This window comes from Haliotis rubra, unplaced genomic scaffold (assembly GCF_003918875.1).
Source record: "Haliotis rubra isolate DU_JTF1 unplaced genomic scaffold, ASM391887v1 Scf9, whole genome shotgun sequence".
Taxonomy (NCBI): Eukaryota; Metazoa; Mollusca; class Gastropoda; order Lepetellida; family Haliotidae; genus Haliotis; species Haliotis rubra.
Genome location: NW_025767634.1, coordinates 2,666,522 through 2,738,610, shown reverse-complemented (window position 1 = coordinate 2,738,610; position 72,089 = coordinate 2,666,522). Strand labels below are relative to the sequence as shown.

The 72,089-nt window shown below is 37.5% G+C and overlaps 1 long non-coding RNA gene across 2 annotated transcripts; it reads left to right on the top strand.

Moving 5' to 3' along the window:
• Window positions 1-35,442: 35,442 nt before the first annotated feature.
• On the top strand, window positions 35,443-66,323 carry LOC124263839. 2 transcript variants are annotated; one of them, XR_006894968.1, is made up of 5 exons: window positions 35,443-35,575; window positions 36,661-36,689; window positions 38,800-38,812; window positions 62,608-62,642; window positions 64,653-66,323. It is a non-coding gene; the product is annotated as an uncharacterized LOC124263839 (long non-coding RNA). The 2 variants fall into 2 exon arrangements; XR_006894969.1 differs by lacking the exon at window positions 38,800-38,812.
• Window positions 66,324-72,089: the final 5,766 nt, after the last annotated feature.

The following is a 72,089-nucleotide window of genomic DNA, read 5'->3' as shown; positions in this document are numbered from 1 at the left end:
AACATATCGTTCGCCCGCCCGCCCGCACGCACGCCCGCACGCACACGCACACACAACAACAAACCAGCAAGACACACCCACACAACCAAAGAAATACCCCCCTACACACAAACACACACACACACACACACACACACACACACACACACACACACACACACACTATACACATAGACACATTTACATATGCACATACATATACACACATACACATATACGCATACACACATGCACATACACACACACGCGCATGCACACAAGAAGGGAGTGTTTTAAAGGGATCAGTTTTAAAGGCAGACATATGCCAATCAATCTCTTCGATAGCTGACATTATTCAATTGATATGTTAATTGATCTTTCTTCTCTATGGATTCTGGGTTTGTATACGTTTGAATATGCTTGTCGTTTGAGGCGTCTTAGTGGATCGAGTGGACAGGTTCGGGGACTGTCGGGCTGTGGGCATATAGCGTTGCTGATGTTATCAATCACAGGTTTGTTTGACCCAGAACTGATTATTTACAAAAGAACGTAAATATTGCTGGAGTGTGGCGTTTCTAATCTGTAAAGAAAGTATTGTTACGCTGTCTTCGCAGTAGTTTGCGTAAAATTGTGTCTCTTGCCTACAATTCTCGATCTCAATTGCAACACATATTAAAAAGCGCGTCATGCTTTATATACAAATCGTAATATATACGAACCTAAAAACTAAGTGAACAAAATATTCAAACATAGCCCTGGAGAAATAGTTATAAGATGATGAGTTTTTGCAATATGTACTTTTTTGCTCAGCACTTTTTCAAAGATTACCAATTCATCATTTTTTTATAGATCGACTTTTTCATACACCAACAGAATATAAAAGCTAACTGCCTTCACAAATGTGAAGAAATTGTATACCTACTGCACATCTAAGTGCATGTGTAAAAACATTTCACTTGACACAATATCACTAAGTCGAATACGAAGTTATATTTTACATGAAAGTGCTATATGTATCTTCAGGGGATGAAGAAGAAAAACAGGAAATTCATAATGAAATTATGATAATTTGCAAGGAAGGAAACAATTTGAAAAGAAATTTCCGCCATTTTTTCTTTCCTTTTGGGTAAATGTACGCAGAGAAATGAAGAAAATTTTCAAGCAAGGACACTTTGATAATAATTTGCTAGCGGTATATCACACTAATAGAATAGAACACTGCCTGACAGAGGCATGGCTAGTCTACCCTTCGAAGATGGCAAAGTAATTACGCATGATCCTGTGGATTATAAAGATTCTATTATAATAAATAAACGTTTGGCTGTCGGGATCATAATGAGTCAGGTAATCCTACCCGTCATTAACACTGGAATCCACCACTCTGCCTTGCGGGGCCTTTTGTTCGCTAAAACCAAGGGTTCAAAAACTTGCCTTTTCGAAGAAAGAATGGCAAAAAGGGGTGATAGGTTTGGAGTGGTTATGACAGATAATTTTGGCAAAAATCGATGAATATTAATTTCCCGAATGACTAGGCTAACATGTTTTCCGCTATATTCCACACACGATTTTAACGACAGGGATTATGGGATTATTTTCCATTAGTAGAGAAATATTGACACATATGCAGAAATTTCACGCGCGAACATCGGAATAACATTATTAGTTTGGAATTTTCTTATAAGTGAATTAATATGAAATCGGATTCCACAGTTTCCGTTCATTTTCTCCATGCATCGCATTTCATGCTGTTTATTTCATGTCCTGTTTGGAATGGAATTTGCAATCATAATTGGAATGGTTGTGAAGCATTTTTTCAAAATAGTTTGTACAAAGATGGTGGCATCATCGGCATTTCAATATCATTCTATGCACAATTTATCAGACGCTATCGAAATGTGTTATATAAGGTGGAGGATTAATCAAGCAATTTTGAAATATATGTACGAAATATACTTATAAATGCTAACTATACTTCAAATAAAAGAAATAAGAATGTAGTTTCATATTTCACAATGAGTTCCAGGCTGACATTAGCAATGTCCCAGAAACATTGAGGTAACGGTTCGCAGCATTGATGAAACGATACCCTTTATTAATGTAGATATGTGTCCTCATTAATGCATGTTTAGCATGTATATTGTTACTTTCCGTGTGACATTACTGCAGATAAGTTTTGAATGTTGTAATTCATTTGTGTAACTCGAAGCATTCCCTTTTGAAAAGGTCTTCTTCGCGAAGATCCGGATTAAAAATAGTCTTCAGTAACCCATGCTTGTCAAAGGAGGCGTCTAACGGGTGTTGGGCTCACTGCATGTCATTGTATTGTGACGTCGTAGGCTGATGCTCAAAATATCGATGACAAGGAATGGAGTATAACAAAGTAACTAACAGTCACTACCAGATCTACAAAATACCAATGCATATGGAACGTAACATGTGTACTGAGCTTGCATCTTTTGGCAGAAAACTTTGCGCTCTCTTTGACATCATCCATGTGGGTAAAGGAATCCAGGGATAGCTGAACGTATTTTCTCTGATATAAAATTATAATTTGTAAGGTTGAATTCAGTATCAGCGAACTTGATCACTGCGTACATAACAATGATCAATGCATACATAATTATGTCGTTTTCTCAAAGGCTGATACCACGAGTGATTGTATTCTGAAAGAAAAAAAGGAAAAATATTTTATTTTAAAATATATCTGTGATCTAACTGTGAAACTAAACATATTCCTACCACTGATGCTTGTCTCAGGCAATCAGAATTTCTGATATGGCGGAGGTAATATTGGTATAAAGTCCCATAGCATCATAACACAGTATTATAACTAATCTTAATTATACGTATAATTATACTCTCATCGTCATATCGTAGCTTGTTTGTTGTGTAACGCCATATCCGACATATTTCATACACATACCGGTGGTTGATGTCATGAGCACCTTCTGGAACGTCACCACACTCTACTTCTGGAACATGGCCCAGCGTAGCGGTTTCTTAAGAAAAAGAAGGCTGTAGTTTGGATCACATTTCAATGGATCCTTCAACACAACCACATGATATCATCATATCAAAACAATTGCAATGACACGCAGTGTTTTGTTAATCGTCGTGTATATTTCTTATATCGTCGTTTATTTCTTATATCTACGATATTAACAACATCCCAGAGGATGTTAAAGATATTTACCGTTCTTGAAATGACCACACCCTGAATACAATTCAGTACGTGTCAAGACCATTTATGAACAGTGGAGTTACGTTTGGTATATATAATCCGATCGTTCGCCCAGCTGCATCAATGAGAAACAACTCAATACCCCTATAAAATGTAACGCCGTCCGTTTTACGACATCATTGATCTGTTATTGTTTTTCAAATCTAAAATTGTGGCGAACGATGTTTGAGGTAGATATAGAGCGTCGGTGCGAAAGAATACCCAGTTAGTATCAACCACTCCTCGTCCTTGATTTTTACTTTTCGATTTGTCACATGGCTGTCTGATACAATACAATACCACACCGTTGAACGTTAAAACGTTAGTGATATAATACTTTTATATAATTATCCAAGTAAGTGGATAGTTAATTTAAGAAGAATAAGGACGCTCAGTATCTATGCTGAGCTATAATATAGCATCAGATTCATTCCAAGACTAAAGAAACTATAGGTGGAATATGCATCCAAAGACTAAAGAAACTGCTGGTAGAACATCCATCCAAAGACTAAAAAAGCTATATGAGATATATTCATATATTCATCCCAAGGCAGAAGAAGCTATAGGTAGAATATCCATCCCATGGCTAAGGATACGACAGGTGGAATATCCATCGAAAAACTACAGAAACTAGTTTCCTTTCAAAAACTAAAGAAGGTGGAATATGCATCCAAAGACTAAAGAGGCTACAGGTGGAATATGCACGATAGAGTCACTTCAGGCGTTGTGGTTGAAACGTTGACACGCGGGTTTGCAAACATTAAACTAAGGCGAATGTCGATATGCGGTGTGCTGGTGTTTTCTCAACACTGTCACTAATTGGCGGTAACTCGTCAGAATTCAACTTTCACAAATTCAATGTGTTGTTTCCTTCAAACATAAATCCTTCCTTTTAATGCGACCTTTAGAAACATGGAACTGATCATGTGATGGCTTTGAAAGGGAGTTAGTTTATATCATATGAATGTGTACATCCGAAGTATGTAAAAGGTTATACAAAGGGTTGATGTTCAGTATGTAATGAGCGAGTGAGTGAGTTTAGTTTTACGCAACTTTTAGCAATATTCCAGCAATATCACATTTTGGGACACCAAGAATGGGCTTCACACATTGTACCCATGTGTGGAAACGAACCCGGGTCTTCATCGTGACGAACGAACGCTTTAACCACTAGGCTACGCCACCGCCACCAGTATGTAATGGTATCGCTAGTATGGGGGTCATCCAAAAATCTAATCAAACATCAGAAACACGGTGTGATAAAAATATTAATGTTAGCCTTTTGGTACATATCCCTTTATTTTCATTAGCCTTGAGATGAATGTCACAGCTGTATTTTCTTTCTACAACATTGGGGTGACTTGGCCCCACCACTTTATGTTCAATCACACAAAAGTAGCTGTCAATGTAGTTCTCCAATGTTTACTTGTACATCCGCGTTTATTGGCTTGGAATTAACAAAGCAAATATTAAGCCTATGTTCACGGGTTGCCTGTGTAAAGAGATGTTACATACATAGCAAAAAGATGTTCATTGCTTTTGTATAAATTTCTAGAAAACACTTTGCCCACAAGAGTTCTCTTCTCTTTAGTTTTCTCACTCTCACAGAGAGGTGGTGACAAACTCAGCAAGATCGATAACTCGTGACGGTTCAGTCAGTGGAAGGTATTTCACAGAATAGGTATGGGTTACTTCCCTTAGTCAATAAATGCGCTCTTCTTTAGCAATCACACTGAGTTGCCAACAGAGCCGACAATGCATTCTGGAGGGGCGTAAACTCCGCACCACTCCGTGAAGTGAACAAATAGACCATACTGTACCTGCTCAGTTCTGAAGAAGTACAGTATTGACAGTCTGCAGAATGATTATATATGCGACCAAACCTTCACCATAAATATAAAACATCTTTGCAAAACAAAGACCATCGGTTTGTGGACGTCAAATGTGTAAAAACGATATTCACTTTCAGCTGAGAATGAAAGTTATTTGTTCTAAAAATATTGACAGATCAATGCCCCTAATGTATAAACATCATTCGAATTTGTTGGTTTGATGGTTCCCTTTTCTTTTAGGAATTTTAAGTACTATAAAGCTGGTCGAATATGGTTATTACTATTAATTTCTATACCATTCCGCTCATATATACTTCAGTCAAGATACTCTGACAATTGAATGTTCATTCTTGCTCTGTGGCATCTCATTACTCTGATCTCCAGTCTCCTCCTCAGTCACAATCTGAAGCAAGAGAAAATATATACTTAAAATATCAATAATAAATATTCTTCACATTGGTGGCTAACTTGAACCCTAAGATACTTTAAAGAAAGGTTGATTTTTTATACTCCTTTCGACCCCATCGAAAGTTTTAAGTCTAAATAAAAACGCTGCTAGAAAGAATTTACAGCTCATGTTTCTTGTAAGTTCGAAAGAATGTTTCTGAATAAAACCATGTTAGATCAAATTTCCCCTGACGATAGTTTCTAATTATTTAGTTTTTCACCCTAAAATTTGTCTTTGATGAGATGTGGTTCCCGAGACATCATTTTGTTGTTTAGACGCCTGTGACGACGCTTCCATCCCTACCTTGCTGGCAGAAAATAAATGCCTTAACTATATGTTTTACTGGTTGTATAGGCGAAGCGTATAGTATTTCATGACTATTGTTCCTCTTGATAGTATCACGAAGAAAAGGAGGGGGCGGTCACATCAAAAGACGTTGTTGTTATGGTAATTTGTGTGGCCACATGATAGAGACATTTATTTTCCTAGCTTGCCAATGTTCATTTTAATGTCACCTCAAAAAACTCGTTTGATTGATGGTCCACACAAGTTCCTCTGCTCTTTCTTCTTCTGCCGGAGACTGATGAATATCTTGTCCTGTGATTTAAGGATAGGTCTTCAAATAATGTGTATTTAATGTATACTTTATGCACAGGCAAGGTTTGTCTGTATTTCACTGGACGTTGTGGCAAATCTCGTCATAATCCGTTCTACCTGTACAAACTTGGATTGGAATGGTTAATTCCTTCTTTACGGACGTGGTGGATGTTTCGGACTGTTCTTAGGATGTGTTTGTAAGATTGGTTCTGTTTCATTTTGTGAAGATTTGTTTCATTTTCGATATAAAAGTGTCAAAGATAATCAATGCCCATTATGTATGTGTCAACACCATCAACATTCTTGGAGCCATCTTTGTACTGTGCTTTGATTTGAAGATTGGTATATAATCAGTAATTAACCATTAAGATATCAATATGTTATGAAAAGTATTGAAAAACGTGATCATTGCATGTGTTATTGTTTTATTATTTACTTGTTCATGTCTTACTTTACCGACGCACTATTACTTTTGTATAAATGTTCCATTTGTTGTACATCATCGTTTGTTGTTGCAAAACTCCAGAACATCTTGTTGCTTGTAATTGTTTACTTTTACATTTTATGTATCCACTTGCAAAAAGAATATTTTACAACTGTGTTTCATTTGTATTGTACTTGATTGCTTTGTAAATATAACCAAATTGTAAGTAATGTATTACCTTCATTGATTATAGTTGAATTTAATTTGTGTTTATACATATGATGTAGTTCGCTTTATATACAAACACATTATATATAAACAATACATACATAATTGTTATACCACGTTTATTTTCCATTTATATTAGAACTATGAATTATGGCACCGATTGGCACGACACAATTGCAGAGAAGTACACCACTGTATTTATAGTGGAAGTGTTTTGAGAATATCCAAAATGAACTATTCGTTTTATACACATCGAATTTGATGCAGTTTGGTGTGATTAAAAACATTAAATAGCCATATGAATATATATTCTTGTGTGACTTTGCTTATTATGTGGTCAGTTAGTAAAGGTATAGAAATGGCCACATCATTATACATAATAAAAAGGAAAACAGAATAATAATTTTATGATACGAGATGCCGTATGTGTTTATAATTCGTGACTGGTTGTGCTCGTGAAATTCCTAATCCCATTTGCATAACACTCATAATATTCGTTCCGTTTCAATTTTGAAGCGCACATTCGAAGTCAAAACATGTGCCTATGTAAACTTAAAAAAACAGATTTGCTTTACCTTCTTGATCATCTTTGTGCAATTGTATTGAAAATGGGGATGATCTAGTACGAGTAAGTTGTATTAATAAGTCCGTCTGTCAGTTTTTAAAATTATATTTACAACTATACACAGAAAATATAATATATCATGTTGTCTCATTTTCTATCTACCAATATAAATTATGTTTAAACAAAATAATATCTCATGATATAGACGGACGTATCGTTTCAAGGAAGCGTGGTATGTATTTTGTGTGCTTTATAGCAAACTACAGTTAAGCAACATATTAGTAAAAGGAAAAGATACCAACCAATAAAGATCACAGAAATATATATCTTTAATCTGAAGATATGTCAAAGCATTCTCAAGCGAATTAATATTGATTAGCAATGTTCAGAAATTATTTTCCCATTTCCTCATATTTAGTTGTGTATTTACATACAGGGAAAAATAGATAAGCTGAACAAAATGAAAATTGCAAACCCTCTGTTTGCAATAACAGTTTAATATTACATGAAAGGACATTTTAATACATACGAGTTTCAGATTATCCTCATAACTATCAGTCATTGCTGGTTATATTAACGGATTTTATGGGGGTTTGAGGTCTGACCCGTGCACGATGATCAAGTCCTGAATCATGATTGAAATTTATTGCTCTCATGAATAACGTTATTTGATGGAAAGCGTATTAGACAGAGTGGAGGCTTTGCTCCAGGCTTCGGTCTTTCTGAATTGTTTCCACCAAACACAAGTTGTCTGACAGCTCCTTTCCTCTGCCAGTAATACTTCCTTTCCAAAACAAACTCAACTCTTTCAACACTAACATATTTCCAAAATATATGTTCCAAGAATTCACTATTTTCCCAAATAAACAGTTGCATGAACACTCTCGTATTTCTAAACCAAAAACAGCACCTGCACATATTCTCAGTAAAAAACATGAATTCTATCGTTCACGAAAAAATGAATTTCTTGACTATTTCTGGTCTGTAACTTCTTTCAATAGTGCATGGGTAGGAGAAAAACATTACAGAACATCTAGCTCTGAACAAGTTCGGGTTTTGAATATTGTGTACCTTGCCAAAAGCAATGTCGAAAATGACCCCAGACATTTTATTTATTACAAACACATAAGTTTATATATATTCTGGTAATAATACATTTAGTTTGTTTTGTAACCAGTAATAAAATAGAAAACTTTCTTAAACAGAAATGTGTATTTGTGACGTTAGCGACATTGTTTAAATATCGAGTCATGAAGTTTCGTAATGTTTCATATGCTTAAACCCTTACTGTTTATAGCTTAATGCCAGATAATGTCAGTATATTATAAGTGTTGGTGTTAAACAGTTGTGCCATGTTCAAAACCATGGTCTGTATAGAGATGTATTGGCATGTGACGCTTCATTGTCGTATTTGTTTCTATGTCGAAAGCCTTATGTAGTAAGGGCGTGCAAACTCACTTGCAGAGCTCTGCTCAACTGGATGTGTTGGTTCCACAAGCGTTTTCTTTTGCCTTACACCTATCTTTTTTTCAGAGTACATTCCTGGTCCTTTTTGCGATAGAAGACTGATCAACACAGGGTAAAATAAAAATTTCAGAGACCTAGGTCATCAAACTAAAACTATTTACCCCAGAATATAAAATGATCATTAAGGTTCTCGTCTTCAGGTGTCATTGTTGAAAACATATTCCAACACAAAATAACGGAAAAAAGTCAGGGGTACAGTTGCTCTTTAATTGCAGCGTTTGGATGCTTCGAGGGAGCAATTGCTTCAAACCAAGCATTTTCAAAGCCACATCTAAACAGAGATGGGCAATTTAGCTAAGAGTCCCTAATCACTTAGATTTGTCTATGAGCCTAGAATATCATATTGGATGGGTATATCTTTGGATACGGCATGTAATACCTCGATTGTGTTACAATCACGGCTCGCAGCGGAATGAATCTATCTCTAACAGCCCTCCAACGCCAGCGGGTGGAAAGAAACAAGCTAAGAAAATCCTCCGGTAATCTTCATTGCTCCCCTTTCTTTGACAAATTGAATCTCTGCGTAGAAGACGCTAATTTCTTGCTGATAATCGGGAAGGATTATCTGCCCGTGAAGAAACACTTGTACCTCGTCCATTAGCCCTAGTAGCGTCCATCTTCACCATAGAAACATCCCCATGTGTGGAACACCTTTCCACTGTAATGTCGACCCATGGACTTAACGATGGGAGCCATGCACCAAATACTACCGTCGCTAAACTTATTCGGCAATTCTTCAAACCCAGCTTGTTTGATCAGAGGATCTCGCCTATTTAGCTTTTTCATTAGTGTTTGTTTTAGTATGATAAATTTCCTCTCGGAGGTAGGATAGTGACCACTAGGGTCAGAGGGTTGAAGGAAGGGGAAACAGCGTTACCCCTTTGCCCCAACACGCGTTATAAAGCACGGCGATATAGTTGATAGTGGGAATATACCCACAATAGTTCTTTACCCAGCTGACATTTATCATAATCTAATTGACACTGGGATCCACTTTGAAGTCATTTACCGTAGAATACCAAGGCTATACCGCTGGACAGAAATACACGGCTTTTAATCTTTTCTAACGTGAATTTCAATGGTCGACAAATCTCGATGTCAACCCCTTGCACACAATAAACCATGGTGGAGACGCTTCAGAAAGTGGAAGAAAAGGACGAGGATTTGGCGTCTATTGAGGCAAGAGGGGTATACAACTTGTCTACTGCAGATTTCCATATACCATTGGAAGGTGTCGAGAAGTAGAAATGCACACTGTTATAGAATAACCTTGTGGCAGACCTATTGTGACACTGGTACAACAGCTCTTTATATGTCTTTACGATATGTCGCCAATGAACTTCCATACACTCGCAAAGCCTAGCACTAGTGCGTTAAAACTACCATGACGGTTAATACGGGCGTAGGTAATTCAAGTCTTTTCAATGAGAGATTGAAATAGGCGGGACACATAAACGATTTGGATTATCTCCAGTATTTGCCTAAGCTGTTTATGAAGATTTGTGTAAATAAAGAGTCAAAGTTAAGTCAAAGCGTGACATTCCTCGACATAGGATTATGGTATCAACACTTTATAACGGAGTTTCACAAAATGAAACAATCTATGATATAACATGATATACCTGGGCACTTTTGTCACCAATAGTATGTAAACATTTAGATACATGCCAGTTGTTTTTAGCAAAAGAAATATATTTGTAAACGAACGTTAAAATTGACTAAATACAACTTTAAATATATGAAGAGCGGTGAATAATATCAAGCAAAAAGTACTTCAAATGCTGGATCCAATCAATGGTTTCCATGGCAGTCTCTTGGCTCATGCATGACTACTCATGCTTCGATACCGTGAAAAATAATGGATTTCAGTTCTGGATCAACAGTATAATTTGCATACACAGTAAAAGAAGGCGTTCCCCATAAACATTTGTCACCACATACTGTCACCAGGTCTTATTATAAGTCAATAACTATTGACTGTTGTCGATGTCAGTTGTGTACAGCAGTATCGGGAATAGCCGAGCTTTATTTATGTATAGAATAAAACACATTCCAATCTTCCTTTCGAATAAAGATATTCATGTGCGGGAAGCCTTCGACCTCAAAATGGCCTTAAATGAATATAAAGGATACAGCAAATGTACTGTCGAGGGTATTTTCTTAATATGTCAAATCGTAACATGATTTGTAATCTATTTGAGTCGACGCGGAATTAATGTGACGCGCATGTGTTATGACAGTTTGGATTAAAGCCCTTCTACTGAATGATGAGACACGACTGATGCTACACGGGTTCACGGATACACCGTGGGCAGTTCAGTTGCTTCAGTGAAAAAATCCTAAAAGAAAATGGCGGTAACGGTCATGGACATTTAGACGGTTGATGGCTCTCAAATAGCGGGACAGGTCGCCCCCAACTCATTCTGAAACGTGAAGGAGTTTCTTTCACAATCTTCTTTGTAAGGCTGGGATATGTTATTAAACTGAAATCAAAAAGAAATAGAGTCCTTCTTTGTAAGCATCTATTTATGGATAGGCTGAACAGATAATGGGTTTTTGTGCATCGTGGCTGAGAAGAATGTTTGGTATTTATATGGATTAACCACACTGATCCTAAGAACAGGATTGGGGGGAAGAAGTGTCTAGATAGAGGTGCTCCTGCCTTTGTACCTCCTCTGTACTGCCCATTATGGTGCCATTATGAATGAATTAAAGTATGAAACGTACGGATTTTCCATAATCATAGACTTTCTTGTAAAGCGATGATACTTCAACTGTTAGATTGATAGGTAAACGAGGATGATAACTAAGCACTTGAGTAGGATGTCATCGTAACCAGTAACTGTTTCAGGTTTCAGCACCCGGAGGATGAGGTAAATTGCTCAATATAGCTTCATCATCATGAGCTCTGTCGCGAAGGAAAGAAGAAGCTGGTGACATCACTAATGTACATTTTGATGACAAAGCATTTTTGTTTCATTTCAATTGCCATGTGATGACGAAGTGGAAAATTCGAATACTATTATTGCTTATTCATCACAATTAAAACCATTTGAAGGTAAAATCTTCAGAATCGTCGTGGCCTTGTGTTGTGTTTGTCTTACTAATCCAAACATATTTTGTCACCATGATATCGTTGGAATATGATTGACTGCGGCGTTTAACAACGTCCTCTCACTAATCAGTATCACTTACATTCAAACCTCGTCATTCCACGAAGCAGCAGTTGCTCAAGCAATGTCTTAATTAATGGCGTCTTTGCCTGCAGACAAACGTTGCATTAGTTTATTGCATGCTCACGATGGCCATTCCATAAATATCCCAAACATGACCTTGTTATTCAACATTTATTACTTTTACCAATACACACGAACACACGCATGCAAACACTCACGCACGCACGCACGCAGACACCGTACATATATTTCTTAACCTATCGTTTCTAAATGTACTCTTTGAAGATAGAAGGCTTTTACTAAACATTTTGGGATATACAAATACAGAGTTACAAGAAATGACACAAATATTATACTGTTTTCACACTGATTTATCAATATGACATTTCGTTCTATTATTACAACTATTACTCATGGCACTCTGAATCTAGGCCAGTATGTGAATATGTTTTTTTCAGGATTATTTCTGTATTTAAAGAGAGAAAACATATTATTTTCGTGCGCGAAAATCGTTCAATTACGGAAATGGTTTCGATAAGCGTTGAAGTTATACAGGATTCCTGGTAGGCCGTAAAACCTGATAGATTCTCTCGCGCGTAATATAGAATAAATTCACACTTATATAGCACATTAAGTGCCTAGATTTCAGTTTATCATTTAGGTCGATTTTTACATAGAGCATTAAATGTCATTAAAACGGAAAATGTAAAAGCGAAATGTTTAGCGTCACCAGGATTCGCCACTGTCCATTTCCCTCATGTCGTTTTATGTCCACTTATACTAAGCGTTAACCTGAGGGGCTCTTTCATCCAACCTCGACTGTTTCTTGCTCCTTCCCAACCTGCGTGGCGTCTCGGATCACTGAACATCGCCCCTTTGAAAACCGACTCTACAACAACGTATTCCGTAAACGGCAAGCTGATCCAGGTTTTTTGTTAACCTGGATTAGTTCTTGCTGAGTGGTGAAGCCACGGCTATCGAGGCGGATCAGTTTCGTTCCGCATCATCACTTCCGAGTCCAGTTTTAATAACGAGCACCACAGTGGTGCATCCCGGGTTTGTTTTCCAGTCTCAGTTTTCGTAAACCCTAACCAGCAGGGGTCAAATTAAGCTACACTACCTCTTCGTATGCCTTTTCATATTCCGTATAATTTTGCTTTATGACCAAAATGTCCTCGTTCATCATTGTAATTGATTGTCTCACGGTGGAGAAATATTTATTTGAGAACCACCCAAGAAACAAATACCCTCCGTTTAGAGCTCAACGTCATTACCAACAAGATATACCCCTTGCTTATCCTTCTAACACCATGGGATTCTACGAAAAGAAATCCTATTGTCACCTTCATGAATATCATATCCCGTTCGAGGTTCAGGGCCAAACGTTATAACAATAAGAAGAAGTGTCAAACAAGCTTACCGTTGATTCCTTCTCAACTAATTATATACTACATTAACCTGTTACATACTTACATTGTGAATGTGCAAGGGATACTACAGGGGTCATTACTACTTATTAGTTACAAATTGAAGATGTCAAGATATGAAGTGTTTGATTGAGAGACCAGGGTGTCGACCTGATGATTCAACTTCAGCCTTATCATGGCCTATTACATGAGAGATTAGGTCGGGGCACAGCTGGTTGTGTTGGGCTGTCTAGGGGTCGAATCCACTTCATTATAATAGTAAATGACATGTATATGTCAAGTCCCCAGGCTAATGGGCGAAAATTAAATCATTAAAAAAAGCTTAAACCTTTTAAGCAACCTTACCCCTAGCCTTACAGACAGTAATATCAGACAGATTTAGCAACTATGGAAAACGGTACGCATTACCTTGACTGTACTCAGTGACTTGTTTTGCGTCGTAGTAATTCTGGTTTATCTAACGTTGCGTATAATTTGAACATGAGCATAATAGGTTTTTATTGAAGTCGGGTATGTTTTCAATATTACGAGATATGTGTTTCATAGAAAATGCATAATGAATGAACCTTATCTTTCTTCAATGCCGGATTACACCTGAAATTGTATTCGTGTTGTGATAATGACTCATACAGAGTGTATTAAAGGAGAATACATCAATCCGCGTCAGTGACGACTGGGAACATTTCTATATTCAAATACTGACATCAGAAACTATTTTTGAATTAAAAAGATTTTGCTTGATGATAATGATGGTATTCATAACCATAAGGAATATCATCAGAGATTATACAGTAAAATTCTGAATACATAAGTAATAACAACTGGGACAACAGGCTACCTTGTGAAACCCTGTGCTCAAGTCCATGTATATTTTGTGTTTTTTGTGTTGTGCTTTCTACTGTAGCTACCAACATATAATTTATAATGCGAAATGTACCCTGCAATTCTGACTTCTAAATATAGAGATTATTTTCATTACATCCTATTCTATGTTTCTATAAAGTTACTTTTGAAATATGTGACTCGTTGCTCCCGTTGTTTCATACTAATTTCAAATTCCCTTATGAACCAAATATACAGAATGCATATTTTCAAATGGAAAACTGGAACATGACATCAGATTAGGAAACCGTCCAATCCTTTCAAATCGGTTCGAGAGACGCTCATATATTAATGCTGAATTGAGACGTACATATTAATACGAATCAATAACTCAGTATGTGTCGGGGTTTTCCCGCGTGTTTTGACGTATAACGACGTGTTTGAACCGTTAGAATGGCTTTGAACTGGGGCTAGTACTGCTAATTCAAAGATTACACTTTGTTTATAGGTTATGGACAAACAACTGAAGTGGCGTATTCAAAGTTGGATCACAATATTGCATCGCAGGCGATGCACTACATCATGGCGCCTTATCACGTGTCGTTAATAAGATGGACATGGTGTACTACATATAGTTTAATGGATAATGGTAACATCGTGACTGGACAATGTGTGACTTTAAATGTTTACGACGTTTCTTCCCACCTATTCGAACACCAAATGTGAAACTGTTCATAACACGCTTAAACAAACTAGTCCAGCTGACTTGTCCTCACGAAGGGAATGTTTCACCTGATTGCACAGGAGTATAATCTTGAAAATGGATTTCACCCAAACTTTACAAACGTTATCATAAAGTTACTTGAATGAAAACAGTTGCCGAAACACTGCAAACATAAGGTCCAGAACATGGCATTGGTACACCATCACCATCGAATAACCATTTCTTGTTTGTAGAATTTCACACACGATAAGACATGTATGTATACTTTCTTTGGTGTACATGCCATTTGTCTATATGTGTCTGCTAGTCTGCAAAGATAAGCCAATAAATTACTTAGCGCGTGTATTTTACGAATGTGTTACTTTGATCTTTGCTTGTCTTTTCAGATTGACTTTACTGCCGAAACTTTTAATCAAAACCCAAGTCGGTGGTAGTGTCCAGACAGGATTAAGATCAAATCATAAGTAAACTGATCCTCTGTTTTGTTTTGCCTGTGGCCACGTCTATCGTTTACACTGATGGATCTTAATGACCAAGACCGTAGTTAGATACTCTGAATAGTGAAAGAAACAAAAATAATAAAATTGTTTACGGTCAGTGTGTCCAAGGGTTAATGGCCTGCGTCTACATCTACATCCTCAGTTGGTCTGCATCTACATCCTCAGTTCGAAATATGGAAAGAAAGAGAAGATTGCTGTAAAACAGAAACTGTCAAAATAACAAGAAATGTAATGTTAGGATTTTAAACCTAACTATAACGAGCTCACTTACAAAATGAAAAAAGGTAAAAATATGATTAATACTTGTGTGATTAATTTTCAGGGGTTAATTGTAATTATATGATTAGAAGGCACAAGGAGGATCGCTTGGGTTGCTTTTATTTAACCTGAATCTGTTACGTGAATTAGGAGCCATTAGCCAGATTAGGGTTATGTGTCATTGTCAACACACGTTGAGGGATTGGTCAGATGATGTTTAGATATTTTCAGTTGGTCGCAGTGCTTAAATGCCGTTTTAAAATAACAAAACCTTTATCTGCTTTATTGCAGCGATTTGAGTGGGAAATTCATAAAAAACGTGACCCTTATTCAAGAACAAAATGCTCTGAGCAGTTCTTAATGGGTCAATTGCAGATTATAATCCCTATTTCAACCATTTGTGCACAGGTTGCGCTTTTGAAGCACACAGTTGAACAAACAGTTCAGATGGTAACACGTTGCCATCGTATTTCAAACTGAGAGGCAACAGGCGAGTTATAATGACGCTTAAGTACGGTGGAGGGACAACGTAATTACTGGTTTGGAATATGCCAAAGATACTGACAAAAACGTCCCAGTGTCCTAGATATGTTTTCTTAGACTGTTCTAGCTTAGGGGTGTTTACGTAAGCGTTGGGTTGCGTTTTGCATATCACTATAGCTGCGCTTAAAGGTACATTACTTGCTTTGCACATCTTTCAGAGACCAAATCGCTGCAGTATGTGTGAAAGCATCGTTTCTCTTATACGCTGTTATGGGACCGAGGGTTATACTGGCGTCATGGGAAGTAATACACAGTGTATTCGCGGCCTACCTGCCAAGTTCATTTCATATTAGAATTGCGGTGCGTATAATCCCTAATTTCACACATGGGCTGATCTTGCTATGACGTTGCACGTTTGGAACTGAAGAGCGCCGTTTGCTATGTTTTTCTTGCCTGGAAACACGTGAGTTTAATCAGGATCTAGACATGGGGTATGAGAAGGGACATGTCCTTTGACAGTGAGTTAAATGAAGGTGGTGACAATGGGTTGCGACGTCTCATAAGGACGTCGTCATTGCAAAGACAAATGCAATGGATACGAAATAATGCAGATTTTGAAACCAGTGTATCGTGTAATAGTATTTACGCCTATTGATGTCTTTATTGAAACATACTTCGATGTAGCAATGAGACACCAAACAAAAGATATGGCATGTGCCTTTGTTTAACAGTTTTGAGGAACAACAATCAGTATAAAATCAGAAGATTGAGAACACGTACAGGAAAGTATAAAAAGTACAAACTCCAAATTAAATTAAATCTTTGACAACCCAATACGGCATAGCAACTGAAGGGAAACACACTTTCTAGTGGAATGGATCGATTTTATTATTTTTCGGATATTGCTGTTGTTCATATATAGAATGACCAGCCCACCATGAACGCGATACAATTGCAGCATTGATGTACACACCTTACTTCTCTTGTCCCAGACCTTGGAATATAAAGAACTATTATCTGAACTTGATATGACCATCGCACAATATAGACCTCGGCAATACAATAGGTGTCGTATGGTATTTAGCATAGCAGTTTGACATTTACACCTTGATGTATGATATATCGTGTATGTTTGAGGTAAGAAGCACACTGTTGCATTGAGTGACCTCTGCATACCGAGAGCTAAACATACCAAGAAAACCACATTCGTGTGATCTGAAAAGGAAGTGGAAATGAAGTGCATTAGAATAGGTAGATGCATGTTGTATTATAAGAGCAGGTATGGGGCGTGTGGCTGAGTTGAGTGCTAAGGTAATGGCAGTCAGATTCTTTTATCACTCCAAAGATAGATGGGTTTGCATGTAAATGTGCCTTTGGTAGCAGCTGGACATATGGTTTAAGGATCAATCAAAACATGTGCAGCAACAAAGAGAACATTATTACACTTGGAAACTTCAGTTACAACAACTTGTACTCATCATTTTTATTGATCACATTATCTATTGATACACATTATCGCACTTGAAAGCTTCAGTTATAACAACTTGTAAGATGAATATTAATTGATCACCTTCTGATATGTCTGCAATGTACAGCATAAAGGAGAAGTATACAAGAAAATATAAATCATCCTAAATTAGTGATACACGGCTTGTTACAAATTGCAGCTGAGAATACCATGAATACCATGACAAGGAAAACGTTATGCTGAACCAACTCTCCTTATGATAAATATATTTTTGTCCAAACAGAATTTGAGATGAGGTGAGGTGAAAATGGGTTTAATTCCGTGTTAAATATTAAAACAACGTGAATGCGTGTGTTTTTATATTTGGGTGCATGTGTATGTATGCATGCGTGTATGTGCGATCAAGAAAGAAGCAGCTATCCACAAAAGAAGATCCAAACACCAATCTAACATATATGTTACCTTAACGTGAACAATGTATGCTTTCGTATCTTTATCAAACTTTATTTGAAACACATTATTTGTATCGTTTTTGACTGTCATAGTAAAATTCGTGAACTTTTATAACCAAACTGAAATGGTAATTGAGAAAAATTACGAAAATGAGGATGACACAGGAAGATTCCTTATTCGCGTCAAAAATCTCATTTTCTGTGTGACCTCATAATCCTTGGGATCAAATGTCTCCCTTGAAGGTTGCCACGCTGACACTTAAGGTGATAAATGTTTCTTCAATTTGTCAAATTATGCTTCATGAGTGTGAAACAGTATTGAAATTTATCGTGACCCTGGCTAGCGTCAACGTCTGTTTCGTAGGCGAGGCTGCAAGTGACGTTGAAAATTGACACGTGTAATACTGCGGATCAGGATTGGAAAAAAGACAATTGCTTCTGTATGTGTGTCCTCGTTGACTTTGAGAGAAATCATTTCTGACTAGTGAGACGTGGCATCGAAAAGTATTTCCCTGAATCTGTTAAAAATTATTAGAGGTGAAGGATTGTTGTTTTCTCCAACCGATAAACACACATTGCTGATCGAGGCACGAGCGAATAATGTGGATCCGGTTTCGCTCCGGGTTAACTTTTTGTTGCAACTGTTTCTCGTTTCCGGGGCCAAATTACCCTCAAATAAGCAACCTAGTGTTTTAAAAATGAATAAAGCTGACAGAATAGAAATAATATGACGCTTGCTCCCTTCAATAAGCATATTTTCTTTCAAGCACACCGGAAAAAGACGCTAGAAATATACGTCGCGCCGCCATCGCCACGCTGTGACTGGCTGTCTGCGAGGTTAACTCCGTGCAGTGTCAGAATCAATCTGGTAAATAACACATGATGGAGAATTCCTCCAATTAGCAAATTATGGGTAATAATCTCCAAATGTAAACTGGAGAAGCTGGAAACAAACCTGCTACTGAATTAGAGAGGGTCAGAAATAAGTTCAATTTCGAAGCCCGTGTAGGAGTGAAACGGATGATCTGGAGATCTAGTGCGATCCTTCTTTTACCAACCTGGCATAATGGAGGACACATTTCATATGTCATCTGCTAGAATGTCTTCTAATCTGTCAACACTTCCGATATATACATACTAAACAAAATAGAAATCCAAAAGCGTAAGCATTAACAAAACAACTACTTTAAGCGGAAACCAACAAATTTCTCAAAAATAAAACAAACCCACCCGTTCAATAAAACATGAAAACGCTATACAATACGAAAATATACGCCATGAAAGATGTAATCCATAATCAGTCACGGGTGACGAAAATGAATTATAAAATAACAAATAAAACAGTTATTGATTCCTAGACATCAGGAGAAATATAATGAAACTTAATGCATTCATTCATATGCAGTGTATTCATAAAAAAGTAATTTATGTTGTTCAGTGGAAAAGCATTACTGGGTCGATACTATTTCTGTCTCATAGTCTTAACTGAATACTTGTTTAAAACTATACTTCTCAATATTTATAAGCATATTCTGAATGTAAAATTTGGCACTAAACGAGACTTATTATTGCGAAGAGACAAAGAAAGTGACTGTGATATTGCAGTGGGACCGAATCACGTTTAATTTCAGCAACATAAACTAAGTCTTATTCTATACGATGTATCCACCAGTACCAGGATGAAATATCCCAGTATTGTTGAGTATGGGAGGCACATACACTTATTACTAGGTAAGTAATGATGTTTGCTATATGTGACTGGTGCTACCTGTGGAGCAGAATGTGCTCTCTCTGGTGTCCCCATTCACACCTGGTGTCTTCACTGATTGCAAATGTTTCTTTGATGTGGATTCCATAAAAGCTTTGGTGTCGGGAACCTATTTCGAAAGAGCGACGTTGATGTTACCTTGGAAGATAATATATACAAAAGCGGTACTAATTTCACCTGAATATATTATTCCTGAATTTAAAAAGGACAAAGTAGATTAGGAAAAATTACAAAGTCTGATTACAAAGCACGTAAGACATTTTACTGTTACTACAGACTAGACTACCTCGATATTCTGCTTGTAAAATAAAATACTCGTTTACCAATGATTTACAACAATATGTTTTATACATATAAATATATGTTTTAACAAAAAATCTTTAAAAAAAACATATGGTCGGAATATCTTCTGGCTTATACCATAAAAGTACACCTCCAAGAAGCTGACAGAAATGGTACGACTAGAAGACTAAGCAACAAGATTACTGACTTTCCTAAATATCTTCTCAAGGAGGAAATATTCGAGTTTATTTTAGTATTACATCATATATACAGTGTTGCGTGTTGTCAAAGAAGAACTTATTAACCGCTGTTGCAACACCTAGTAAGCGTCGGAGCTAAATAAACCACGGTCGTAAACATAACAGTGTAACTCGCATACGAACACATGCAACAATATAACTTAATTACCCCTAGATCTTAATACCGCCACGGATTCCACTTCATCCAGGAGAGATTTTAACCTTCAACCAACCTAAACATTTTATCCCGAAAAATATCAAACTTCATCCATCTTACACTGTTCGAGTCTATAACCGGCCTTGGTAGACATTACCACAACATCCTCGGGTTTAATTCTGTGTAAATAAAGATCAAGAGCCGTGAGGAGTGTAGCGTGGCGGGATGGTAGGCAAATTGACTGCATGGCATAGTGGTCATAACGGTGTATTTACAGCATTTCCCAGTAAGTGGGGAGAAGGCTGGGGGATCTGGTCAGCTTAAGGGGGATATGTAGATGTGTGGCGAGGGACAACGTGTCAAAGATTGGTACACGAATATGGGTTGATGTTTACATCGTTTTGTGTCGTGTTACTGCTGTTTATTGTGGCAAAGATTCTCTTACATACATTTTGAAGACCCCCCCCCCCTAAAAAAATATGTATACATATGAATTGTATATGTTTTTTCTTCATGTATGTAAGTACGAACAAGCACAACATATAGTGGGTATTACATATTCGGATATGAATAGATATACAGCATATGGCTAATAAAAATGTTTCTGAGTATGACTAACGTTAATTAAAAAAATACAAAACAACAACAACAAAAACAACACCAAACATATACATTGCATATAGATACATACATATGGTTTAATATCAACCTGCTGGACAATCTTTCATTTTATTGAATGGAAAAGAAATATTACTGTTTCCAATCTGTTTCCGCATTTTCCCCACTGAAAAATGCATGTCAATTACACTTTTTATTGATTAATTCAAATAATTTATTTAATAATTCGATGAAGACTTTCAAGTTAAGTTGGCGCCCTTTAATCTGGAAAGACAACATGTCAAAGATTGGTTTTCTAATATAGGTTGACGTTTTGCATCATTTTACTTTTATGTTGTTTGTGACTGAAGTCTGTTCCATGTTGATGAATATATCAATATGTTGATGTGACAAGTGTGGGTAGAAGCGAACTGGTATAAGATAATTTTCACTGACACGTGTTACACGTGTTTAATGAATATATAATATCAAAGAAATAATGACATGATTTCTAAGGGGATATATTAGACTCTCGACATTTTACAACGATATTAAACATGTTTACTTTATAATGAAATAATCTAATGCGAAATCATTAATTAGTAGTAGTATCCATGTCTTTGATATCCATTGCATTCAAATGTTGGTACTGCGTTAGGCAGATTTCGTCTTCTGTACTGTTCCTGAAAACGGAAATCCATATATCTTGTGCCTCTACTGTACGGCTCGTTTCCTGTGTAAAAATGAATATAATTTTGCAATAGTTTGTCCATATTACAAGAAAAGCAGAAACAGGGAATTCCCTTTCTCCTGATGTCCCGAAAGAATGCAAATATAAAAGATTTCGCTCTGTATTTACAAATGTACCATGTAATAAGAAATATTACCCTGTAATAACGGTATGGATGTATTTACAGGTATACATGTCGTTTCCACTGAATACTTAATACATCCACATACCACTAAAGTACTTACGTAATATGAAAATGTACGCATGTTCACGGGGGTTTCAATACAGAATAGATTCTCTGTCTGTCACCAGTTCATAATATATGCATAGCTAGTATTCTCGGAACGTTTGGCATAATTGGTCTTGGAGTAGAACTTTCCGAACCCGATCATACAAATTACCTTTGGCAAATTGCACAATCTCTTGAGACCTATAGTACAGCTAGAACTTGGCGATCAGAAACAAATACATAACCCGAAGGGTCCGACTACTGACATTACAAATCCACAAAATAATTAATAAAACGTTACTTTACATAAACATCTCAAAGGCTGCACCCCTGATAGATTTAATGTCGTAAATTGTCGTAGTCGGTTTGTTTACTGAACAATTATCCCAATCCGTAGCGTTCGCACCTTCAGCTGCGGTTTAAAGGGATCTCTATATCATTACCAGACTCTTAAAACAAATCTCTAGCTTCCATTGGTTGATTTGAATCCGGGCAACTGTTAAAACCAAATCAGTGCTGAGTTATCCCCTGAATATCTCAGTGATAGATTGGTCAATTCCTGTAGACAGAACAAGCTTTACCTAACGACATGGAAAATCTCCAAAGACAAAGATATTTGAGATTTTATGTCTCCAAATGTACACACTCATGCAAATTCTCAATCAGTAGATAAATTTAGAGTTATTTTACAAGTGGATGTTGTTTGTTAATAGTTTTCTGATGGTGTTTGATTAGCCTGGCTTATGGGATGCTTTGGGTGATATGCTGCTATGCCAGGCTTCAATAGAGCCTCTTTTGGCGTGGTTGTTGCTCTAAGAGTTACTGCATGCGATGGATCCCATTAATCACACTCATGTCTAATCATGGGCTAAACATCTGCTTCTATTGTTGATATAAAATGCAGGTTCATTAAAAGTTCAGACCTTTCAATAAGACCAATAAATATAATAACATTTACAGAAGTGCATCTAAACAAGATCAAAGTTTATAATTTTAGTAAATACAAACCATCAACATTAATGGATCATACACTAAACGCCAAAAGAAACGTTACCCTCCTTCCTCAATGGCGGGGGTACCTATCTTCAGCTGGCGTTGTGATGCGTGGACGTCCACTTCTTGGTCTGTCTACGGGGACCCCAGTGTGTCTGAAGCCCTGAATAATCTGATAACCGTGATACGATGGCATCCGAGGGCGTTGGCGACGGCATCGTATGTCCACCCCATCTGCACCATTACAATGGCTCTTTCTCTCTCTTCAGCTGTTAATCGTGGCATATGTCTCGTACTTGTGTATCATATCATGCATTCCAGGCTCTCTACATACCCTACAGAATCATTCTACATGTGAAATGGATGCAGATACTGCTTACATATTGTTGCGTTTTGGCGATTGATATTGCTATGTGTAAACAGAAAATGGAAAAAATGTTACTTTGCAAGCAAACATGTTAACAAAGATAATTTCAGATGTTCCCAAACATTTTTTCACAATATCACAGACACGTTTTACTTGTTTTCACTAATGCAAATCAGCAGAAAATATTCATAGGAATGATTATTTGACAATTTTACACACTCTACAACAGTTGTTTCTTGTTTTAATAGTTGAAAAATGATGTCTTTAAATGGTTTTTCTTTGTCTCAAACAAGGTTTTATTTCAACCTTTCTTTGGACGTCAAAATCACTCTTATTGGTTTATTTCGGCATGGACGAAAATAGAACAATTTAATTCTTCTGAAAAAGATGCATTTCACCTAAATACGAATGCATTTGAGAAATAATTTTCGTGATTGGCATAAAGCGGTTTTGTTCAGCTTTCTTTTAAACTAATACCTTCTAACATATCTTTGATAGTGTTTAAGTAATACATAAATGTAGGAGGGTAACGTTTCCTTTGGCGTTTAGTGTATGGGGTTGAATAAATTAAACACTCGGGATAATATTAAATAAATCGTTTTGAACTATCATCATAAGAAACCAATGTAAAGTAAATTATTCAAGGGTTAATATTTTGATTGTCTCGTTTGATTGTCGGACAGTATATCGCTTGATCAGATAAAATTGTCGTGATATGAAGCATATCAAAACCAACTATGAACATCTGGCAAGTACCATATTTAGGCGCTTTGATGATCAGGTTAATTAGAGCAAACGTTTGGGTATGCATAGTCTCAATACAATACCGATCTAGTCTACCACATATGGAGGAAGTCAAATTGATCATTCGGAACATCTACAGGTGAATCATTTGCATGCATGTTCTTTAAAACCATTGTATTCCATAGCATGCATGATCATGGTATTCGTTTGTGCAGATACGGTGAACCACCTCGTTTATAAATTGTTTGCACTTTTACGTATTTAGTCTTTCACATGTGTTCGTGAACCGAGTCGGGATGATTGATACACGTTCTGTATGTATATAGTGCCACCGGCTATGCCAGAAATAACGTCATCGCAGAGAAAGCGTTAATGTCGCGTTGGTATCCATAGCATCCAACGAAGCCAGTATTCAGATTAACACCGAGATTAGGGTCTTACAAAACGAGACGTATTAAAAAAGTGTCACGACTTTTATATAGAATATGACAAATGACAAGCTTAGAATACAGGTAAAAAATCAGCGTCTGTCAATGCATATTCCATCAAATGATACGGTAATCTGTCCTAGCACTGTGCCAAACAGACCCGACTGAGACCTTAATCCTTCATCCATAGCATCTGTCGAGAAGGACAGGATGTTCGGAAGACCTTAACAAACTAGTCAAGAATCCAGATAAACCTTCAAAGATGATCGAAGTTTCGCTGACTGGGACTCTGTCAATTTAAGGGCTAGTCCCTTCTTTTATTTCGAAATCTTACCTGGCTGCAGACTAATTCTTTTCTCACCTGCACAGCGTTAAGGATAAAGGTGCCAATTACAGGTAAACCCAGACAAAGGGAGGAATAGCAATAGGCCAATCTGGCAGCATCTTCAAAGAGGGATTTGCATATGCTCTTTAAACATTGATAATGGTAAACATCGTTCGTCATCCAGCATCAGGTCGCTGACAAGGTAAAAGATCAAATATCACTTAAACAGTTTAATTAATATTACTTTCGGAATTATAAATCTTTATGCCTCGTTCGTCTTTCTTCTAATAAGGCTATTGAGAGAAATTATTCTAATTTAAAGATTTGTTAAGCTATCACACATGGGACTTGAAATGTGATCTTTAGAGACATAAATGTGAGTGTATTAATCTATAATAATACTTTACAGACCTTGAACAAATATGGAATGACAAGGTATCATTTTAGTGAAACGATATATGTACCGATAATCTTTAAAAAATACATTGCATATTGTTAGTGCACGTGCATACGATACATTTGATTACACGTATTAGCGAAACGTTCTTTATGTTAGCAGTATGTCTTAAGTAATGTTAGTTTATACGTGTTAATTCAATATATGATGTCGAGAAATGGGCAATCATCGCCCTAGCATCGGTAATTTAAGACGTTATTCATGATCGCATCTCGGACAAAATACACCACACAGCAAAGACAATATGGAAATTTCGAGAAACACTTCACTCGATCATTTGATAAAAAACACAACATTTCATTTTGAATTCATTTATCAACAAATGATTTGAGTAATATGTCATGTGCCCATTGTAATGTTCCCAATGATGTGCAGTCATGTTTATTCGGAGTCAAACTGAAGCCGACATGTTTCATATCTTTATTAATTCATAAACTGTTCAACTGTAGGTAGCAAACTATGAAAACTTAAAGTCCAATCTCAGTTGAATAGTTTATGAGGCGGAAATATTCCAAAATGTTTAAAAATGAAATTTCAAGATTATGTAACAAAACAAACTGAACATTTCCAAAATGCTGTGGAATAATTAGGAGATAAACATACTGTGTTGGAAAATCAGGGGTATATAACGAAATTATAATATGTTCTAAATTTGATTCAAAACTGAACGGGTAGGTTGTAAATCAAATTTATAGCTATTATAATTTCGTTATCAACCTCTGATTTTCCAACATTTTTATCTCCATTCTTTCATAACCCGCGTTATTAAGATTTAAAAAATAATAATACTGTGTTGGAAAATCAGAGGTATATAACGAAATTATATACCTCTGAATGGCTTCAATTAACCAATCACAATTCGGTACCTACTGAAGCCATGGTAGAAGTCTTAAGTAACAATACACTGAAACATATGCTGCATTTAATCTGCATGTCTAAAATATTATTTCTGTTTCTTAGTAAGCAATGTTTTATGCTTGACCATACTATAGATGACATCTGAAAGAATGAATGCCGGTTTAACGCCGTTTTATAACGGCGTTTCAGTTGGATCACGCGAAACTTGTGGGAGGAATCCCGAAGTGATGGAGGTTTCGGCGTTTTATCTAGTTGGAACCAAAGACGGTGGGAATGGTACTGACACACACAGAAACATTTCCATATCTGGTATTCGACCCACGATGATTGTTGTTTTGGCAGGAAGTGGATTCAAGCAGGGTACATAAAATATTCTTGACAAAATGCTTTTCACATTATTTGTTGTGTTTTCCTGTGTTTTGGCTTGCCTTTCTGGGTTCTGAGGACCAATCCTTCCTCATGTTGGCTGTCAAAAGTTATGACATACGTATCGCCTTGTTTCTGATTCTATAACTAAAAAACCCCACCAAAACAGTCATATTCGCTGAAAATGTCAAGTTACATTATACAAGGCAATAAAACAATACAGGCCTTTGTGGGTTCTGACGGACAACCCTTCCTCATGTTGGTTGTCAAAACGTTGTGAACAAAATTATGACATCCGTATCGCCTTGTTGCTAGATTCTAGAAGTAAACAACATCAAAACAGTCATATTCATGAGATAACACTGACAATGTCAAGTTATATTATACAAGGGCATATTTGGCGGGCAAGGTTCTTTAAATTCAGAGTATTACAGTATGACCCAGCCGCTCAGTGTTTATAAGTTTCATGTCCTTATCATATGGCGTTTTGATACAAAATTCAACACGACCATATATATATGGTTCAAAATAGTAGTTATGTATTTTATGAATGTTTCTGTTGAATTGATGCTTCATTTAGACGCTTCAACGGTGACGCTGTTTGCCCATTCACTAACAGAGAAGTTTTTAAATGTGAATTTACAAACGACTTATGTATGACAAACACCTTCAAAAGCCCTAAAAGCTGTGACAGTATTCTTATGGTATACGTGGAATCGACAAGCTTGAGAATCTAAACAAAATGACAAATTATTTCTATAATCTCACGAAATCTGTGCTAAAACAGAGTGTATTGTACAGTTCTGGGTATCACATGAGCATGAAACACTGTCTAGTAGAAATGACAAACTCGAGACTCATGGTTACAGTTTTGAAGCCAGGTATTCTCACAACGACGCCAGGTATTCTCGTGCGCCGCTTTATCGTTAGCGCCCATCGTGTGTGGAGAACAGGTTCATTAAAAAGGATGACCCTAAAAACAGTCAACAATCAGTTCCAGGAAATAACATCAATCAGGTCATTTGCCAGGATGCATTAGATCACAAGGTTAGGAAACAGGTTCACGCGAATCGAATCAGTGTGCGTCGGTCAGTGATCTATATTAAAATAATTGCCTTTTACTGGAAGTGTTTTGACTGCCCGATTCACCGTGTCCAGTTTATTAATATTGTTTAGTGCATTTGTCGGCAGAGTACCCATTGTAAGCCTCAGTAACTGTGATCAGTTCCTTGCGGAAGTCTACCATTAGCCTTCAAAGACATGCCCGGATGTAGATTTGATACATCCTGAGCGACATTCTTCGCGAGGTGTTCCCGAGCGCTCTGTTTGTCCGCTAAGTCCCTCTCTCCATTACACTAGTGCCCAAACACGGGTACCTCTAAAAGCTTGTATCAAGGTGACGTGCCACTTTCATCTTTTCCGATAAACAAATCTGTTGAATATGACACATTAGCAGTCGCCCCAGTCACAATCTAACCCCTCTCGGGCGTCTGTGGCGGGAGGAACAAGGCTATGGTTTGGAATGTCGTCTGTGCGATATGGTCCTCTTGATAAAGATGTCGTCTGCTTCCAACGCCGAGTCGTCTGCTTCACCTACCGAAGCCGGAGGTGTCGTCTGCTACCGTATACATGTGAACGACGTCTGTCAAGCTGTTGCATTACCCGTCTTTACACTTATTCCGTGATATATCAGGCTATATAATCGATTAAAGACATGCAACATGTCAATATGAAGGCATCAATTCTCGGAACCAAAAATATGTTCCATATATGGTGTATGTGTACTTCAATAAATGTATTACAGCATTATCAGAATGACAGGTAAGATATGACATTTGTATTGCTCTTGGGCACCGCGTAATTACTACCTGTAAAACATGGTTTAAAAGTCATCATACCTTCAGTCTACCATTAATTACCAGTGATTAGAAGCAAATCGCGTTGATATGGTTTAACCAAAAACGCCTCGAGGATAGATAGCTCTCTTAGCTATACCCCAATTGCCTGGACATGTAGATATATATGTAGATGTTGGTCTTAGATTAGCTATACACAAGTGTCAAAAATCCATTGTTTGAAATAAATTTGACACGCCATGAAATTCCTACCTTATCCGTAAAGCCAAACAATGTACGTTTCGTTCATAAAGTCGACAATTAAGGGAGGTTTGTGGCCAATAAAATCCCCTCACTCTTAACAATTTAAGTATGTTTTCTTTTCTATCTACCATTCAGTGTAAAGTGCGCTTAATCTTTTCCACATAAGAAAGGAGTTGCGAGGAAGATATGATAAAATACCAACAGTGCCACGACAAGGGGGGTGACTATTGTCACAGGATGACAACAGAGAATAGAGTGCGACGAAAAGACTTAATCCCATTTCGCTTAGAGGAGATGGGTTTTATAAGAACCGTGGATAAATGATATCACATGAGGTTAGAATCTTTGGAAAATATTAAGACAAACGACCTGGTCTGTTAGCGTTCCTTTGTGTAACCACAAGCTTCTGGCACGTGTATTAATAATTATCGCTGATTTAATACACATTAGTAATACCAGAATAATCATTGCGACTCATCACTCAAAGGGCTGTGATAAGGCAACACAAGGCCTGAACGCCACTTGGTGCGTTCAAATCAAATCCTACCGTACTCGTAAATAGTACCCGTTCTCCTGGACGTGTTGATATATTACTCGCATTATATCAGCATGGTGAACTACATGTGATGATAAATAGCCCGGTTATCACTAAATGTATACCGGATTGTCCTTATCAAAGCACTAACTGGCATTCGGGACGAACACGTTCCTGTGCAATGAGTGTGTGGCCATGGAAGTATCCCTCAACCCGGCAAAATTTCGTGCCGTAACACCATACCCCGAACCTCTCTTTGGACTTTACTTAGCTACAGATAGTAAAACATGCTATTTCTGACCTGGTTGGCGCATAAAGTTTAACTCGGATTCAAATACACTCGACGGAAAGGCCAAAACAAAGACGTCTGTCATTCCTCTATCTTAATTGTACCCGTTCATCATTTTCAGCATCAGTTGCCGATTTATTGCTTCGAGATTAAGCATGTATTAGTATATGTGTTTTTAGAAATGGTGTAGTTACTTTGTACAAAATGACATTGAAATAAATTGAAAAAGCAATATGTGAGTCCATTGTCTTTTCTTTAATTTGTTTCCTGTGCTAGTTTTGATGGCTGGACAATTTTAAACTCACTTTTCCTCAAGATCGTCCGAAATAATTAGTGCACATACCAATCTCTTCTCCATACGGGTATATGTACCAATTACAAGCTACGAAATAGTTTTGCTGATAAATATTCACTTTAAAACAATGAACGTGTGCCTGGCGCTATTAAGTGGTCCCCTTTTTACTTGTGGGATAAAAGGTCTGCACTCGCGTCTGAATACAAGTGTCATTAAGTAGATAGTGATAATGATAATTAGAGTAATCTCCCCTTGCCACCACGTGTGTAGAATTTGTCTCGTGCTCCTTGAAACTGAGATAATACTAACAACTAACTAAATTGGAATGTCTCTGCTAGATTGAGTATCTGAGAGTTACGTAAACATTGTATGAATGAGATTGACGTGTTGTTCGGGTTTGAGGGTGCTTAGCAGGGGGCACCTATATTTAATCATGCTAAAGCAAACGAAGAATTGTTTTAAGTGGCATACGTTGCTCCAAATGATATTAAATTAGCACCTCCCTCAGCTATGTGTTTTCATCAAGTTTTTTTTTTCTATTTGAATTTTTATGGCAATAAGTGATTGTCAAGGATATGTTGCTTTTGGTTTGCATGACCCGTTTTGGAGCTGTGATGTATGTGATAATATTTTTATAAATGTTTCGAAAATTGTATATCTAGGATATATCCGGATATATTTATTATGTGTTATACACAGTGTTTGCTTAAAGATCACATTTGCATGTAAATTCACTTGAAGTAAAATGGTTTTAAATACTAGTAGTGTACCAACACATCTGTGTACTTCATGATGTCTGTTTCAGATTGTTTCCTTTGTCGTGGAGGCAGGATGACCTAAACAATTCCTGGCCCCCTTCCACTTATCATATTAACAATTTTATAACTTAAAAAAGACCTTGTGCCGCTAAACGATTCGGCGTTTGATTGAGAAATTGTTAGGTAATAGAAGACCCAAAGCTCCCGTCGCGTGTCTGTGCTATGGAGGAAACGCAAGCTGCCTGTGAAAGTATTAAGATTTATTGCAGTGCATATCCCTGCGTTCATTTGTGAAATCTGCTGGATTTACAAAGGGAAGTATCCGAGGAGTTGTTTGCGTTATGAGCCTGTGCTATTGGTCAACGTGAGCTAACGGATTAGAAGTATATGCCATCCCCGTGATACAGCCCCCATCGCTGTTCGTACTCGTGCCAAAATCCAGGAGCATGATTGAAAAGCATAGCAACTTGTAGATCGGATCTAATCCCTTTGTGTTATGATAAATGTATTATATATGTTAGGAACAGTAGCTGTGGGTAATAAAGCTCCTGCTCTCGTGGTTGATATACGCGTGCTGATTAGCTTCACAGTTCTCCGTGAGCACAAAACAACGAATTGAAGGATAAATGGTTCACTTTAATATGTCGTCTGCAAAACCCCCTAAGCCGTCTGCTCGACTTTGCACGCAGACGATATTTCGTCTCCAGAGTCTTTCCTAAGTGGAAGGCGGGAAAAGTCGTGACCGTTGAAATCTCGTAATCACAAAGTTTCAGTTTGCTCGTTTAAAGGTTACGTTAGGCAATAGATTATTTGACACCTCGTTATTGCAGTAGATGATATGTATTGTTAACACACGTTATTTTGAAAAACGTGGATTAACGGTTGCGTAAACTGGGACTTTTTATTACAGCGTTTTCGTAAGAGGTATAATACCTTCAACACTATTGAATCTACATTGGTGTTTTGAGTGCAGTTTTTAAGGGGTGGCCACCAAATCGATCCAGATGTGAATTCCTATAAATCAGTTTCTTACGTGACATTGAACAACATACCTTGGAAGTATAAAAACGAATCTGTTTGCTTGTCATGATAAAGTACTTTGCACTGAGAATAAGAGTGCTTTGATACCACTCACCAAAATGGAATTGCAAGATCATATTAATCATGACGACCCTTGCTTCAGAACTGATGGACATATCTTAGAGTGTGGGGAGGGAAACTTTTTTGTACCCTTCGGCCCTGACAGTCCAAAGGAAAAGAGAAAATTAATTCCCCTGCCCTTTGCCCCATACCCTGCTTCTATTGGGTGGCTAGCAGGGCGGCTCGAGCTATCGGGTGCAGGCCGATATCGCGCCAACCTGAGAATTAACTCTCTATCATAAATTGCTTCAAATTGACAAAAGAGACTTATTTTGTTTCCTTCAATATTATCCACGACTGTGATTAATGAGCCAATCAGCAAAGGGGTGAGATGGGCCAATCGTCATCAATTTTCGTGCCGCGAATTCTCACGTGATAACGTGCTCTCGCACGCTTTGAAACGACGCGTGGCTGGGACAGATAAGGAAACAAAAGTTGTTATTTGCCGGACTCTCATAATGACATGAACCCCGAACACCCTGATTGTTTAGGCCGGACGTTTGAAAGAGCAATTTGACTGAAACTACGAAACTCGTTGAGGGTACCTGTCACGTTCAGCCGTCGGAGTTAGTTACAACATACAGGGGGAGATAACGCTGTTTGTCTTAAACCTTAACCAATAGAATGACCCGTGCCACTGAGGTCGTTGTATTGACAAATGGATTAACCTGTCTGAAAAGCACTGGACAGTAATGACATGAGCGTGTAAACCGTTTCCTAAATTCATACATCTGAACGAGTTACATCATTAACGCCAGTGGAAGGAAATACTTCATTTAATTTAGTTACACTTTACCTTTCAGGTGTATCCTCCCTACTTTGAATGTGTGGTTTCTATAGTGACAGGTATAACAGGTGCAAAAGGTAACAAGTTTAAAGGTGCAATATAGTTTGATTTACTGCTTTGAAAGTTCCAAATTACTTCGCTAAGGCGCACCAGGTGTTAGCGGAAGAGGTTTTTTGTGAAATAAACTTCATCGTCAAATTTGTTTATACGCTTTACGATTGACTTCAAATATACGTCTGAATGCCGGCTGATAGACCACCCTTTGATCTTATGTTTTTGAGTAAGTCGTATATCCTCTTAAGATTGACACAGAATGACATCGCCATGCGCTTCATATAAGTACTATCACCATTCAACAATTTGTCAGCGTTATTGAGCAAGCATGTGTTTTAAACTTCAGGAAAATCTATCAGCAAAAAAATTAATTTATGACAGGTGTGCTCTTTTACTTATTTTGTTGATAAGATTATGAACACTACCCGGGGATAGTATATCAAATCTTTTCCAAAAGGGCTAATGTTTACTGTTGACAAATAAAGACACTGTTTGTACATAACCCCAAAATATCTGCTTGTATTTTGTTTAGATTTATGCCTTTATTTTTACAGTTTAGTGTTTTCGGGTTTTGTGTTGTTGTATTTTTGTAAAAACGATATTGCCTTTTCCATACTCATGAATACAGCCATACACACCAGAAACTAGTTGGATGATTTGCATATAGTACACGATCGTGTAGCTGTCAATGGTTACATTTACTGTGTTTCTGTTTTGTGGGCATTGAACGTGGTTTACGATCCTTATGTTTGGAAGCCTGGAGGTAAATGAATTGTCTTGAAATTCTACATTAATAAAATGTGGGAATCCCCTTTATGATGTCCCCTGCCGTGTTATTGCCGAGTATTGTGGTAAGCTTCGAAAACTCAACATTTTGAGAGAGAACTGTACAACGGCTGTAAAGAGATCAAGGATGTGAGAGATGTGTTTGTTGAAAGTATGAACGGTTTTAACTGAATCTCTGACGATACCAACCTGATCAACAAATCAATATTATTGAGTTTTGTCCTTCGAATCACTCCTTATTCCTTTCGTCTGAGATGCGAGGTTTGGCAGGCCTACCGCTGTGCGGCAGCAGGCTTACATCTTCACTCACATTTTCACTTTTTGATGAAAACTGTGTGAGTGACAGGTGCTACCGTCAGGGCAAGACATGCTTGCGCTTTTTGCGAACATGTCAAAACGGATTTGCTTTTTACGCTCATTGTAATCTGTTTCGGAAGATAATCGTGACTCATTATCCTCTGGTGTTGAAGTTTTATATTTACGGGATTTCACTGGAGGTGCTTTAACTTGCATCATTTATCCTAACTTCTAACACGATGATAAACCAGAATATTTTCAGTTACAGACTGATTTAGTAAGTAAATGATAATATGCGTGAATGTGTGGGAGTGAAAATATTTCACATCATATTCATCAGTATCGAAACTTTATACAGACTATAATGGCATTGTCTGGACCAGACAATCCAGTGACTGAAAGAACTAGCATTATCCACGGCATCAGACCACGAAGACCAACCCATCAACTTCAGTGGTTTCTGATAACATGCGTAGGAGGCAATGACACATATCTTCTGCATAAAAACGATGATATTATCACAAACATTTTATTTAACAAAGAGGCCCAAAACTAGAATTCACAGGTACGTAAATGGAGGAATGATATTCAAAATGAATTACTTTGATAAAGAAATGAAACACATATATGTTTTTATAGTTCGCTCAAAAGATCTGACTTCTTAAAATATAGTCAAGCTGGTACATCACATAGTCATAATACATATTCGTTACAATCAATGACGTCAAAATGACATCATTGAGATCTGCAGACACATCAATGACATAATCAGAAGAAATGAGTAACTGTTATATCATGAGGGTAGAGCACACTGTTCAGTGATATGTACATATGTATGTGAAAAAAACACATTATATGGCTAAATGATTGCCTATGTTCTTATTTTCAAAGGATTTATCAACACATTTCAGGGAATATGTCAGCCAAGTAAAATGATGAGACAATTTCCGTCTCGTAAACGCGTATTTATTCATGAGATAGAAAATATGTCTCGGTTTGGTGATGTTTATGACAACCATCAGAGGCCAACTGGCCCCATCCTTCATATGCCGCATTAACGGTGTCGAAACGCATTAACTATGTCCAAACGTTAAGCCAACCTGGATAACAGAAGCATATAGAGAAACTCATATGACTTCCATTTCTTACTTTTAACTCTGAATAGCATTTTAATAGTTAAGTGATATATATGCAAAAAACTGTCAGTGCGAATTGAATAGTGTTGTTGAACACTATACTTTATCATAAAAATTTATTTTTTTTATGTTAAGAATAAATCACTGGGCGATCAGACAAAATAGTCTCGTGGAAACAAAATGGCTTTGTGTGATTGAATAAAGTGTTTTTTTTAAATGCATTTTTAATTTTCATGTTACTTTCCCTACCATTCGTTTAATTATTCTTAAGAGTTGCAGATGTTGAGTTGTTCTTAGCAAAGGTTGACAATTCTTCGATTCGTATTACAACGTTATAAACATATAAAAATTTACCTATAAACACCCTACCTCCTCAAAGCTGAATTTCGATAAATGATGAGCCTGTGATTGTCTCGCTGAGTGACAAAAACACACACACGGAACATTAGTAGGGAAAAGGGGGCTATAATAAACAAACATGGATTAACGATGGATTTCCAGTTGTCATGAAATAGGGAGCTGCATACTGGAGGTAAAGCTCCAACCATTATCCAGTGTTTGATACAAAGCAAGCGTCTTCCTTGGGCCAAATGAGGGATTTGGAGGACTTATTTTTATAGTTATGCTAACACCACTTTTTCATATATTCGACATTAAATACTAGTGGAGAAGGTGCATGGCTTCATGTCACACATATTCATGAAGCGCTTGTGTTTGTTGTGTGTGGAGGTAAGTCCAGTCCTGATTTCAATGTTCGTGTTGAGATTTATTGTTCTTCTCCCTGTAAACAATACTGAGATGAAGGAACGATAGCGAATCAAAGATAGTGTTACTGTTTATAGCAGTGTGTCGAGATTTGACATATCTGGACATTTCTTCTTCTTCAATTTAAATATATTGTGGCATTACATAAATGTATTTGAATGTAATTTTCATAACGAGAGCATTGCAATATGTTTATGAAAGGAACAAATATGTAGCAGATAATGCATCAGTGATGTTGTTTACATATGCGAATTACTTCACATTAGAAATTTGTTTTGAAAAAAAAGAGCGCACTTATTGTAACCAATATGTATTAAAGACAGCTTCTGTGAATAATGCAAGAATTTTTCATCTTTGGAATGACTGGTAATATTTGTATATGTCACTAGGAGTTAGTAGATACTGTTTTTCTGATATATTACAGTAACAAATGAATCGGTTTTATTTGTATCTATATTCGAACTGTTTGATATACTCAGGTTTGTTATATCTGTCGCTAGTGTATTCAATCAGCCCAGTTAGATTTTCTTCATAGTGAACAGAAGCCAAACTCCAGTATAAAGTTTTTTTATCCGAACCATTAAAAGGCAGCTGTGCAATGCACATTTAAGACTTGTTATTGATTGCAGATGAAATTGGGATATGAATACATATTGAAACACAGACATACTAAGACATTTTGAGCAGTATATTCATACCGTGATCAAAATACTTAATTGCTTTGATTGGGATATGGTGCCCATCTTTAACTGATAATTATATGGCAATATCCGAGTGTCATTGAGAAGTTTATGACAACTACAACTCGTGAAAGCCGAAATAGATATGATCATTGTAAGATGTATAAAACACATAAACATTGCTGAGGGGGTGTGACTTTATTTGTTTGTTAGTTAGTTTGTTTATGTGTGTCTGTTTATATTTAACTATAAAAATTAAATGAGACGCATAACACATATCCTCATACATGTAATGTTCCCTTGATTTATCATATATGTTTATTTGATCCACGTTCGTTTTCATGTCAACTATATTTGTTTTACTTAAAGCTACAAGTGATCGGACCTTTTCTTGAAATGTAAGTTATATTTCTATGTGCTACATCTGCTTCACCGAAACACATTTTGGAAATAAATCGACGCTTGCATGAATGCTTGGTAGGTGTTTTCTAGTCATGCCTTTCTAAGCGTGAGTCCAATCTGATGAAATACTGCAGAAAAAGTCCTCAATAAATCAAATTTCATTTGTAATGACTTTTTGATGTCTAACCCGATCGGAAAGCTTTTTCTCATCTATACAATCAACTTATCATCTTCATCCTCGGCAGTCAGATGATTCAGAGTGCATTTACTCGCAGCTGATCCATCAGCGATTGGTTTTTCCTCCTGATATCAAAGTAAATTAAGTTTGGCAGCGTTTCTCTCCGTGCGTTTCGTAAGGGGGTTTGAGGTATTTAATGGAGTATTTTGCAAATTATTCAAAACATCACATGTTTCGAAAAGACATTCATCACCATACTGCCAAACGTTCTGTGCACAGAACGTAAGTACCCCTCTTCTATAGTGTTAATATCCATCAAAAGAGCTAACTATATGCGTTGTCGCCCCCTCTTATAGTAACACATATAATATTTATATTCAACTTGGAAATGTATTACCTATGCTACCAAAGCATGACATCGAGAATAAACATATGAATGTTAAAGCGTTCATGTTTAAAAACGGCTGAATTCTATCAAGATAACGAAAAACTATTTTAAATATGTACGAGTAGTACCTTGATATTAAACTCTATCCTGTCAGTCTTACCACTCTACTTACAGAAGTGTATTTTTACTTCATTAATCACAAAAAAGTAGAATTTTGCAGATGAAAAACCGTTTTCTTGTTAGCCTTTACTGAGGCTTGTGAAACTACGTGCAGGAGCAAGGTTTGTGCTAGCTACCTCTTTTGTCATCAAACTTAATGATCAAACTGTGTTAATTTCATTATAAGGCATAATGTAGTTATTCGATAAATGCTTGATCTCTCTTCGTACAAGTTGTATTAAACTGGATTGTGGTGATACATATACTTAAATGCAACGACAATTGACTTACTTATTAGATAACGTAGTTACAGAAAAGTGGAATTTAAGATCACCTGAACTTTTCAGTTCTTGGTTGTAGGTTCGGAAAATGTAAAGGCTCAGAACCTTGATAAAAATTTGATATGTAAACGATATCCGATTAATAATTAACATATTTATACTGGTCGATAGTGCAAAAAGGGACACTTACGCATTCACTTTGAAATCTGACCGCCTCTTCACTTGTTTATGTTATGCTTTTAACGCACAAAACATTCTTTAGTCAGAGATTATATGTAAGAAATTCCCATATATCTTGATTTCAGATGCTTTGTGCCGTTTGTCAAAATTAATCCGAGGAATGTTTTCTTTATGCATGAGGATTACCTGGCATATATAAGTAAACGACAACAGCCATTTTGTCGAATAAGTTCGAAAGATCAGATGGATGTAGTTTTTAATAAACAAGGCATGGATATATACTTCCATAGAGAAGACGAGAGAATTGTCGGTTTGTACATTAATATAAAATACTTTTGTTGATGAAGGCACACACTGTTGTTTCAGCTCAAAATTTTTTACTGAATATGAAAAACATGTTTATGTCTTATTTCACAACTCGTTTCTTCTGTCAAATATATTAACACGCTGCAAAGATATTTCAGGCGCAATTATTTTCGAAGTTGTGTAGTTATCAACACATTTGTATAGAACCATAATTATTCCCTAATGGTCTGTACAAATCGATTCATTTCATTTCAGGTGTATCAAGGAAGATATGTGACTGACAGATTTGTATTTCATGCTCTTGTTGAAGAATGTTCAATATATGAAATATATATCATCTTGTGTATATATGACATATCGAATTTCAAGTAAAGTCGTTAAATGTAAGAAAATGCATATACATATAAAAATATATAAACACATGTGTGCGTGTGCGCGCGCGTTTGTGTGTGTGTATGCCTTCCACATAACACTTGGGATGACAAAAACGCGTATGTGTGTAATGCCGTTTTCTATGTCATCGTTGCTCTGTTCCATGCATTCCACATAACATATGGATGACAACCACTCCGTTATTAAATAATTCAATTTGTATTATTTGTATTTTTCATCAGCTGGTAACACATAGTAAGTATTTAGACTCTGTTCCAGTGTTAATGTGTGACAAACCCACTTTGTGAAAAAGTAGCCTTAAAGTATCGGCTTTTTGCACGTATTACGATGTTTTATGAGATAAAGTATATCCAAGCCTGTTGCACGTATCCAGCGCCTTTTTAAAGCAAACCCATTTTAAAAAATCATATGTCATACACCCTGATTTTGACACGCAAATGTGAATTATGAAAGTCTTTATTATTCCTTTCAAAAATAATCCACACTCTCAGCATATCGCAACTTTGTCATAATATTTATTAAGAGATTACGTATTACATCTAGAGTTCAAAGATTTGTTTAAACAAACCTGAGGTTGTTTTGACTTTCACCTGTACAATATATTTAGGTGAACTTATCACCGTGTCAGAAATATTGTAAAGCGATATTGGAAATTCTGCAACGCAATCCACTAAAGTCATATTACGCCATACTACATTTTTGTTTCTAAATTACATCACATACCTGAGGCACTGTCCAGTGTAACTCTACATATTAGAGCTACACAGGTGAGATGCCACTGTTGCTCAGAATGATGAATGTCGGATATCATAACTGATGTATCAAAGTAGCCGGTTATCGCCACCCTAGTGATAAATCGCCCTCGCATTACCAGTTGAACCCAAAGTCATCGATTTTGCCTGAAAATCAATCACGCGTGCCGATGCTGTCTTGAAAGCCCATGTGCACTCGGGAGGGGCAACCCCCCTAATCGGCTTACAGAGGCAAACATTAGGGTGTCAATTATGTGAAGAGGGATTACGATGAGAGTGACGACACACTTTGAGCGTAATGCTCTTGTGTATATGTGGCAAAATCTATGTTTTGATTTTAAATCACAAAAATTAAAACCTTAATACCTATTTAGAAAAAAATTCTTTTCGTTTTTTTTTGTAATACGATTGTTTCAAAGTTGAACATTGAATAAAATGAGAGAGAGGAGAGGAGGAGGAATTTGTGTGCATGTGTGTGTGTGTGTGGAGGAGAAGAGAGAGGAAAAGTTCATTGAGAGAGTGAGTGTGTGTGTGTGTGTGTGTGTGTGCGTTGTTTTCGAAACAGAAATAGTGTAAGGTTTTCAGGAGACAATAACATATTTATGGCGCTGGTTCATCAGCTGAAGGACCATTTTTCACTTATGAACCGCGGCGATAGGCACATGTGATAATGCAAAGGAACACCAATATAGCAGTGTAGTTGTATAGATGTTACCTGGATATACAATGTTAAAGAAAGGTGTACGGGTGTATACACTGAAAGTCATCATACAAATACCTGCTTCACTCTGCCCATTATTATGTACTGTGAAATCCCTCACCCAAAAAAAAAAAAAAAAAATCAAAAAAAAAATCATTCTATTTTTGCTGCATTTTAGCCCCGTCCAAATATGTTTGGCCAACAGTTAACATCTATATGTGTTATAACCTATGCCATTACCTCTCAGAACAGATATTCCTTTAGATGTGAAGAATTTCCTAAATATATATCGGCTTGGACAGTTGCAGGAGCACGTATCTGTCAGCATAATGCATTTGTCATTGAAGACAACACAACGAAACAAATAGAGTAATCCACCCCGAACAGGGATCTGATCGCATAATGGGAATAACATTTATTCTTACCAGTTTACCTGGAAATGGGTGAACACATGCGTTCAACTTATGTTGAGGTTTAGATATAAATATTGAATCCGAAGTAAATATATATTTTAAGTAATGCATAATCGTTGCTACTCCAAGGTACGGCATGAACGGCGTCAATCTATATAAAGATTGGAGTGAAAACGCCATCATCACGGCAAACGTTAATTTGCGGGATCGGATTGCAGGCTCGCTGGCTTTGTTGACACATGTCATCGGTTCCCAATTGCGAGATCGATGCTCATGCTGTTGATCACTGGATTGTCTGGTCCAGACTCGATTATTTACAGACCACCGCCATAATAATATAGCTGGAATATTGCCGAGTCCAGCGTAAAACTAAACTCACTCACTCACAATAATGGTTTGTTTTAATTTCCGTAATACATTGTATTTTTATCATTACTCTGAACTGGTTCCACTTCAAATGTAAATAAGGTGAAATGTCTACAATATGTTCGTTTTGCGATATATTGTGATATGTGTTGGCGTTTTGCAATATGTATTGCAATATATTGTGACGGTGTAACACATGGTTTAAGGTAATGAAATTACCGTTTCCTTTGTTTTGAAGCAATGCCACTTTCCACAGTCAGGACTCAGATGTGATTGTACAAGAGATCAATTCAAAATGTTTCCAAATTGAAGACTTCGCTCTAAAGTTTGGAACTCAAGAGCGTCTGCAGCGGCGTCCGCCATTTTGGTTTGATAATCAATACAACGAGTGCCGGTACCAATCTATTTTTTATTATTTGATTTAAATGCCATGTTAATGCAATTATATGACCAATAATCATTCTCAAAACTATTAATGTATAATAATATTAAGGAAATACAAATGTTATTAGTATTTTTTACCACATCACGAAAATACCGATCATGGTCACGGAAATTGCCGATCGTATCGGGTGAACCGGTTCGCGAAAAATGTAGCGCAATATATCGTATTATGAAGTTCGAACTGCAATATACCGGTTAACCAGTATTAGCGCCCACCCCTACAATATACGTATACCGCGGTATGAGGATCTCTCATACATAGACGCAAATCTAGGAAAGAAAATCCTGTAAATTGTGATAGATATCTTGTTGTTTCTCATTGTTTTGACCTCGTACCAGACTAACATACTTGTCTAGTTAACTGTACACCATTCTGAACTGCCAAATAACTTGATACATACCATGGCGTATCGTTATATGAGTGAGTGAGTTTAATTTTACCCCGCTAGTAGCAATAATCCAGCAATATACATTGTACCCATGTGGGGAATCGAACCCCTGTCTTCGGCGTGACGAGCCAACGCTTTAACCACTATCTATCTATCTGTCTGTCTGTCTGTCTGTCTGTCTGTCTGTCTGTCTGTCTGTCTGTCTACATGTCATGGTTGAATGTTACATCACTGTTGTCATACGTCTATGTGTAGGCCATTATAAACCATTTCATTAATATCTGTCATACAACTGTATATATGTCATGGTTAGCCGTTACATCACGTTTGTCATATTTCTAGATGTAGGCCATTATACACCCTTACATTATGACTGTCATACTGCTGTCTATATGTCATGGTTAACCGTTACATCACGTTTGTCATACGTCTAGATGTAGGCCATGACATACCGTTGTATTATGGCTGTCATACTGCTGTATATATGTCATGGTTAACCGTTACATCACGTTTATCATACGTCTAGATGTAGGTCTTGACATACCGTTGTATTATGACTGTCATACTGCTGTCTATATGTCATGGTTAACCGTTACGTCATCACGTTGTATTATGACTGTCATACTGCTGTCTATATGTCATGGTTAACCGTTGCATCACGTTTGTCATACGTCTAGATGTAGGCCATGACATACCGTTGTACTATGGCTGTCTTACAGCTGTATATATGGCATGGTTGAATGTTATATCACGTTTGTCATACGTCTAGATGTCGACCATTATATACGCTTGCATTATGACTGTCAAGTTGTATATATGTCATGGCGGAATGTTACATCACGTTTGTCATTCGTTTAGATGGAGGTGTATATATATACTACTCACGTTGCTAAGGATCACAAAAATTCCGAAATTTACTTAAACATAAGATTTTAATGTGAATCTGTATCCATTTGAAACTGGATTTATGATAATACGGTAACATTTCTTTATTCAAACAGCCAATTGATACATGAGTTCCATAAAAATGGTTTTCATGGCACCAATCAGCCATTTTGCAAATCACGTAATGAGTCATTGATAAGTACACAGCACCTGTCAATAGCAGGTATGGGATCCACAAGATGCAGTGACATACTGAAACCTAGGATACATTCTTACAATAAGCTTAGATATTTAATCCAAATTAGACCCAGATCATAGTTGTCTGTTGTATCAATGATTTGATCCTTAGCGTGTGAATGATATATATACCGTTGTGATATTGCTGTCATACAGCTGTATATATGCCATGGTTGACTGTTAAACCACTGTCGTCATACGGCTGTTTATATATCACTATCATTTCACGGTCGTGAAAAATGTCGACAGTATCGGTTCTATGCAAAGCAGTGGTTCTGGAAAACAGAAAGATCTTTAACTAGTTAATAGATATTCTCTAAAGTGACACGGACATTGCAAGAGGGAATCGTTACTGTATTGGGGCTATCGATTAGTATGTATAAACATAATTGTACCTTGAAGATGCACTTTAAATGATAGAACAACCGTCACAAGAAAAAAAATGGTGAAAAAATTCCCAATTTGGAAATATCATATTTCCAAAAATTTCCAAAATTGGAAATGTCTTGGAAACATCATCTTTCCAAGACATTTCCAAGCTTGTAAATGTGGATTTTTTTCCAGTGCGTTCACTTTACATTTGTGAAGAATCTTTTTGATGCATAAGGCACTCGTCGCGTGCCTGTGATGTAGTGGCAGTACATGTCCTTTTGATAATTTCAATATATGTGGAAATAGTCAAATCATTCAAATCGTTAAGTGCATAATGGAGATAGCATGTATATAGTTTGTTTGTTGCATGTATACTAGCATGTATTTGATGGTATATGACCTTTCGTATATATTAAGGAGATAGCAGGTTTTATAATGAAATCATATATGGGTTCTTTCATAAACTAGATACATATGATAGGTCCTTCAATGCCTTATCCTCAGTTGATAAAGCTATTTACTTATTATTCAACGAATGGCATATAAATTCCATAGCCGCAACGGTTTCTTAAAGGAATGTCCATAATATTCTTATTATCTCACTTCTTCTTCTATATAATTTGTTTATTGCATGTGTATAGTATGTATTTGGTGCAATGTTACTTATCGTATATATTACAGAGGTAGCATGTTTATAATTAATTATTGCATGTGTACTGGTATTTATTTGATGGTATATTACTTATCGTATATATTAAGGAAATAGCATGTTTATAATTTGTTTATTGTATGTGTACTAGTATGTATTTTATGGTATATTACTTATCGTATATATTGAGGAAATAGCATGTTTATAATTTGTTTATTGCCTGTATACTAGTATGCATTTAATAGTATATTACGTATCGTATATATTAAGGAAATAGCATGTTTATAATTTGTTTATTGCATGTATACTAGTATGCATTTAATAGTATATTACGTATCGTATATATTAAGGAAATAGCATGTTTATAATTTGTTTATTGCATGTATACTAGTATGCATTTAATAGTATATTACGTATCGTATATATTAAGGAAATAGCATGTTTATAATTTGTTTATTGCATGTATACTAGTATGCATTTAATAGTATATTACGTATCGTATATATTAAGGAAATAGCATGTTTATAATTTGTTTATTGTATGTATACTAGTATGTATTTTATGGTATATTACTTATCGTATATATTGAGGAAATAGCATGTTTATAATTTTTTATTGTATGTGTACTAATATGTATTTTATGGTATATTACTTATCGTATATATTGAGGAAATAGCATGTTTATAATTTATTATTGCATGTATACTAGTATGTATTTTATGATATATTACTTATCGTATATATTGAGGAGATAGCATGTATATAATTTATTATTGCATGTGTACTAGTATGTATTTGATGGTATATTAGTTATCGTATATATTGAGGAGATAGCACGCATATAAGATGTTTATTGCGTGTAATCTAGTATGTATGTATTTAATAGTATGTAATAATATGCTAAAACCACCCATAGATTGACTATAATAGCAGTTTAGGCAAGTGAGTAATGAAGTACACAAACAAGCAATTTATGAAAAGATAATAATAATAATAATAAAAAAAAACTGAAAAAGTCTATGCGCATACATCTATCTAAGCAGGTCGTAGTCTGCGGAGAGAGTTCCAAGTTCCAAGTAGAAACATAACGCAAATATGTCTGTCCTGAGAATATAGTGTGTATAACACTACATACATAAACATAACACTTAATACCTGCAATAACATCCATGTTATAGCACACACCACAAAGGTGTATGATAAGTGTATATAACATGTATATTACACATATGTTGAAAGGTGTCGAGCAGTCAGAGGTGTAAAGTTGACTGATGAGGTGGGACAATTTTCACCTGCCAACATGTGTTGATTAGCCCCCAGGTGAGTCTGTTCGAGATGGTCACCTTGATTGATGGTTTATGATGAATCACCATGACTGGCAAGTCCAAAAGTTCATCCCCTTAATTAAGCGTGTTTACCACCAATAACACTACCATAGCCATATACAGTATATAGAACCAACAGGCATTCCGATACGGAGATGAAATCTGTGTGTAATGGCTTAACATTATTGAAGGACATGTCTCCAAGTATTTTGATTGTGTATAGGGAATAAATACACTGTGCTGAAGAAGAATGATTGGCTCTGTTATGCAAATACATGCACATCACATTACATCTTTCTTTGTCGATAACACATTTACTTTGAATTTTAAGCGCACCTTATATCGACCTTTACATATTGCTTTGAGAAAGGTTTGCTAATATAAGCTTTTTCTTACAAGAACGTATTGCTGATAGCAATGCGTTCATTTCTGCTATGAAATTGTATTTACGTCGGAGCATATGTGTAAACACTGTATATACCTACAAGACTTCGTTCATTTTATCTTACACCTTTGACATGAACATTGATAAAATCAAATCGGATGATCTATATTCTTAACATATTTGTCTTATGTTTTAGTTTAGTTACATATTAGAAACTTGGAAATATATTCTTTTGTAATAAAATAGCGTAAGCTTATTTCAAATACAAGTATTGCTATATACATTTACTTGAGCTATTATAACAAAGCAAGAATACTTCATTAGAAAAACAAGTGAATAAATCATCGTGATTATCACTGTGGGTTCAGTGGAAGACAATATATAAGATATATAAGTGTGTTCGATGTTGTATCTATGGAGTCCTGCGGTTATATCGTAAATAAAATGTTTTCACACCTGTACTACCGCACACCTGTGTAAACAAAAACAATTTACGAAGACATCGCCATGACATAAACATCTTTCTTCTCAGCAAGACGCGCACCCCCTCCCTGCTCTCACGGACGCGGTTTTGTATTTTTTAGTTCACGAGTTCAACAGGGTCACATAATTGATATTTTACTTCTGTTAATTTCCCGTTAAAAGCAATTTAACAGATAACAGTAAAATATGTATATTTGATACTAATTCCTTAACACTTATTTTGATTAAGATGGCAGATGCGTAATATTTGGTTCACCTGATAGTGCGCGGGTCTGTCCTATCAAAGACTAATAGAGTTTTAACATTTAATTAAACGTCATCATCAACAACGTTTCAGAGAGACACCACGGAGAAATCTTCAGATTCCTAACACCACGACAACAAAGCGTAAATTATTTCTCGATATATCAAAACCCTCTGATCTTGCTAAATCCCATCTGAGTGATTTATGCCTTGATAGCTCAGGTTTCTGCACATCACTGTTATTCCCGCACAACCCTCATATTTATGAGCTTATGTTTCGGGGAAATTTATACACAGGGCGCATGTTTCCTTGCCCCCTTACTTCAACACTTACGGGTATCCTAGAGCCAAGGCACACAACCCTACAATGCAAGTACAAAACCGTTAATACCCACATACTGCTTCACGTAGTGTTGGGTGATTGAAATCGGCACAGCTCTATTTGTAATTGATTACGTTTCAGTTTCATTATATCAGTAGGAATTCTCAACAGGCTTCCATATCAAATGTGATCGGCGTCTTGAGTGCAAATGAGATTAACATTAGCAAATTGTAATCATCTGTGATGCTGAGCTGATAAGATTGTATAAATCACAGGATAATTGGTGTGGATTTCTGTTGGAATTAGTCTGTATTGCGTCAGAGTTTAACAAAACATGGAATGAAGATGTCATCGGCTTAATTAAGATATGATGAATTGTTTTGGGGAACTGATTAATCAGCGACATTTGCAAAGAAAAATATATTGTGCCAAACCATTCATGGACTTTTTCAACTTTTTATTACGCATTTTCTTAAAAGGCACCTTGTGTTGATATTTTGCCTTCTGGCGTTTAATTGATTACATAATATGAAGTATTGTTGCATTTTGATATTCAATTATACTAACAATAATCGTTGATACATTTTAAAGTAGAAATATACGTATCATTTCCAATATGCGCTGGTATAGGAATAATATAAGGTTTAAAATTCTTTTAACAGACTGTGTAATAAAGACAGGTAACTAGAATCACTGAAAGACATTAGAAATACTTTGACGGATGAACTACATTCATACATTCGACACACAGATATACCATCATGATTTCATTGTGATGCATAAACACATGGCCACGATATAGGCGGAATCGTAAATCGATTCTGCTTTTAGCAGAGACCTCTTGTATCACGTAGAGAGGGTTTTGTGGTATATATTATATTATACAATGCATTTAATGTTTTTATTAAACAATCGTTTATTCTTGATCCACATTGTAATATATTTGTAGCACGTGTACCTATAAACGGTGTAGTTTATATTGTCCGCAAAATGCAACATATGTACAGTTGAGACCCCAACAGTTACACTTATGATACATTGAACATGTTTTTCGCATTATATCATATTTTGTATCAGAAAAATAGCTGTAACCACAAAAACGCACCCTTCTATTAGCGCTCATTTACAATAATCAAAATACGATGACAGAATGTTAAGTAATGTATGCACGGTACAGCTTCTGCGTTAATTGGTTGCTATGGGTCGGGTTGAAGTAACTATACAATATGAAATGACTGGTTGCATATTCAAGAAGCGTTAGGATGCAGCGTGCGTAACACAACGACATCTCCGAGATGCTCAAGGCTTCAGGCCCATTATCAGTTTTTAAACGTATGTCTCTTTGTGCTATGTTTATACCCTAAAATGTATTCACACTAAAAATAAAATAGAAAATTAAAACTCCATGTTTTATCATTTCTGGTTAACTGCTGAAGTAGACACTTGTTAGTTATATGTATAGAGTAGTAATACAACTATACAACTATTTAATTTTATGACACAAACCCAGCTTCATGTTTCTTTGTGATTTGCATCAGTCAACGAATACATTTGTATGGCATTTATTGTCGAGCCGGCCCTCCTCCGATGAATGAGTGAGGGAAGATTTACGACGCTTCTTTCATTATTTGTGCCAAGAATAGGCTTTTCGCATTGTATCTATGTCGGGAATCGATCGAATCCGAACAATTAATGGTTTTACTATTTGGCTAACATACTTATACATGAAAAATACATCATGTTAAACTCTATGTATATAGGTTGCAGACATAAATAAAAGCTTACAAATTAAAACAAATTTGATATACAGTGGGGATGCATTGATGTGGAATAACTTGTTTTGGCGTCCAGGATACGCATTCAGGAATAATTGATGATTCGTTGGGTCACAACAATCCGTGTGACACCAAGACATATGCTGTACTTGCTCAAAAGGCCAACGGTAACAATACGTCACAGGAAGTCTGTTGGACCAAGTGCTCGCCGCGTCCCACATATTCGGTTCTCATCGTGAACAACGGGATTCGGTTCACAACGTGGTACAGTGTTTTTGGCGTGTCTCGTCTTGTTATTTCTGCAATTTTGAAAAAAGGTCAAACCCACTCATACTTAACATATGCTGTCATCAGCTTGGCCATTTAACATATTTTTTTATTCATTCATGTGCAGGGGTAAGGCAAAAACGTCCTTTGTGTCTAGGCGAAAACATTTCCAATGAAAAAATAATAATGTGAAAAAAGACTCCCCATGAACAGTTTTTTAGAACATGTAAAGAGTTGGTGCCAGAACGTGTCATCCACGTTCTGCACTCTAGTTATAAGCACCATATAATTCATTTATAAACATGTCACGACGCGATATAGTAGAAAACAGGATTATTAAACTCTGTTCTAAAAGGTTAAGTATATGCCAACTTTGCCACGTTCAACAATATGCGGTCATGAAATTAAATGAAAAACGCTTTCATGTTTTCGTATTATTATCTGTATCTTATCAAGCGTGAACCTTGTACAGAAGCTCATTTCACTACCATCTGCAATTACATGACCCAACGGAAAAATTATGATGTTTACACTACGCTTTGTACGACGTAGGTAAATAGGATATACGTGGAATTGAAAATCGCGTTTTCACCCATGTACAAGAAGGAAAAAGTGGAATCAGTGTGACCGCCCCACACTGGGAGAACATAGCCGTTGGAAAAGTCCCCCTACTGTCATTTAATGAAATGGATCCCCTTGAACACAGAGGTCAGGACCGAGCGGCGATGCTAAAAATTAATCCAATGAGTTAATTTTTCAGGTTGAGTAGAATTGATTTACAAAAATAGGATTAACTCTGTATGTAATAAAAAATTCTTTGAATGGAAAGATGGGCGAGGAAATAGTACCAGGCCAGGCGCTGCACCCAGACAATAGACACTTGGGGGTAAGGAGGCGGGTAGATTTTATCTACTGTTAGATTGTGGCCATAGGCAATCACCAATAATCCACCCATTGTCCAGTGCAAAGACGCCATTGTTGATGGTCACTCTAGATGTCCATTTCATGCAGTTTCGTTGACCAAGGACAGAGTTTATAGGTCGTGGTAGCAATGCTCTGCTGGTCAGTGTGACTGAACGTCCGCGTCTGTCTCTCTGGTTGATGCTGGTCAAAGGGAACTGACCGCCGTACCACACTAATCTCGACAACTGGGACACTTTTCTCTTCGCTGGTATATAATGATATGAAGTCACAGTCACTCGAACTTAATTAACTAAATACACCATTAATAACTATATAAATACATAATCCATAAAGATCCCGTATCAGCAATTTAAGATCTGACATTAGTTCGAACTACGGTTTTCGAACTACCGGTGTCCCGATATCTCACTGGTCGATATGACTTCGACTTAACTATATTTCTCTTTGACTGGATAAAGTAGACATAACCTTTTATTGACATATTCACTATTATATGAATGAATTTCCAAGACGTGTCACTACCTGAAGGGTAGAAAAGAACATCCTCTCAGACGAGTAGATCATTATCAGATTTCATAGTCGATTGCTGCAAAGGGAGGTGGTCGTAAGGGTCCGGTTGATCCCTGTAGCCTTGTGTTTGAATCCGACATTCGCACTAGGTAACCTTGGTCTGACAACACCAAACTGATTTTCACAAATGTGATACGTTTCTACCACCTGTTCGAATCAGCATTAAACTGAAATCATTCACAACCATCACCACAAAACGCAAAAATGTGCCCCAAGCGTCATTTGAGACTACCAAAAAAACCACTCTGGAACTGTTGAATTGATGTAAAGAGTTACAATATTTTCATTTGACAGCCTTATGCATGCATCGTATATTCCTCAGCATGTCTTGAAGCAGTGGACCCAACAAAAGAATAATTAATATAAAAATACCACCCTTTTATACAGATTGACCCCCAAATCAGTCTTACTCAATGGTGTTTATGGTCCGACATAGTCATGGGGCATTTTGAGGAGTATTGGATACATAACATAATTTTAAACCAATTACTTTTGGAATGTGCAAGCTATTGCATGTCCGTGTCAGAGAATGGGTGTTAACATAGAACCATAAGGTAATTCACATACCAGAAACCAGAGTCCATATTCAATGGTACAGTTAGAGATAAACACACTGTGTTTTCAGTGAAGAGTTAGGTATCTGCATATTGAACTGGAACCGAAGCGCAAGGTGTTAGCGAAGACATTAAATGGGGAGACATTGGTTGAGTTAAGAGTTTTCAATCTGAGTTAAGGAAACACCATTTGTCCTAACAACGAAGTAGGTGAGGTGAAATTTGGTTTAACGTCGTGCTGGAGAATATTTCGCTTATATGACGACGTGCATGCGTGTGTATGTGTGTGTATGTGCGGCTGCTTGTACTAGCCCAGACTGAAGCTGGTTTTATAGTGCTAGCCCACTGCGATACCATGCCGCAGAGCAGCATGAATACCCCACTCAGACACATTATACTGACTCCGAGCCGACCAGTCCTTGTTGTACCCATTAATGCCGAGCGCCAGACAGGGACCAACAAGTACCATATTTGAACGTCATTTGGCATGACGCGGTCGTGGATCGAACCCGCGACCTTTCGCTCTCCGGGCGGACGCTCTAACCACTACACCGCGGAGGCGGTCCAACAACGAAGTAAGGCGTAAAACATCATTATACTGTATCTGCATAATTATATGTTAGATATTGCAGTTGTGTAGCATAGCTAATTCTGAAGCTGACATAGAGTTAGTGCTTCTAAAGAACATAAGTCAAGCCCTCAAGTTCAATTTTACACACATCACCTTCTTAGCGTCATGCAGCTCATTGCGACGCAAAGGACAGTGGATATATAATAGCGTTAAATGTCAAGCTCACTGGTCTCTCCAAAACCTGAAAACTATTTGCAACCTAAACAAAACATGTAATTATTTGAAAATATTTTCCGATAACAACGGGGAACCATTCTTATTCTATAAAACAAAAAAATGCCAACGTATTATCTTGATGTTGGTGACTATTACATTGTATCAATCAGTGGAATTAATTCTGAATCGAGTACTTTTCAAATTCTTGGTGGAATATTAGTATGTTTTGTATTTTAGACGAAATACAGTGATGGTGCAATGACCGTGTGACATCTTGCCTGGCCCCGTACAGAATATCTAAATTAAATCTTTATCCATCTGGCCACTGTGGTCAACAGCGTGAAGGAGACGATGCTTGACAATCTACCTGTGTCACCCCGTGGCCGTTTGTCCTGATCTTAAACATGATTTAGTGGTCATTTACCCTTTGCCCCAGGGTATGTCTGGCCACGCCTTTCCGATTTCAGCTGACCACTGTCCACCACGTGGAACCAGACAGAGGCGTAAGACCGGGAACAAATGACGCAATTTTGCGCCAGGAGTATCAGGGATATTTATAGATTCATGCATGTATGAAATGAGATAATGTGCTTCTAATTGTTAAATCATCCAATGTTTATCTTTCACGGACCTCACTCAAGGTTGTAATTGTACCTCAGTCCCGTATACAGATGTAGAATATAACTCATTCTTTACGATATTACACCAGCAATTACTCGTACCCATGTAATCACGTCCTAGACAAACGTTGACGTTGACCCCTGTTAGCGTGACGGGAATAAATGTTATTAACGTTGTAATGTATTATAACCGGTGATTGATACAACCTAGCGTGAGTATGCTTCGCACGAATGCTCAAACTGAAACTCATATATACATGGAACTACTTCGTGTTTCAATATCCTGACTAAACGACTACTGAACTAGGTATATTTGTCAATTTTGATAATTATATACCGGGTGTACGAAATCGACGTCTATAAACATTAAACGTACCGTTTCTTTAAACGTTTTCAGTCTGTACGTTGCCACAAACTCACTGACAAGTTCGAAAACATTTCCTTTACCTTTCACATAAAGCGAATCGAGGGAATAATAAGGTAACAGTTTGGTGCATGTGAAACACTGCTTTACGGCTTTATTATATTTCAAACAAGGGTCAAACCAAAATTGTTGCTAATGCTATTTTCCATGCGAGCTCAGCTAATTAAGCTACGATTCATGCACTCTGTTGAGACAGGGTGGTGTGTTCGTATATCCCTCTGGCTGCGGTTGAGCAGGGTAATGACCAATCCAGAGTTGGGTTTAATACCCTTTGGTAAAGAGAGCACAGGATAGTAGCCAAGCATATGATTATAGAAAATCCTGGTCAAGCCATTTTCCATGTTAATACACCACCCCTGACAAGTCCGACTTATATGTTCATGATTTAATATTACCCCTCTGTGCAGCAACCCCGGGGCAGGTTTAAACCCTAACAATGTTATCTTATTAGCAGCGCCATCTGCAGGTTATGATCCCGAGAGCAGAATAATGGGCGAAGGAAGATGGAATAGGTGTTGTGAATTGGTGGTGGTGGATGAAAGTAACTGTGGTCACAAATGATAGGTAGAATATTGTAGGGCTGGACATAGAAGGCCATTCAAGTATTTGGGGGATTTAGCAGAGCTCCAAAGGACAGTGATACAGATCTTTGTTGATCCTTTGGCTAAGAAGAAGTATCTTCTTTAGAAGGATAGGGTTTAAGGTACGGTGTATGTTCAAAGTTATATATTCACACTGATCATCTTGTAATTCAAACACTTGCTTGGACTTAAGTTATAGGTGAATTTGAGAATAGGTGCAGTATGTTTTAAGAAGTGGGTATGAGGGTAGTTTTGGGTAGTGGAAGATGTAGAGAAGCGATGCAGGTGGACGGATGGCACCTGGGGCAACAATCATCCCAACAGCTGATGTATTCTCATGCTTTATAATGATTATGTTGATGAACGGATTAGAGGTCATCCCCTTGTTAGGATGAGGATGAGCAGGATAACGCTATGATCTGATGGGGGATAAGATTGAGGTACAAATTAGACACAGACATACATCCCTTCTATGCTGGTGTCCGCTTAGACTGATGTCCAGTGGCATTAGGTGTTGTCGGAGTGTTTGTGCAGTGGACGCTGGTAGTTAAGTTAAGCCACATGTCAATATCAACTTGTGGACAGCTAAAAACTAACAAGCAAAACCAGGCGTATCACAAATGCCTACAGAGATTTTGGCTTAAAGCGAATAAGGAATACACAAAACATAAATACTTTAAAGGAAACCTTATCAGTTGATCTTGAGTAATAACACTATGCAAACAGATGCTGACGCTTGTGGATGTACCTTACCAACATAACATTTTCAAATAACATATAGTTGTTCTAAATATATTTCCAGGCGAAAGAATTTATACACCCATTTTTGATAATGACTTGTTATGCTACAAACATGAAATGGTCATTCAATGGTGATGTATTAGATAGGGTATCATGGGGATACTGGACTTTAGGTTGGCAGCTTTTCGACGGCTGCAACGCCTAGAAACGTTTCTTAACGTTTGTAATGCTTTGTCTAATCCAAGTTTCAAGTGTATACTCTCTTTTGTCTGGAAATATTTGATCAAATATTGAAAAACTGTTTCCTTTACTTCAATATTGAAAAACTGTTTACTTCAACCATGTATCTAATCAAACTTGTATAATAGGCTCAGGACAATTTGTTTCTGACTACATGCGGATTGTTATAACGTTATATCAATTTATATCCCATAAAGTGAAAGTAGCAAATGTCTCAGGCACCCACGCAATGGATGTTGTATGCGACATTTCCCACCGTCCCGTTACACCACACATATAGCATTATGATTCGTAAATGGATGGAAAGGTTTTAAGCTGCCGTACGCCTTCACATTACAGAGTGCCCTCGTAACCACCAGTGGCGAGGTAATCTATTTCGCTGGCAGTTAACACTGCGGGAAATCCCTGGTGATAGCCTAAGTTTTCAAGATTGCAGTCATTTTGACAAACTTGTACATTTTAATAAGGTAACTTTGCTTCTATCCCCGCCCCCCGTTGCGCCTTTGCACAAGCAGAGTACTAAACAGACAAAATCTCAGAGGCAGTTAACCTGCCCCTCACTGCGCCCTTATTCGAAGTCCCGACTGGTGAAATGTTTTTTATCTACTTGCATTTTGATGCCTGCTTTCGTTCGGATGGAGTAATTCTCTGAATATGTTTTATATCATTTTGATCACTTTGACAAACCGGGTATGTGTTTACAAGTGAGATGATCATCGTAAACTCAGATCACTTTGAAGGACGCATCAACGCTCGCAATTCATAAACAAGCAATAATTTATTTGTGAAGAAGAGAACTTTAGCATCGTGATGTATGATATATAAAGGGACCTTGGTTCGGAAGTGTTTTTGTTGTTATGTACATTTTTTCTTTATAGAAGATGGAATAGGCTTGAAATGACTCAAGACATAAAATGGCTCGTTTTTCAGCATTGATATAGAGCGAGGAATAGTTTGAATGGTTCATCCTTTAAGGATAACACATTAATACATTGACGAGTGTTAAAATGTCACTTTCTTTTCGAATTGTCGTGATGCGAAGAATATATGAATGTTTCATCATTCCAGTGCAAGGCGTGTGTTCTCGGGACGTAGAAGCAATATCAAATAGACAGTTAAGTCAAACACCACTTTGTCGAATTTGATGTGTCGAACTAACATTTGTCTCGAAGTAAAAGCGTTGCACTTGAATAGTCCTCATTTAGTCAATATATTGTGTTAGTGTCTATCCTCGGATAACTCGAAGTATTTACATGGGTCCCTCCAACTTCGACACAACGGTGTTTATCTGTACATAAGGTGATGTTGTTGCCCATGAATTGACTCAGTTGACTTAGCAAATTGCAAAAATATTATTATAAATGATCAAATTAACCTGGGTCAGCTGAATTGATACAAACCTTGTATAAAGTTTTGGTTATCCTCATTTGAAGACTGAAGTCGTCATACAGGGATATATTAAATCATAACAAAAGTATTTAAGCGAGTTGCATTGCATTTGAACTTTCCGCGAGTGCAAAGTGTTTGCTGCGAACCAAGTTGAAACATTATTGTCATAAAACAGCCATTAAACCTTCGTCAACACAAAGAAACTCCTCTCGCCATCAACTTTGTGTCATGGAGCATCGGAAATAGATTAAAGGATAATACATTTATGTACATTGAAAGTATTTTATATGGACATTTTATATCATACATACACCAGCTGGGCCAAAAAATCTGTAGACATCGTGCTGGGCATACTATTCTGGCAAACATCTAATTGGCATTAAATCCACGTATCATCAAACAAGAATTTCTATAGTAACATTGCGTTCAGAGTTCTTTTTAAAATGATTTCCACATTTCTCCTATAATTTCCATCCATTGTATCAGGCTAGTTTGTTACGCACAGTTAGGAGAAAAAAAGCTTTAGTCTCATGCGGGGATGTTGGTCGATGGGATCAAAATATACACATTTCACCCCAGGGAGCTTATTTCTGGAGCTGGAGGATTCGTGCTACACTGATCATATGGAACAGATCGACACAGACTCGGAACGGGGTGGAGACAAACGTGTTATTAGTATTATTCACATAGAAATTACAGTTGGTTGGAAATCACAAATCGGAAAGAAATGTGAAGAAAAGCCACAACAGGAGATAATAGCTGCACGACATTCTTTGGTCATTGTAACCTAGATAGTTCCACTAAAGAGATAAGGATGTATCTATTAAAAGAATATGCATATGTTTAGTTAAAGACAACGCACACAAGGTTAGATGAAACAAAATGACACAATGGTTCATAGTTTAACACGAACAGTTAAAAGCGTATGAGAAATGTTAGACACATACGTAATGAGGTCTAGTTTCTTCCAGTCAATCCAAATGTAACGCGTGCAAGCGATGCATACAGACGCCAATGTCTTTACTTAACAGAAGTAAACTTTAGCCTTAAACTTGAACAACAAAAGCAGCTCTAAAGTGTTAATTGATGGAAAGTCAAATATGTAAAGTTGACAGCTGTCGTTTGCATTTCCGCCTTTTTTCAAGTTTTGACCCTTGACATTGGCGTTGCAAAATCAACGTTGGCGTCCTGTTGGTCGACCACAGCTACACCCATATAACGTATTTGCACGGAGGAACGTTGTAGAGTCAGCTCGCGTTCACCAGGCATGTAGCGACCACCGTACTCACCTGTGTTTTACCTCAGAGAAAGGTAGATGTTAAACAAACTACCAGGCAAATACAGGGTACAGCTAAGAAAGGAGAGACTGGCTATGAGTGGGCTTGACAGCTCGGTAGAGTAAATTAGGAGAGTTGTTCAAATACGGATTAGAAACTAATTAAACTTTGTTCAGTGAAAAAATCTGTTGTTGACCCATGATGCTGTAAATTGATCGGATATAAGTCGTTGGTTAACAAATGTTATCCTATGGTATCTGTATTTGGCAGTCTTTTGGCCTTTGATAAAACAGAGGATGTAATTTTATTCACCAGTCGGCGTGAGGTGGATTTGCAAAGTTGTGGCTAGTTTGGAGGGACTAAAATGCTTCTTTGCGGACAATGGCAACCTCCAACGCAGGTGTGGGCCCGGGGCTGTATACAAACAAGAAGTCGTATCACTACGAAAATTTGCAAGTTGGTAATTGACACTGATTAAATTGAAATAAGAACCAACTGATCATGTGACTTTTACAAAATAAGTCAAAGCAATTAGACATAAGGTCAATTCAAAATACTTGTACTTTGTGGAAACTTTCCAGATTGAAAACTATGAAAATAGTTGACGATTACTCAACTTGTCCAAAATATAGCTTCGGAATTTTAGATGTATAGATTTTATGGTTTTACTTACAATGATCCCCAGATTGTATGATGTACTCTATGAAACCGTTACCCATGGCATCAAGACTCATGTGTCAATGACAAGAACACGAAACCTGAAACAAAAACACAAAAACATTTCTGTCACAAACGGTTGTCTTTGTCCGTTATGCTTGAACTCACTGAACATAAACATTGTTCTTTTGCGTAAGGTTAAAAACGCGACCTGAACACTCATGCGTTTAACCTTTCAAAGGGAATATTAAATATGTAACAGTTGATAGCCATGGACACAGTGCCAAACATATGCATAAAAAGAAATACTTAATGCTTAAGTATGTCACTGAGCACGCATCAGGTACTAAAAGTTTATGTTCTGTAAGAATATTGTGCTTTTGAGGGTATAATTGAAAAGGATCAATCCGCGCCTGAAAGGTCCGATTATGCAAAGCATTTCTTCCCTACCATTTGACTTGTTTGGAGTGTTTAAAGACTTCATTGTTTTCTTTGTACAGCATATATTCAAGGTTGAACAGACAAGGCGCGGAGGTGCAAAAACTGTTTTTTACGCCAGACTATTATATACATTATCATATACTTTGAGGTCGAGGTGATGGTTTGTATCTCGAGTTCATGAGTAGTTATTAGGACGCTTTTCAATAAACCTAGCCGTTATCCGCTACGTGGAACTCGGAGACTATCAAAACAAGAGAGTTGTTGCGGACATAAAAATTTCAACTGTTGGACGCCGAGGGACTCGCCCCTATTTGGGGAGCAGACATAAATTATTCACCCCTATAAAAGAGTATAAAGTTTCAAATGACTAGCAGCAGCTTGGTATTCATATCTCCTCGACCTTGTTGGAGTCGAGCATGCGTGAAAAGCTGACGGGCAGACGACACCTCTCTTCTGCTCTAGCAGACGACACTTATCTGTGAATAAAGATTGGAGAAGATGAACCGAATTTGAGTGAAACATTGCCAGTTTTGCCTTAAGCTGTCAAAAATACAAAGGGATTATGATGTAGCAAATATAAATATCAGGTGTGAACAGCTAACTACCAGTAACCCATGACTATCCATGTATTGGAGGACGAGAGACTTTCAAGTGTGACCTAATTGTATGAAAGGAAACACGATAGGGTATCAATGTTGATTATGACCCAAAGATTTGGACTCGGGCGATCGAAGTAAGAAAATATACAACGTTGTAGGTCTGAACAATGTTAGAATTTAGGTTTCATAGAATAAAGAAGAGATCGCCCAATGGCCACGGGCTGTTTTCACGGCATCACGGGGCTATTAAGGCTCTGAAAACCACTTTCATAAATGATTAGTCACTGTTCCACTCATGGACACGAGTTCATTGGATTGTAGCTGGAGCGATGTGTAGTCCGGTCATCGACATAGAACATGACACATAGACTGTAGGAACCGCACATAAAAGGGTATGATGCTGTCATTATGACTGTGTGTTTGGGAGCACTGAGTTGTGCTGTAGTACCAGGCGATCCTGTGTGAAGCCTGTCTACCCAACAACACAGGCCACAGCGGACTCGCTCGTCGCTCGTTCAGCTGTCCTTAGCGGCTTAGACCTCGTTTTGAGAAGGGCTTAACGGGTGGCGAAAATATCGGTTTCTCGCGGTAACTATTCCTCAGTAAGTAAATCCGACGTTTTTTAAGCTCTCCTTCGTCTATGTGTGCGCAAGACTCGCTCAACCGGGTCTCACTAGAGGTCAGTCATACGAATGGCATAATCCCGAATCCCTCGCTTGTCAAACAAACGCATTGGTCCTAATACGAAGGAAAACAGCGGAATACCTGTTGCATTCAACTCCACATTACAATCCTGACCTCTCGCTTTGAGAAGAAGATCCGGCGGGATACACTCGACTTATGATACATACCTTCTCATTGTTCATATGCTTACACCGACCTATGCTAGGCGATCGGGGATTCGCACAAGCCAAAAAGCTGTTTCTAATTGGGGGATTTCCTCACTGGAGACTGCACGCGCGTGTTTAGACGCCAGTACCGTTAGGCCTATCACGTTGGTGGAAATTCGAACACGGCCGTTCGAACTGGATCTCTTTCGGAAACGTTATAAACAGATCCGGTGATTTTCAGTTGAGAGTTATTTCCCCTTATAATGATAGCACACTATTGTACTAAGAACACTGTGAACATGAAAGATAATCTTAACAGAAAAAGCTGTATTAAGAACAGGAATCCATTGTGATTTTACATTTAGTAACAACAGTGTTATGTAATGTCTCAACTAGGTGCCGTGATACAAGGGTAGAAAGAGTGCATCAGATATGTATCCGCTGTCTTAGCCGGATGTAGTCGTACAACCTTATAAAGAGTGCATCAGACATTTATGTGCGATGTCTCAACTAGGTGTGGTGATACGACGGTAGAAAGAGTACCTCAGATATGTATGTGCGGTGTTCTCTACTAGGTGTATTGATACAACGGTAGAAAGAGTGCCTCAGGTATATGTAGTGTCTCAACTAGGTGTAGTGATACAACTGTAGAAAGAGTGCCTCGGAAAGAGTGCCTCAGTGGTACGGTGGAATGTATTTGTACGATGTCTCTACTAGGTGTAGTGATACAACCGTAGAAAGAGTGCCTGTGATATTTATGTACGATGTCTCTACTAGGTGTAGTGATACAACCGTAGAAAGAGTGCCTGTGATATTTATGTACGATGTCTCTACTAGGTGTAGTGATACAACGGTAGAAAGAGTGCCTCATATTTATGTACGATGTCTCAACTAGGTGTAGTGATACAACCGTAGAAAGAGTGCCTGTGATATTTATGTACGATGTCTCTACTAGGTGTAGTGATACAACCGTAGAAAGAGTGCCTGTGATATTTATGTACGATGTCTCTACTAGGTGTAGTGATACAACGGTGGAAGGCTGTCCAAGTATATGTAATGTCTCCACTAGGTGTAGTGATACAACGGTAGAAAGAGATCCTCGGGTGTTTATGTGCGATGTCTCAACCGGATGTAGTGATACAACTGCAGAAAGAGTGCCTTAGATATATGTAAGGTGTCTCAACTAGGTGGAATGATTCAACAGTAGAAAGAGTGACTAGATGTATTTTTGGATTGCCGGAATAATGTCCAACATCTAGTTAGATGGTCATGTTAACATTTCATCTTGATAAGTATAGATACGATATGTTTGAGTACAATCTTTCCTTCTTGTTACAAAGTTACTTCATGACCTTTTTATAGCATCATAAGCTTTGCTATTTAAAAGATAAAGATTTAGGACACATTATAGGTGTAAAGTGCATGAAATTCACACATGCCAATTTGTGTATTAAGAGCGTGATCTGTGTTGAAGGAGATATGTGATTAATCATCGTTAGATACAAACAGAAAACACATATTCACAGTGACACGACAAGTAATCGATCAGGGCATGCCACTGTAGACAGTATCGATATATCCTAACCTTGAAATTGATTAATATGTAAAAATAAAAAGATAACAAGACATGCATGTAAATATCAAAGACACACCAGTATAATCGGATATTCACCTGTGTCTCTGAATAACCGTTTTTCGTCTTTGTGTTGGGGAAATAAATCCGTCATTTTAACAATTTATGGTAATTTATGTTCATAATGTTGCACTTTGTATGTCAAATTCAGACAAATACCATGATAAAGTTCCACAGAAACATGTGACTGAATTAACGTCACGTTTGTGAAATGAATCTTGAATAATTTGGCATTGTATTGTAGCATGTCCATTAAATGTTTCTGTAAAACCTTCACGTAGTCCATTTATGCTTGATTATAACCCTCATTCCCACTTGTCAAAATCAGTAATGAGACAGTACCATATGAGACCTAAGAACTGTAAATGGACAAATGACCACTGTCCAGTTTCCAAGGTGGACAAAGTTCTATAATTCTCGCTGGTCGTAAGTAACCACTAACCAAATAGAAAGGTAACGATGAGAACAAGTAAATGGACAAACGACCACCGGCCACTTTTTTATGGTGGACGAAATTCGGAAATCCTCAGTGGTCGTAAGTAAATACTAAACAAAAAATAAAGAGTGGTTTTGACGGTAGCACATTGATATCGATTGTCGCCATCTTTTGATGTTTTTCTTCATGCATGGATTGTCGCCATTCATCTCCACGCGTTAATTAGCGGCATCTCTAGATTGTGGAGTAACCAGGCTGCCTTATCAAATATTCACACCTGCCGTACGCAGCTAAATTGTAGCCTTCAGCGAATGTTCTCACTCACCTGGGCTGAAGTGTCTGTACCTGGCCCATCACTAACACGCGAACACACAATAATAGGACTGATCTGTAGTGATGATATTATATTAAAATAGCATTCCTTAGGGAAACATATTTGAATTGATACTACATGTCCAAGCTTACAACTATCACCAACAGGACCCCATTCCAAGCGATCTTGACCCTGAAATTATCCCACGTTTCAATATTGGCTTACGCTAGTCCTAACGCTAAGACGTCTTTGTGGAGCCGGGTCCTGAACGTTAATAACGTCTTCTGTCATATATTATTCGAGTTGGAAAACATGTCTCTATCTATATATTGTGTGTAAGTGTGTGAGTGTGTTTGTGTGTGCGTGCGTGCGCGCGCGCGCGCGTTTGTGATTAAATTTTCGTTTGATCTTACGACAAGGATGAATTACTGAGGACCTTTTCTGAACTTGCTCTTCAAAGGTTTCTTGAAGGTATCTATTGTCCCTTTTGATACGTGAACGACGATGTTTGTTTAATGTATGCATCACAAGACACCTGGGATGCACAAAGACACCACCTACATATTAATGTGCATATCAATCTATAAATCAATAGTATTCTCATGCATGGACTGTCGCCTGTTACGGAGTGCTGAAACTACATATATTGCACTGAAAATATTGTTTTCAGCAACATGTGTTTAAATAGGAGCAACAAAACCATATGGATATCCATGAAATCTCGGCCAAAAGCACAATCGACTATACCATTCCGACTATATAATTAGCACGTGTTTGTGAATCACTCTCATCGATAAGGAAGGCCATACATGGTGCTATTGGAACATATATAATGATGAACTAGCATTTAGTGAAGAACATCTTTATGCAACATTGCATTTAAGGAAGATCGTGTGTCGTTTAAAAATGTATTATGATACGGTACATTTAGGACATAAATGTGTTGCTGATACTTAAACAATTAAAATAAATGTACAGCATACTAATGAAACCGTTTTCATTTCAGACGGAGCATGAAACAAGGATGTAACTGCATCTAAAGTACGACATAATTTAAAGTTGCAACTTTTTTTCAGGGAAGACATGAAGTACTAAAACTGCATTTTGTATATATAAAAACAAATGCTTTACTAACGTATCACATATGGGTGTAAGCTGAAGGGTTATGTATAACATATGTGCATAATAATTTTGCTGGGACGACTAAAAATGAAGAAAATGAAATGCATGTACTACAAAACAGCGTCCAAGGTAAATGGGTGTAGTATCTCCATCATGTCACATGGTATCTCAAGGCTTTCGTGTGTTGCCACATTTCGTGCTGATACTTCCATTGAAGCTCTGTAACTGCCTCCTGCTACTCATTCAAGCACGAAATGTTAACGTCATAAATATACATTAGTGCCTCGAGCTATACATAACCCCCAAACAATTTATATAATACATATTTTATTTTTGTTTAAAAGGTGCAAATGTGTTTGAACGCTTGTAGTTTGTGGCAGTTTATGTCTAAAAGAGAAGACAGACGAGCAAGTAGCACACACTTTACAACGGGACGTTTAGTTCTCATGTAATTCTGTCAAAGAACTGCACTTGTTAGCCAATCTTGAAACATCCGTGATTTCGTTTCCAAAATGATCTTCAATATTGAATGCAGATGACTTGAACAAGCTGATAAAAGTTTCAGGCTTTTATGCATTCTCGGGATGCTGCTCATGTCAGCAAAACGGTCAAAATCATTTGTACTTGATAGTTAAACTGTAAATACTACTTTGATGCCCTTCGGGATGTTTGGATCAAACAAAACGCTGTACAGATGGTCATAATTATTATTGATGCCATATTGTCGTGTGCTATTCTAATGATCTCTATAATAAAATTAAATCAGTTTTTAATGTTCACAGAGGAATTTATTTTATTAATTGGGAATAAATATTTTATATTGCTTTGAAACACCTGCCATTAGAAAACATTTAACGACAAAAGGACAACCGTGATATCTGATTAATTGTCACTCTCAACTGGCTTCTTCATGTTGGGGGTAGCTTTGAAAGTGGAACAATCTACACCCACCCCGTCGCACCTGGTCCTCCGCCACGCCCAACACCACACCCAACTCCACATGCAAAACCAAAACATCCAATTACAAAAACAAATAATGTATATCTAAAAATAGAAATAAGGGCATAACAGAAGACATGGAAATATAGTCGCTCATTGCTTACGATGTTCTTCAGACAAAACAAGAAATCTTATGTAACATATTGTTTTTTCCAAACTTTCAAACTAACTTCGTGTCCTTGCCAGCGAAGTACCAAAATAAGTGGTTGCCGTAGAGTGACCCCTGTAGTGCTGAGGTCTAATACACAACGAAATCAGATTATGTCTATTGTGAAACGTGTAAGTCAACATGACAATGGGCTTTTATGATCATAAAGTATCTCTGACATAATTAGATCCCCATCTTAAAGACGGATTTAGCCTGTCTCCAATAACACGTAGAAAACCCAAGGGAGTATTGATATTGCTACGGCAAGTGCAGACCCGGACAGAGTTTGGTGTCACAGATAATATAATTATTTTCAATGTCGGTTGTTGTTTTTTCTCTGTCGGTAGGCAGCCTATGTGTCCGGTTTGTTGACTAATGAATGATAATTACACAAAAAGGGTTCAGTATACTGCATGACCCAAAAAGTTGTTGCTTTGAAGGATGGTCAGATAAGTGTTGTTTTCAATATTTTTGTCATGTAATATTTTCATTGAATACGATACAAAATGTATCTTTAATGATTGAATTTCAATGTTCAAAGCTGAAAATTCATCATGAACTGTGGGTTTTTGTATGACAAAGTAATAGCCACCTTCTAATTGAAGTAATAATTCATTTATCAATTTGTTTAATAATCATAACAGCTCGTGAACGTATATCAAAGTGAATTACGACAGTAGTTTGCTAGTAAAATAATATCATGAAATATACTTGAAAGCTGAAACACATTGCTGTCAAATTTCCAGGCATGTTGGTTTAATGATGATCTTGTTTGTTTTCAGACAACAACTGGTTTCTTGTAGTTAAGCGGTTGTGCCAAACATCATACACTCAGTCAACTGTAGCGGAAAGAAGGATGTTTGTGTTCAGATTTGTCTCATGTCTAGACCTCATGACAACCAAAACAGTCACACAAAGCCGGAAATCATCATGGTCACTGTACAAGACGCCATGTCCATCCAGAAGCTGATTAGGTCTTGATTGACCATGTCATGCGAGTGTCCAGCGCATATCAACCCACCTCTGGTCACTCCCCCGAGGCTGTTACCTATCGCTTTACACGTGATTATCTCTAATGTTGTCCACCCTGGACTGACCAGGAGATTTGAACATGACCAACCCTCAATCTCTGTCCCTTTTGGCCCATCAAGATTTGAGCCCACGGGTCCATCCTTGCGGATCAATTTACCAATGTCCACTGTGAGTGACACTGTTTATGCGACACTACGAACACGGCTTCTCGCTCGAGAGAGGTCCCGCTCAACTTACCTCTCTTTGGGATTAATTCTGATTGTTTGGGCTAGCTTATATTTCTAGAAATATCGTCTTCCATGGGTGGGAGAATTATTGACAAAAAGAGTTTGTGTGTCAGTATCAATGAGATACATGAGAACAAAGTGCCCACTTCATTCCACAGACAACAACACTGACTTAACCATTCCTAGACACGAAATGTTCAATACATGCAACACAATAGACACATTAGACGCTGATAACACACAGTCAATAATCGATTCATCAAGAAGTATGAAAACAGGACATATATGTTTGTTTAACAAACGGCTAACTTTAAAACAACACACTTTCTTCTTCCCTGACTCTGGTGGTTAAACGGGTGAAGAAGCCTAGCTTAGTAGTACTATACGTCTCGAGTTTTATTGCCCTTCTCTAATTGTACAAAGATTGACTTAAGAGATGGAAAACTGACTTGCAAACAAAGACAAAGGTTTGGTGTGAGTTACAGGCGACAGATCGCATAGATGATGGGATTTATACTGGATTTGCAGACCATTCGACCGTTCCCTTTCTTACAACTGTGTATATACAGGCAGTAATCCACATGAGGAGAAACACTACCTCACTGCCACTTTGATTGCTCCAGCGCCAGAAACACCGAACCCGACACTACTTCACTGAAACACATGCAGCTGTTTCACTCTTGTTTCAGTTGTATGAACTGTAACATCACGGGGCGAGGTTATACTTAATTGCTACTCAGAATGCCTGTAAAACACCTACATGCCAATTTAACCACCTGCATACCAACCTCTCTCCTGCATGGATATATGACAAGTGACTGCACTGCTTCGTGCACTAATGCATGGTGCATATTGGATATATTGATGGACACACACACACACACACACACACACACACACACACACACACACACACACACACACACACACAAACACATACATCATCAATGGATAAGCACCTATATATGATATATATCATTAATAGATATAGACACCTGTGTTTCTGTATGATATATATATCCATCTATATAATTATCCATAACCTCATTTAGTTACAAATAACCATCACTTCATACAGGTATCTATCCATGCAAATGTTTAATTTCTATGTACAGTTTTGCTGGCTTTACTTTGTATTTACTCATTTATGTGATGAAGGAGCAAGAATTATCTCTGAAACGTCGTGATAAAGAATAAAAAGAAGTTGTTATCCATCAAACTTGTCATGTATTCATGTTCGTCCAACTTTTCAATGCCTTTCATGAACTTAACTGATTTACATCAATTATATTTGTTATGCAAGCTGGTTGAGTGGTGGGTGCTACCTGTAGGGAGAGCCATACTCACCTTTTTCATGATAACCTGGTTTCAATGCTGACTTTCAGTGATCCATTCCTGTACAGGCTGACGCTATTTTGCCTTGCATTGAATTGTGTCTCGTTAACGAAACTGATTATTCTTAGGCGTTGACGTTTATATTTTCATGCTTAATGTATGTAGCTTCATTCACCCAACCGTACCCTTCACGATGATGTAATAATCTATGTAATCTGTGTATTGATTCCATTGAGTTGGCGCATACATAAAGTTCAGAACTAATACCCATCATTGAATCAGCGTGTATTCGATTTTCATTCCCCGTCTCCTGTTAAGTACACGCCTTAAGGTGCTTTGTCAGGCGATAGAAAGTTAACAGTCACACCGCCATCTCATCCCACCGGGTACCCATTTTACAAATTGACCAATCAGCCGTACCCCCATTCGAACACCAAACTATTCTCATCGCTGAACAGCCACTCATCATTGTATGGAAGTTGTTTAAATGAAAATGTGTACATGGACATGTGCATCACTCTGATCGGATTCTTTGGTCGTGCGTCATGATGTCATGGATGTCCTCGTGTTGTAAGAACAGGCTTCATTTTCGTACGCCTGATGATAGGTAGACTGAACCTTTAATGATGTGTAGCTAGGTAAATATGACCATTGCAGGAAACGGAAATCACCAGCTCGATGCTAATACTTCATTCTGCACACAGGATGTAGAAGTTGTTGCGCGTAATTGTGGCGCCATAGTTAACAACCGTCTTTCTTGCGCTGCCTAATCAAGGATTACACAAAGTGGTATCAGAGTTTGAAATTATCTTTTAAAAACGGCACGTCCATGTACTTTATGGACGGGTATCCCACCTCGACACAATCTTAAATCCCTTCCTTGTGATATAGTGGCGTTTCTTTGTTAGACCACATTTATCTTCCATGCCGCACAATGGGTACAAAAATTGTGCTTAGTAACCTCTACACATAAGATTACAGACCAAGGTGGCTATTTGTACTGCGGCCATTGTGATACGGGACACCGGTCATTTAATGGGCAGGTGAAGAGGTGAAAGAGATACAGCATGTGCAATGCATGTCGGAACCTTACACGTGCTCTTATGTCCCGACATGTAAGTACCAATAGTCACTCTACACTGTTGAACATCAGACAGCGGTAATCCCCGACATAGACATAATGGCCAGCTGAGATGAACCTTCACATCTGCAAGGGAAGGGCGTGGTCGATGGATTTAGGAGGAGGGGGGACCTGGAAATATGGTATATTTACACTCATTAAGTGTAGGCAATATTACACATGTCCTTCATGCTCCCTGACCTGCTTTTAACGAGCACCTGCAACATCCCCCCTACAGCACCCACCCACTGCTCAGACACCTCCCTGTATCCTTATCGACACTTCTCCCTTTCTTAACTTCCTTTGTTCTTGACGGTTCAGACGCCTTGTATTCCAGGTAAAATTAATGTTCCGTTTGTCGTATGGTTTCTACTTCAGTCCAAGTTATGAACATGGCTTATGGTTTTGTGTTTCATTTCAAATCATATCATCTGATCAGCGGTACCCTAAACCGTCATATCCTCGTCACAGAGTTGCAGTCATGCACTAGTTCGCAACATGGCAGAAGTCAGTCTCCATCCTAGTATCAGTTTTATGGTGAGCGGATCTTTCAAGTACATATTGTTATGAACAGTATTATTTTCTAGAATTATCATCACAGTTAATTCTCAAATCATAATTATGTTACACATTCTCATAGCCAAAACTGCTGAATACCCTGCAAGGACCTTAAATGTGTTATGTAAAACACCTTTGATATATGCACGTCCTTCAGATGGATCGAATACACATGTACCAGGGACTGAAATGAAGAACATTGCATTGTATGTTTGCAGTGGAGCGTTGACAATAAAGATGGATTAGATATTTCAAATAAGAGGCATCACCTATATTTCAATGCATCCTAGTCGTCTCGTCGTCAAGGTTGCGAATGTAGCATAGGTTCTGCACAATTGCCCTCACGGTAAACGGTTCAGATGAGGTCACTAACATTTCTTTATGATATTATCATTGAATTGTGTATTTTGTTTTTGAGTGATGTGTTGCCTATATGATGCTAATCTATGTTACGTTTGAAGCACCTTCTGTAGTTCTGAAGTGGCTAACCTAGATGGGATGAATATTAATGTTGTTTTGAATATCTTTGAAACAGAAAATTTTCTTTGACGAGTCATAAATGTATATTACAGATTTGGCTGCTAAGATTGCTAAGATTGAATTGATTTATGACATATTTGGACAGCGTGCAATGAACTTTGAAAAAAAGATTATTTGTGAACAAAGGTTGCCCATATGATGTAATGCATGTGATAAATTTAATTTGTAGAATGAAATATCAGACTATTTTCTAATGAGTAAGGAGTAAGGATATACTCCGAAACGTTGTGTTCCTCATAATAAAGAAGTTGACATCCATAAAAAAACCTCTCTTCCTTATGTGTATCACTTCTAAATGCCATTCAAAGACATTTTACGGGAATGTTGCTTTGATTTACATTAACTGGAACAAACATCAACATATATACATGTATGTCTGCTTATAATGATCCCTATTCATTTTTCTTGTCGTACAGAGAGTCATTTACAAATTCTGTGAACATCAAATATTTGTATCTCTGTAGAAAGGGGAGACAACTCGGTTGTCTCACTGTCTAAAGTGCACGGATAGCGACAGAAGATTGAGGAAACGATGTGCGTAGTTCGATGTTATTAAATTTCCGTTCTATTCTACACCAGTAATCAAGCCGCTACCGCTTCATAAGAAGACTGACATCAAGAAAATTGTCGAAAAAATTGACTGAATTGGTGAGTCGTGGTCACTTGTTAGTAAACGTGATACTGCGAGACTTGACCTGAGCGTCTTCTATCGGCGCTGGTCGATGTCTTGTTATTATGTTACGTCCTCACAGGTAGCGTCCGTATGTACTTAAGGGGATGAAACATACGTGTTTGGTCATGGGGAACGAGTTAACGGGAATCTGGGTCAAGGTCAGCCATGTCTCCATCACCCAGTCTCCTCCGCTAGTATTGATCTGAAACAGTTCCCTTCGACGGAAATAGATTTGGTGAAATCTATTTATATGTGATAGAAATGCATTTAGAGTTTCAGTTTTTAATGGATTCGTCCTATCATTGTGTTGAAGGATACTCCTGTGAATCAGGGGTTATTGATACGCCTTTCTAACCTACGGCGGAACCGATTAACAACGTCCTTGGTAGACAGGACCTGTAATAAAATAAATATCAAAATACATGTTACACTTCCTTGAAGACCATTCTAACATTTGCAATCGATTTGTCCCAGAATGGCTCCAAATTTAAATGTCAGCATCTTCAGTTTCCGAAATCCCAATTTGATAATCGTTACAAATGCAGTTTGTTGTTGGCAAAGACATGTTCAAGTAACCTAAACTGATAGACCAGCCATCTGGCCCAAGACGTTATTAGTTTATCTGCTTGCAGTGAAACAGGACCCTATATTTCGGAGCCGCGACAAGCGGTGCCAGCAAAGCAACCAGGTCCTATGATGCCAAAGTCTAGACGAGTCTAGGCGCATGATGGTGTTCCTGGCGACACATGCAATCGTGAAGGTTATATGTTATCATTGAGTGTTTAAGAACTGTGATGGGAACATAACCAATTTGATAAATATGTTTCCTTATATACCCCCTCCCACCTATCAATAAAATCCCCCAACGTTTGCAGTTTTTCTGAATGATGTAGAAGAGATCAAAGAAGCCAATTTGGTCGAGACATAAGGTAGATCATTGTCCTGAATCTGTTTCATGAATAATGTTCTGTAATGTTTCAGTTGTTTTGTCGGGATACATGTTTAAGGTGATGGAACTGTGACGCATCCCTCGTGGCTTGTAACAAACATGAAAGAAAGTCAGTCATTGTATACAGAAACCCTACCCCAATTTGTAAGTACAGCACAATCACTAGTGAATAAATATCTTTTTGTGCAACATTGTGATGTGTTCTTGTCCATGTACATAATGGATTAAGGACATTTAAGTGTCTGATAAAGTGTACAACGAGGCGGAGAATAATGCTACGGTCATTCATTGTGACCACTCAATCAACGATAAACCTCATGATAAGGCTCTTGGGCACAGGAGTGAGTGAGTGAATGAGTGAGTTTAGTTTGACGGCGCTTTTAGCAATATTTGCAGCAATATCACGGCGGAGGACACCAAAAGTGGTATTCACACATTGCACCCATGTGGGGAATCGAACCCGGGTCTTCGGCGTGACGAGCAAACGTCCATCGCCCCTCGGGCACAGGAGGAAGGAGATATATAGCATAGAATGTTTTATAACGAGGATGTTCTTACAAAGTGACAACAACACCTTTAGTTAAGAATGTCAAGATTTAGGTCTTCCAGAAAAGGGTGAGTGAGTGAGTGTGGTTGTACGCCGCTTTTAGCTATATTCCAGCAATAGTACGACGGGGGACTCCAGCATGGACTTCACACAATGCACCCATGTGGGAAATCGAACCCGGGTCTTCGGCGTGACGAGCGGACACTTTAACCACTAGGCTATTCCACCGCCCCTGTTAGAGATGGAATATCGCTTTAGTCAGTAGTGCTTAGCACTTCATCTCTTAAACATATAAATATACAACGCTCTGGGTTTTTTTCGGAACATCCGCTCAGTATGTCCAGTGAACAATTTGGTTTAGCTCTTACCTTTTTGGGGTCTATATTTTTCGACTCGTTATCAGTGACACAGTGTATAGGTATATCAAGAAAAACACACCTCTATCAGTACGCTGGCTTCATTATCTACAAAAAGCGATGGGTCAGTCGAGTGGATAAAGGGTGCACGCGGAAGGTCCGGATTTTATTGGTTGGTTGCTTTGTGGTTTAACGCCACACTCAACAGTATTCCAGCAATATGGCGGCGGTATGTAAATAATCGAGTCTGGACCAGACAATGCAGTGATCAACAGCATGGGCATCGATCCACGCAATTGGGATACGATGACATGTGTCAACCAGGTCAGCGAGCCTGACCACCCGATCCCGTTAGTCGCCTCTTACGACAAGCATGGGTTGCTGATGATCAATTCTAACCCGGATCCCGGTTTTATTCCACAAATGGGTACAATGTTTGTAAAGTCCGTTTCTGCTGTTCTCGATGTTGTTATTGGTGCAAAATTGGGCAGAGAGGCGTAAAACTATAATCCCACTCCTTATCCACCTTCTTGGAACAGAGATAATCCAATCATAACATGATCGTGTGAGGTGTATCTCCTATTTATCGCTAATATTGACACCTTGTACCCATGCACCCACATCAATGTAGGGCAGGAACATCAAGTCAAGTCCATTCATGCTACTGTGTGCACTGACCAACTTCTCCATTCATCACATTGTTATTTCTACACCGCTAGCCAAGCGGTGTGCGTGACTTACCAATTGTGACGTCACACAGTGTCACGAAGGTAATCACGCTATTATAGCCTGTGTAAATGCTGGAGAGCGCTGCGCATGGAAAATGGTCAATAAAGTACTAGAATGGGTACGATACCCAGCTTTGAAACCATCACTACGTGA